The following is a 50602-nucleotide window of genomic DNA, read 5'->3' on the forward strand; positions in this document are numbered from 1 at the left end:
ACAATGACGTTTGGGAACCTATCAAATTGCCACCAGGAGTGAAACTTATAGGTTGTAAATGGATATTTAAAACCAAAAGTAATTTGTATGGCAATATTGAAAGATATAAGACTCATCTTGTTGCAAAGGGTTTTACTTAAAAGGAAGACATGAATTATAAAGAGATTTTCTCTCCGATTTCATTGAAAGACTCTTTCGAGGTAATCATGGCACTAGTAGCTCACTTTGATTTAGAGCTACACCAAATGAATGTAAAAACTATGTTTCTCAATGGGAACATTGATGAGATGATTTATATAGTGCAACTAGAAAACTTTGTGTTTGGTAATTTAAAGTCTATGATGTGCAATTTTAAGAAATCCATCTATGGTCTCAAGCAAGCCTCTCATTAATGGTATCACAAATTCCATGAAGTGATAACCTCCTTTGGTTTTGAGGTGAATATAGTGAAAGATTGTGTATATCACAAGTCTAGTGGGAGTAAATCAATCTTTCTTGTGTTATATGTTGATGACATACTCATAGCAGGTAATGATGTAGGTTTATTGCATGACACTAAGAGATTTCTCAAAAAGAATTTTGAGGTGAAGGATCTTGGTGATTATTCTTTTATATTAGAAAATGAAATACTACGAGATCGTTCTCAAGGTATTTTGAGATTGTCATAAAAGAACTACATTGAAAAGATTTTGAGTAGATTTGACATGAAAGATTGTGCACCAGTAGATACCCCAATCGCTAAAGGTGATAAATTTCATTTAGGTCAATGCCCTAAGACCACACTTGAGACTAAGAAGATGCAGAAAGTTCCCTATGCATCGGCTGTTGGAAGTCTAATGTGCGCTCAAGTATGTACATATTCAGATATTGCGTTCATAGTTGGAGTATTAGGTAGATATTTGAGCAACCCGAGGATGGATTAACGGAAAGCAGCCAAACAAGTTATGAGGTATTTATAGAGAACAAAAAATTTTATGCTCATTTATCAGAGATTAGAAGTCTTGGAGATCGTTGCGTATTCTGATTCCCGTTATGCTGGATGCCAAGACACTTTACGATCCACTTTATACTATATTTTCATGTTGGCTGGAGAAGCTTTATCCTGGAAAAGTGTTAAATAAACACTTATTATTTCTTCTGCCATGGCTGTGGAGTTTATAGCATGTTATGAGGCATCCAATCATGTAATATGGATGTGAAATTATGTCATTAGACTACGAATAGTGGTTGGCATATAAAGACCACCGAAATTATTTTGTGATAATAAATCGGCAGCGATGTATTCCAATAACAACAGAAGCAATACGAAGTCAAAGCATGCAAACGTGAAGTTTCTAGTTGTTAAAGAAAGAGATCAAAATGGTCAAATTTCGATAGAACAAATAGGAACAAGCTCTATGGTGGCAAATCCATTGACTAAAGGTTTACCACCTAAAGTTTTTCATGAGCATGTTGCTTACATGGGTATTATAGTCACTTTTCTAATTTCATAATTTAGGGGAAGTTTGTTATTGAGGATGTTCTTTAACCTTATCTTGTTTATTTTCTATATAGAGTAAAGTTGATGGTTTGTGTTTTATTATCTGAACTTGTTTATCATGCATGCGGTTTAGCAAAAAAATTTTAAGAATGATCTCACTAAGGAATTTGGACCAATTGGAAACAAGCATGATCTAGATCACTTTGTATGTAGTTTCCATGCTATCTATCAATACTTGGTATATGTCATTGAATGTATTGAAATTGGTGATCATGGAAGGTTTAGTTACAAGGGTAGTGACAAATGTCGCCTTGATTCCATGCTAATACAAGAGATGAACCAGATTGAACTAAAGGGGAATTCTATTATTGAAATAACCTGTTTATGTGTGCATAAGGTTTATGTAATTTAGTTATGTTAGGTACAGAGACCTAGCCCAAGTTGGAGATTATTAGACGTATTTAGATAATAATATGTATAACTAAAGTATGAGCTATGTATATAGATTAATATTTAATCTCATTCGGTTATTTTATTAGATTAGACTCTATTATGTGATCTAATTAATTATAGCCCTAGATTCATAATTGAGTATGGACTTAATGGGTAGAAGCTCATCCTAGTTAGTTAGGGTTTAATGGGAATCCTAATTGAACTAGTATAAAAAGAAATTTTAGGGCTATGGTCCCCCATATACCAAAACATAGATCCCACTAAGAGCATTCAGAGTTTTGGTTGAGAAAGACAATAACCGTTTTATATCCATCATCAAATTTTCAATGGAATCTGGTATGTTATTCTTGACAATTTGGCACGAACGATTCTAGGGTTAATCTATTTACTATAGATTTAAAATAGTTTTGTTAACACAGGCCGCCTCTATCTAGGTAGCTCCATTTGAAATTATTTCCTTCTTTTTTTGATCAAACTGATGGTTTGTAAGCAATCCGATTCTAAAATTATTTTGCAATTAGGTATTGTATTTAAGGCAAATTTGAGCCCTTCAAGTATCGTTTGGATCTCTAATAGAGGTTTAGAATAGGATAACTTCAAAGATACATCGGAAGCAGCCACAAAAATCCATCAACATTTTGAATTGCAGTCTCAATACCAGCTGAAGAGGAAAGGTTTCTCCAAGTTGCGTCAACATTAACTTTATACCAGCCCACAAACAGAGGTAGCCAAACTTTCAATTTCATCTTTCAAAGAGATTCCATGCTATCAATGGCATAAGATTTTTTAAGATTGGCAGTCACAAATTCATCACGATATTGCTTAATCCATCTGACCTTCGCCTGAACAGGAGGTATTATTTTTCCATGATTTAAATTATTCTTATCTGTCCATAAGGCCCAATAAGTTATTACGATAATTTTTCATTTTTCATTTTTACAGAGTTCATTTATAGCAAACCATCTATCTATGAAACTGCCACTGAAGTCTCCTTTAACAATCTGATTTAAGTTCATTTCTCTCCAAATAAGGCACGCTCTTTTGCAAGTGTACAGGATGTGGTCAGCATTTTAAACTTGTTCCTTATACACTAAACACCATGGAGATAAATTTACAAGGGGATCGTGTAGACCTAAAAATTGAAGTTCATTGATACGAGATTAATTGATTAAACTCTCTAATCAAATTAATCAACATTCATTAACTGTCAATCACTCTACTAAAGACCGACAGCTTCACTCTTCGCACTATAGATATATTTCTGTGTCCATTGGATATAACCAATCAACAGTGTGTTGACCCATAAATTGCTCGTAAGTACAGCTGGGTCAAAATTACCTTTTTACCCCTATAATTGCATCTAACTTCTTAAGTATCACTGATTCCTTTAATGAACAATTAGTTGTAGTCCCACTATAATTAGACCCTTCTCTAGCCGGTGAGAAGGTGAGAGCTCTCATTGTTCAAGACCCAAAATCAGCCCCCACTCAGACGAATCCCCAAAATGATAGGAATATTGAGTCGACGAATCTGGCCACTCTCACCCATGGAAATCAAAGGATCGCCTTCATAGGTAGGAGTTCACAACTCACTCGAGATTAAGGTCAAGTCACTTATGGTCATCCTAGTGAAATGTAAGTTTCTTCTAGTAATGGTGTTAGAAAGAGAGACTAATCATTTCATGGTCCGATCTTATACAAACTCTTCATATACTCTCACTTATATGTTTCCATATGAATAATTAGGATCAGATCATTTGTAATAATTTACAACAATTGTAACAATTACAAAGCGAGTTGTCTTCGTAGTGTCACCAGGATAAGGTTTTCAGCCTTATCCATCTACTACAAACCGTTCAGGTTATTAGTTAAACATGATCTACATGTATGTTTCCACATACATGTTTAAGTTACATAAAATAATCTAGGATCTTAGTTTATTAGATTGAGTTAATGCACATATAAAATAACAATTATTTTATTAATAATAATTTGTTTACATAAGTTTACAAACTACAAGAATATAAGAGAGATTTAGGATACCAATCCCCACAATTCTTCATAACATTTAAAGGAAGCCTTTTGATAATTTCTATATCTTCAAAACCTAAAGCTTTAAATATCTTGTCCACGTTCCATTCTCCATTATCACTGATAAAACCAGCAACATTAGTGTTGATAAAAGATTGATCAATGCAAAGAGGTTTGAATGTACTTTCTTTTGGTATCTATGGGTCAAGAAAAGTTCTTATATTTCTTCCATTTGATATGATTCTTTAGTGATAGGAGTGGGATCAAGTATAGAACAATTAGGGTGGAATATTTCTTCTAGATCAAGGAATCAGAGCAAGTATACAACTTCCAGAATTGTTTTGCAACTAGAGCTCTATTGAATCACTCAAGGTCTCTGAAGCTTTTGGAAGGCACAGATTATCCCATGTTAGCCAATGTATCTTATATATATATATATATATAACAGATGCTCCCCACCAAACTCTTACAAACATTCTGGTTATATTTGTGCAAAAACTCTTAGGAAGCTTGAAAAAAACTCATACCATAAGTTGGAATTACTTGGCCTGTACTTTTGATTAGGATCTCTTTGCCACCTACAGGAAAAAAAAAAGGATTGTTTCCATCCACTAACAGCAGCCCAAATGCGATCAGTTAAATATTTGAAATCATTATTTTTACTTCTAGATAGGGAAGATGGAATTCCTAAATAGATGCCAAGGCCTTCTACAAGTAAGAAATTTTGTCTATCTTCATGGATGTTATGGGAGATAAGCATTGCAGATTTGGCATAGTTAATAGATACATTGGTAGCAGATTCATAAGATTATAGCATTCTTTTTAAATTCGAGCATTCAGTTTCATTAGCATCACAAAAAATTAGGCTATCATCTATAAATAAAAGATGGGAGATCAAGGGACAAAATTGTGATACAAAAATACCTAAAATAACACCATTAGATATAACAGTCTGCATCAAAGAAGATAAGCCATCAACAACAATAAAGAATAAGTATGCAGAAATTGGATCACCTTGACAAAGACCCTTACTAGGAATTACTTTACCCTTTGGTTCACCATTTAGAATGATTGATGTTAAAGCAACTTAACAACTTAAGAATAGGTCTTTTTGTTAGCTTCTCTCTAATCTATTCTTCAGCTCTTGTAATAGGAAGTTGTTAGATGGTTAGCATATTTTATGTGATAATTTGTTAGTGCCTCTCTCATGTAAACTTTTGGGTATTTATACCCTTTTTGATTATATAAAAATGTATACAGTAAGTTATTTCCATTTATTTGCTATCTTAATACTTGATTTGTAAGTTGGTATCAGAGCTTCAATCTATCCAAAAATCATGTAAGAAAATTCTGCCTCCACTCAAACACAAAATACCCTTATTACTCCCTTCGGTCATCCTCTAGGTACGACCCTCAACGTTAAACTTAATGACAAAAATTTATCCTTATTGAAAGGGATGGTTTTGGTCGTCCTTCGTGGTCAGAGACTAGATGACTTTGTACTCGGTACAAATATCCAACCATCTCATTTTTTACCTCTTAGTGGAGTGGCGGGCAGCTCACAATCTAACCCCACTGACAGTGGAGCAACATCCACAACTCCTACTCCTACTCCCAATCTGGCATTTGAACAATGGGTGACTACAGATCAAGCAGGTGGTTATTTGGATCAATGACGCCAACCATTGCCTCTGAAGTTGTTGGATTCTCAACATTGGGAGGAGTTTGGCAAGCTCTAGATAGTCTATTTGGTGCAACAAGTAGGGTACCCATCAACCAACTAAGAGAAATTCTTCAAACTACAAGAAAGGGAACTATGGGTATGGCAGAATACTTGTCTTTGATGAAACAGACAAGTGAGAGCATGAAATTGGCTGGTTCACCAGTATCTTTTGACGATTTAATCTCTTATGTTGTAGCAGGTCTTGATGCTAAGTATCTTCCTATTACTTGTACTATTGAAGGTAAAGCCACTTTATTATGGCTAGATTTCTGGTCATCTCTAACCACGTTTGAGAGTAATCTTATTTATCTCAATGTTGTGGGTTTACTAATGTTTTCTCTTGAGATGGTAGTGTTAATTTTATCTATAATAACCATGGAAATGCTCCTCGAGTGGTCAAAATCTATCATCAACCAATAATAATCCTAGAAGGAATCATGGTAATGAAAATGGTCACGGCAGACGAGGGTGTGGCAGAAATGGTAACTACCGGAGCAATTATAATTCCAAACCTATTTTTCAATTTGCGGAAAGATTAGACATACAACACTTGTTTGTTATTGCTTGAAAGAAGAAGATTTTAATAACTTAAGAGGACATGGTAGCCAAGGTTCCTCCAATACATCGGCTTTTGTTGCTACCTCAGAAATTCTAAATTATTCAAATTGGTTAGTTGATAGTTGAGCTACAAGCCATGTTACTAAAGATGTTGGTAATTTGAATTCAAAAATTAAATATTGTGGTACTAAATCTTTTTTTGTTGGCGATGGAATAGAACTAAACATTCACAATGTTGGTGATTCAACTATATATTCTAAAAAGTCCAATCAAATGTCCATCATCTTGAAAGAAGTGTTGCATGTTCCCAATATTAAACGAAATTTGATTAGTATTGCCAAATTAACTATGGACAATGATGTATTTGTTGAATTTTACCCAAATTATTGTTTTGTGAAGGACAAGGAGACAAATAAGGTGGTGCTACAAGGAACGCTTAAGAATGGGTTCTAACAAATAGCCTTAACAACTCAATTACAAAAAGGCCCAATCTTCTTAGTTCCAGGAATAATTTTGAAAGTTTTGTAGCCTAAATCTAAGTCTAGTTATGTCAATAATAATGTGTCTAATGAAACATGGTACTAGAGATTAGGCCATGCTTCAAACTGGGTATTTTGCTGTATTTTTCGTGGTTGTAATTTGAAACTTTTAAATAAAATAACTCATTTTTGAAATGTATGCCAATATGGAAAATCTCACATTTTATCCTTTGCCTCTTATAATTCTCACACTACAAAACCACTTGAGCTTGTGCATTGTGATCTTTAGGCCCTGCTCCCGTGAGCTCCTTTGATGGTTACTATTACTGACAATTTTACTCACTCACATTTATCCTTTTAAGCTCAAAAGTTGTCTTATCTATGCTCGTTCAATATAAAACTCTTAGTCGATTTTTTTAAACAAAATTAAAAATTCTTCAGAATGATTGAGAGGAGAATTTTGATCTTTTTCTTTCTATTTAAAAGACAATGGTATTGAATTGTGTCATTCTTGTCCTCACACAAGTCAACAAAATGGTATTGTTGAATGCAAACATCGACATGTCATTAAGATGCATCTTACACTTCTTGCTCAAGCTTCTATGCCTTTACGTTTTTTGTGGGATTCTTTTGTCTCTTCTATCTTTATTATTAACAGGCTACCTACTCCAATTCTTGGTAATATTCACCTTGGAAAAAAAAATTTCATAAAAAACCTGCTTACTCATTTCTTAAAGTATTTGGATGTGCTTACTTTCCATGTCTTCGTCCCTACCAAAAACATAAATTTCAATTTTATAGTTCACAGTATATTTTTCTTGGTTACAGTGAAACCCAAAAAGGTTACAAATGCTTAAGCTCAAATGATCGCCTTTACATATATCATAGTGTGATTTTTAATGAATTTTTTTCCCTTTAAAAATGGTTTTGTCATCTCTCCTACTCAAATTCCAACTCCTTGTTCTATTCCAACTATCCCTTCAAACTCATAGGACAAAACTTTCCCATAAATCCACCACAATTGGTCAACACTCTTCCCTTAATTTGTGGTCAAACATGTCCTCCCATACAAAATCCCCTCCCTTGTGATGTCCTGTTGCCACACGAAAACTTAAATAACCCCTATGTCTTACCAAATTACCCACCGCACAAACCACTTCCACTAATGTGCTCCCTTTCGCTATCTCTCCCCAAACCGCCTCTATTGTCATCCTTGCTACATCCCCTTCGACGCTTTGTTTACTTGAACAAGCGGCAAATTTAGTTTTTCATGGGATTGGTGATGGTGTTTATCCGAATAATGATACTTCTGATGTGTTCGAGTATGCCCAATCCGATGCTTTTAACAATATTGTTCCAGTTTCATAATCAATATTTGTCCATCTGATACAAACTCGGTCCAAAAGTGGTATTATTAAATCTAATCCTACGTACTCTTTCTTGGCACTATTGATCATTGTCTGATTCAAAATGAACTGAGCTCTGTTACTGCCACTTTGTGTTCTAAACACTAGCACCAAGCTATGGTCACTAAGATGAGTGTTTTGTCTAACAACCATACTTGTTGGTCTCTTGTGCCTCCATCTATAAATCAGAACTTAATCGGTAACAAATGGGTTTTTAAAATTAAGCGCCATCCTGATGGGAGTATTCAAAACTATAATGCATGGTTCGTTGCTAAAGGTTTTCATCGAAATCTTGGTATTGATTTCCACGAAACTTTCAGTCTTGTTGTTAAAGCTCCTACCATTCGTTTTATGCTAACGTTGGTTGTTTCTCATCAATGGAGTATTAAGCATATGGATATAAATAATTTCTTTCTTAATGGGCATCTTGAAGAAGACGTTTATATGAAGCAATCTGATAGTTTTGTTGATGAGAAAAATCCTCATTTTGTTTGTAAACTACATCGTTCTTTATATGGGTTAAAACAAGCTCCTCAAGCTTAGTTTGATAGACTCAAGGCAAACACTTTTAAATAAGAGTTTCTTCGTTCCAAGGCCAATAGTTTTCTCTTCTTCATGCCCTCTAATCCTAATCACATGTTTGTCCTTATCTATATTGATGACATCCTTGTTACGGGCTCTTAAGATACTCACATTGCAAAGTTAATTACTCAGCTCCATAACACTTTTGCTTTAAAGAATATGGTTGATCTCAAATACTATCTTGGAGTTGAAGTGCACCGCTCTCTTGAAGGCATTCATCTTAACCAAGCTAATTATATTATTGATCTTCTTGATCGGCTTAGTCTTTCACATATCAATTCATGTCTGACACCTGTAATCAGTGGAAAATAATTATCTATGTTCGATAGATATCCTATGAATAACCCCATGTTGTGCAGTGTTATTGATGCTCTTCAGTACCTTTTCTCATACACGTCCTAATATATCATATATTGTCAACAAGCTCAACCAGTTTCTTCACAAGCCCACTTCTGTTCATTGGAAGTCAGTTAAACGTGTTTTGTGATATCCTAAAGGTACTCTCCACTTTGGCTTACATATTCCATGTTGGGGTTGATGCCCTAAATCTCGTAGGGTCCTGTAATTTGTAAACACGTGTATGAACAAACATTTGTGATATAATAATATGAGATATTTTTCTTCACTGTTTGTCTATGAAATATGAGATATTTTAGTTGCATTAACCACAAACCAATAAACTAAGATCTTTGGTTATCGTTGTAACTTAAGCATGTATGTGGAGACATACAAGTGAATCATGCCTTAAGTGATAATCTAAATAGTCTGAGTATATGGATAAAGGAGGGAAACCTTATCCTGGCGACACTACGGATACGACCCGCTTTATAGATGTTACAAGTGTTGTAAAGTGCTACAGATGGTCTGATCCTAATCATTCATGTGGAGACATGCGAGTGTGGGTATCCTATACAAAAGAGTTTGTATAAGATCGGACCACGAAATGTTTAGTCTCGTTATATAACGTCGTTCATAACAGAAACTTTCATTTTACTAGGATGACCATAGGTAACATGACCTTAATCCTGAGTGAGTTGGGAACTCCTGCCTATGAGAACGGTCTTTTGATTTGCATGGGTACGAATAGCCAGATTGTCGACTCAAACTTACCACTTTGGGGATTCGTCTGATTGAGGAGCTGGGAACTCAGCTACATAAGACGAAATTCACTTCTTCCCAGAAACAGGGGTAAGTAGATAGATTACTCCCTTGAGGTTGATTCTAGGGCTTAAACGATATGGCGCCACACACTTTCTCATGGCTCGAGAAGTGTTCGCTCATAATAGGACTATGATGTATTGTTCATTAGAGGAATTAGTGGTACCTAAGGAGTTAGATGTAACTACAGAAGCAAAACGATAAATTGGCTCAACTGTACTTACGAGCGATCTGTGAAGGGTTATCGTACCGTTGATTGGTTATATCAAATGGACACAGAATTATATCTATAGTGCGAAGAGTACAACTGTTGATCTTTAGTGGAGTGTCTGACAATTAACGAATGATGGATATCGTGATTAAAGAGTATAGCCAGTTATTCACGTATAGTTGGAGCTTCAAGCTACAAGTCCAAAAGGTCCCCTTGGTAGCTCAATGGATTCAAATTGAAAATCAGTTTTTGGGTTAGTTTGAAGTGTTCAAATTAACAAGAGGGATATAATTAAATTGGTTCAATTATATGTGATATAATTGATTTGATGTATTAGATACATTAATTGGAGAAATTAATATAAATATGGTTTGTATTAAATAAAGGAGAAAAGAACTATGGTTTATATATTACATGTGATGTGATATTCAAACTATAGGTTATAAATATAATATGATAAATTAGTTATTATATTTATTTATAATAAAAACAAATATAAGATAATTGTTTTAGTTGGTTATTTTCTTTTCTCCATTAACCGTGCAAGTGGGAGGTTAATGTCACTTTTAATTACTAGAGAATAAAATAAAAAGAGTTTTCATTTTTTGAAGGATCAGATTATTATCGCATTACTAGTCGATCGAGCGAAAGAAATCTATATGATAGCCCTTTCGAGAGACTAAATGACCAAGCGAGATTTTACTAGACGAGAGCGAGAGTTTACTAGATGAGAGCGAGAGTTTGCTAGACGATTGCTCCTTGTTACTAGACGATCGAGTACCTACTGTCTATTAGACTAAACTTTTCTCCCACTTACTAGATCGTTCAACTCAATCGTATACATCATCCTTCCCTCTACCAAATTCACACAGAGCCCACACCTTCTGAATTCTCATTTCAAAAATACCAAGGTAACCGAGTGGTAGTGTCGAGGGTTGTCATTCGAGGATCGACAGTTCGTGATTACACTGGATGTTCGTTGTGTTCGTGATCGTTTAGACTTTGCTAGGATGCCTGACTAGTGTAGATCAAGGGAATACATGAAGAAGAGTTCTTCAAAGGTATGTCACTCGATTTCCTTTATTTTTTAAGTCAAGAAAGCATGTTGTAATTTTCTCTATAATGCATAACTGTTCTTGTATGTTTGTGAATGCATTTTATTCTTTCATAATGGGCTTGGAAAGATCTTGCTTCCATTCACTAGTTCTCTTTAATAAGAGATCCTTTATTCCAATGTCAGACTCATTATCATTAATAGCTTACATAGACATGGACTAGGCATGCAGTCCTCGTGATCGCAAATCTATTTCTGCTTATTGTGTTTGTCTTGGTGATGCTCTGGTTGCTTGGTCATTGAAGAAACAATATGTTGTTGCTCCCTCCAGTACTGAATATGAATATCGATCCTTAGCTCACACTGTTGTTGAATCAGTTGGTCCAATCCTTGTTATGAAAGATTGGCTTTTGCTCTCCTAAATCACCTATTATTTGGTGTAATAATATTAGTGCTCTTTCTTTGGTTGCTAATCCTGTCTTTCATGCTTGGAGTAAGCATGTCAATTTAGACGTTCATTTCGTTCGTGATAAAGTCCTTGATAAGCAGCTCGATGTTCGGTATTTACCTTCTCTTCATCAACTTGTAGATGGTCTAATGAAGCTAGGGTTAGGAAAAATCCTCGCAGGTCCCCACCCCGATCGAGGCAGGAAATCCCTGGTTTGACCCCGATCTCCGATCAAATCGGGGAATAAAATAGAGTCCTCGATCCCGAACCCATCCCGATTAATTTTCTAATATATTTAAAAAAATATTATATATTATATAAATTGTAAATATATATTAACAAATTATCTATTATTAGCTATTTATATGATTTTTTTTTAAAAGAACCGAGGTCGATCTTATAGGAATTTTAATATTAATATGGTTGTTTTCAAAACTTATTAGAGAAATATTGTTGTTTTGAAACTTATTAGAGAAATATTTTTGTTTTGGAAGTTCGAGGCTAGAAGTCGAGGGTTGAGGATTCGATTAATGTAGAGGTCGAACGTTGAGAACTCGACAAACAAAGAAAAACTTGGAAATAATATGTATATTAGGGTTGTCGAAGGTTGAAGTTTCGATATACATAAGTCGAAACTTCAACCCTTGACAAGGAAGATAAGTGTGTGAAGGAAATCTCGCTAATTTTGTGATGACGATCTCGCTCTAGAAGGAAATCTCGCTAATTTTTAGATTGTTGAAGGTTGAAGTTTCGACATACATAAGTCGAAACTTCAACCCTCGACAAGGAGATAAGTGGGTGAAGGAAATCTCGCTAATTTTATGATGATAGGATTGTCGAAAGTTGAAGTTTTGACATACATAAGTCGAAACTTCAACCCTCGATAAGAAAGATAAGTGGGTGAAGGAAATCTCGCTAATGTTATGATGGGGATCTCGCTCTAGAAGGGAATCTCGCTAGAAATGTGGGTTGAATCTCGCTGATAAGGTGAGCATCGCTGGGAAGATAGTTTGTTAAAAAAATGCTTGAGGATCTCGCTCATAATTGTCTTCACTTTATTTACTTTCCATAGAAATATATATATATATATACACACACATGATCAATGAGAAAAAAAAGGTAATAATCATTAATGAAAAAATAACAACAATAACAGAATTTTGTTACAACTAATAACTATAATTGAGTAAGTTTAGTTTATTCTTATGATACAATAACAGAAAAAATAACGTTATTGTATCATAAGAATAAACTAAACTTACTCAATTATAGTTATTAGTTGTAACAAAATTCTGTTATTGTTGTTATTTTTCATTAATGATTATTAGCTTTTTCTCTCTCTCTCTATATATACATATTTCTATGGAAAGTAAATAAAGTGAAGACAATTATGAGCGAGATCCTCCTCATGAGTGAGATCAAGCATTTCTTTAACAAACTGTCTTCCTAGCGATGCTCACCTTACCAGCGAGATTCAACCCACATTTCTAACGAGATTCCCTTCTAGAGCGAGATCCTCATCACAAAATTAGCGAGATTTCCTTCTAGAGCAAGATCCTCATCACAAAATTAGCGAGATTTCCTTCACCCACTTATCTTTTATTGTATATTCAATTTTTTTATTATAAAGTTGTACATCATTCTTTTAATTAAGTTGTACATTATTCTTTTAATTAAGTTGTACATTATTCTTTTAATTAAGTTGTACATTATTCTTATAATTAAGTTGTACATTATTCTTGTAATTGAGAAACAATTTTTTTTTATTTGAATATATATATTTTTTTTCAGATCATGGCTTTAAACCTAGGATCTGTTGATCTCGATGTTTTATACGACCATCCATTCATCGATCATCTGTTGTATGGCGAGATCGTACTACTGAAGAAATATCTTGTAGGCGTCGAGAGGCAGTTCTTCAGCGCACTATCCCGCTCCACCTTCGAATACTACCGCTACTGCGTACATCTAGATTCTATGGGGTTGCCAGATTAGGATTTATTCAGGTGGACTGGCATCTGATCACAACCTTGGTCGAGAGATGGAGGCCCGAGATGCATACATTTTATATGTCTGTTGGAGAGTGAACTATCACTCTACAAGACATAGAAGTGTTGTTGGGGTTACCTGTTGATAGTGAGCCGGTCACTGGAGTGATATACGATGACTGGTCAGAAGTTTGTCAACTAGACCTCGGTGCGACCCCACTTGCCGACAAGATTAAAGGATCGAGGTTAAGTTTAATATGGTTAAGAATACAATTTCGTGAGCTGACAGATGATGCAAACCAGGAAACTGTCATAAGATATGAGCGAACATATATACTATAAATGATGGATGGAAGTCTGTTTTCAGATAAATCAAGTCATTTTGTTCACTTGATGTTCCTGCCACTGTTAGCTAATCTCCATGATGCGGGGCGGTATTCGTGGGGTGGAGCATGCTTGGCATGGTTGTATAGACAACTATGCAAAGCAACAAGACCTGAGGTTTGAGAGATAGCTGGGCCTCTCATACTTTTGCAACTATAGGCTTGAGAGCGATTTCCAACAATGGCTCCACAACTACAGCATGTTAATGACGCTCAGTTAGTTGGACGAGCCTATGGTTCTCGGTATGTTGTTTTAATTCAATTTAATTTTTATATCACTGATCTAGTTAATTTAAATTCTAAATTATCAATTTAAAAATTTAGGTGGAGAGACAAATTTTATGTGACTAGGACAGCCACACATGTAGTCAGGCAGTATAGATACATGTTTGATCTGCTTCAACCTGAACAGGTACATTACACTGAACCTAATTGATTATTTTATACACATTTTTATTGTATTTGTCTTTAATATTCTCTAATATAATATTTTGTATTTCAGATTATATGGGAGCCGCACAAAATTATTATGCATACTTTGCCTAATTTTTGTACGAATGGTCAAAACATATGGTGGACGATGAGTCCTCTCATATGTTTTCACATTGGTGAGTGGCATCTTCCTGACAGGGTGATGAGACAATTCGATTTTCAGCAGGATATCCCATCACCTTGTAATACTAAACCCGTACTGCATAATATTAACCTAAGGACTAGAGATTGGTTCGAAAAAGTTGCACATTTGGTAGTGAGATGGCACTATCGTGCAAGGTTTATTGCAGTGGGGGTTTCTCTTGAACAGTTTAACACAGATGTTACTCTAGAATATATTCATTGGTATAATAATATCACAAGGCGCTACGTCACTTGTCCGGGAGCAGCTGTGAGTCATCTGGTAAATGAATGAATATTATCTAATTACTTTTAATTTAAATTTATTTTAAATATTGTCTAATTGTTTTATAATCCACAGAGATCGAACAACAGTAGACTCCGTGAGGTTGCGAATGATCCGAACCAAGTTCTTGCTATATGTAGTGACGACCAAAGCTATATGGAGAAAATTCATTATATGTATGATATACCTATTGTTCCTCCACCAGCTCCTAGATATAGAGGACCTGTTCGGGAAGAGGATGAGTTTGATGAGGTTGCACATAATGTGGAAGAGTTGCCCCCTATGATGCAAACGTAGAGTCAAACTAATTATGTTAGTCCGATGATGATGATGCTAGCATTTGGTTTAGGACATTACGACTCAGAGGCTGGTCCTTCGTCTTCATACGTGCATGGACATGGTCGGGGTCGTGGAGAGCATAATGAATATTTATATTATGAAGCGCCTGCAGAGGTACCAGAGCAACATCAAGAAGAACCCGAGCAACCTCAAGTTCAAAGTCGACGACGACAACCAGCTCGAAATCGACGACGTCCGCCTTGTGGGACACATTGATTTTTGTAATTATTTTTATATAAATGAGATATTTAATTTACATTTTTTTTTATTTTTATGAGTTATTATTTTTTTAATTTATTCTTTTTAGAGTTTAAATAAAATAATAAAATATTTTTAGAAATTGTTTTTATAAAATGGAAAATTAAAAAAAAAAAAAAAAAAAAAAAAGAAAGGAAGAAAGAAAGAAGGTGGAATGTGTAATAATTAAAAAAGGAAAAAAAAAGGAAAATTTGTACTGATGACCCAAAAATTGAAATGTACTCTTGCTCTCTATCAAAATCTCGCTATCTCGCTCAAAATCTCGCTCTCTCTCATAATCTTCATCTTTCTTACTCTCTTCTAATACAAAATTTCATTTTGGGTGATGACATCAGCAAGGTCGAAGGTTCAAAATTCGACCTACCTTGGTCGAATTTTGAACCCTCGAGTTATTAAAACAAACAACAACAATATTTTTATAAATAGTTTGAAAATAACAATATTTTCCTAAATAGTTTCTAAAAGGACAATATCCTTTTAATTTTCTCCGATCTTGTATATAGTGCTATTGTAGTGCACATTTAAAGAAGAAAAAAAAACTCTTATTTTTATGTTATTTTCCACTGTTTTCTTTTTTTTTTTAATTCTATACGCATTGTTATTTAATTTTCTTTTCTTCTTCTTTTTTTTTTTTTTTTTTGTTGCAAGTAGTTTAATAAATTATATAATTTTATATTAAAAAAAATCAGAAATTGAAAGCCCAACTACCCAAGCCCAAACCCCAATTTTCAAAAAAGTTTAAAACATTTCTTTACACTTTTCTTTTCAATTGGAAATCATCGTCTCCTCACAATTTCTCTCTACCCAAGCACAGCCACCCACCACAGCTGCCATGTTCCGTCGCCGAGTTCAGAGGTCGTCCATGCCGACCTTTACGTATATGTACCTATAGGCTGCGACATATGTAGCTGTGGCAGAAGCTTCACGAGTCCTCTCCTGCCTCGTCCCAGCCCCATTGCCAACCCTAGACAAAGTCATTGTCTGTTCGGTCCAAACTTGGTATGATTCCATCACCCCTACGTTTGTAGGAGATGTTAAAACAACTCAACGTCTTTTTGTATCCTCTCTAATCCATTCTTCAGCCTTTGTAATAAGAAATTATCAAAGTTAGCATATTTTTTGTGATAATTTGTTAGTATCTCTCTCATTTAAACTTTTGGGTATTTATACTTTTTGTATTTCAGTAAGTTACATCTTGATACTTGATTTGTAAGTATTGAGAATTGAGTTGTGGTACAATAGAGGATAAGAGATATCCATTCTTGGTGAAAACCCGCCTTTATCATTATGGCTTCTAGAAATGACCATTGAACACCGTTGCTTTGCTTAGATCCAATTTTAAGGCTGCTATCCCTTTGTTTCCTTTTTTTTTTCCTCCTCTTATCTTTTAGATAAATATATTCATGACCAATCATTATATTATCTACTATTAGATTAAGATTCGAACATGACTTCATTTAGGACAAGTTTTTGTCCATTGACAAGGGTTTTGGAGACTATTTTGTATATCACATTACAAAGGCAAATTGGTCTATAATCTCCTATAGTTTGTGGGTTTTCAACTTTGAGATAATATAATATTTGTCCTATTCCATTCTGCAATACTCTTTTGAGTTATTTAAGATTTCAAGACAACTTTCACAAAGCCTTTTTCCAACAATTCTTCTGTATTTTTGAAAGAACAAAATTGAAAATACATTTTTCGTCCCCGTTTAGTTCACAAAAAATTTTAGACGGACGTTGTTCCAAATTACTATCCATTTGTTCATGTTTTGGGAAAGTTGATGTTTATAATTATTGGTAGAAAGAAACAATAGTAGATTCAATAATTTTTTCATCTTCACACCATATATCATTTGAATCTTTAATTCCTATAATCTCATTTATACTTGTTCATATTGATGTGTTTTTTGTGGAACCATTTGGTATTCCTATCTCAAGATCTAAAAACAAAAAACTAATTTCTAAAATATTACGAACACCTCCTTAATTCTTGGATTGCCATGAAAAATGATCACACCTACAAAAAGCAATTTTTTCTTTCGGTAAACCATGAATGCATTGATCTTTTAAACAAGAAACTGATGCACTCAAAACACATAAGCCTGATTAGTTTTGAAGTGAAATTTATTCATTTATTATTTAATTCAATTTATTCCCAAGGATTTCAGATAAATTGTGAAATAAATCTTCTTTGATTTAAATTCCAATTTAAACAACCTTTTTTTTAGAATGGGATTATATATTTATTAACCATAAAACTGAATACTCAATTGAATATAATTAGTAATTAATGTACAATTTTGTTTATGTTAATTTTTTTTGTATAATTATTATTTTATAATACCATATAATAACAATATATTATATAATATATTTTTTAATATTAACAAAAATAATTAAATTTATAATATACAATATTGTTTTTATTTTTATTTTTTTAATATAATTCTACATTTTAAATTTTCAAATTCAAAATTTGAATATAGCAAAACTAAAAAAAAAAAAAAAGTTGTTTTCAAAAGTTCACCAAACATATAGAATGAATTTGGAAAAAAAAAAAAAGTACCCTTTTGTTTCATTTTGATTCGAGCCTATTTTTATTTGGTTTGATTTGATAACGTTATTTCTCATTTTTTTAAAAAAAAACTAACTAATTTGAATTCTAAAAATACTTGTATTTTTAGGCTTTTTTACTATATAAAATGAAATATTTTTTTATATTTAAAAAAACCTCAAAGAAATATAAAAAAGATAATTTAGAAAAGAATGAAATATATTAAAAAAAAATAAGATTCAGAGCCTTTTTAAATATAAAAAGACTTAAAAATAGTATAAATATTTTTTGGATTTTTCTATTAAGAATTTTTCCATTTCTTTTATATTTATTTATTTATTATTATTTTTTATATTATATGTTAATTTAATTTTGAGTTTAAACTTTTAACATTTAGATTTATATATTATTTTAATTTTTAAATTTGAAATTTTCTTGTATATTTGATATTTTTCTAAATCTTAAATTTTAAATTTAACTTTATATTTTTATAAATAAAATCAATTAAAATTTTACAATATACAAATTTTATTTACTAAAATATTCCTATATTCTCACCATCACAACATTTATATAATAATATAATTGAATTAATTTGACTCTATATTTTTTAAAATAAAATAAATAATTTGAGTATGAAATAATATTGTAAATCAAAATTTAACATGATAAAAAAAATTGTATTATTGATAAATAATATTGTAGATCCAAATTTACATTTTCATGCATTCTATATATATTTTATTTAACTATAAAATATGAAAGAATGTAAAACATGTTTCAATTTCTTTTTTTAAAAAAATAATTACCAAAACATATTATAGTTAATAAGAGGTTGATTATTATATTGATACTTAAGTTTAAAACTATTTTCACATTAACTTTCTATTAATTTTGGTTCTAAGAAACTTTCAATTTATTATTTTAAAATAATAAAGATATTAAGAGTGAATCTTTTTAAAAATAAAAAAATATTTAAATTCCATAACAAAAAGTTTGAAAAGTAGAAAAGTGCTTTCTGAAACTTTTGCTAAATATTTTTTTTTGGAGTTTTTTATTTATTAGAATTTTCCTATTAAAATCTTAAATACGTGATATTAATTATTATTTTTATTATTACTGCATTAGGTAATGTTTTTTTAAATATACAGAGTGAGAGATTTAAATGTTGATGGATAATATAATACAATATAAGGTTGATAATACAGAGTGAGAGATTTAAATGTTGATGGATAATATAATACAATATAAGGTTGATAATACAGCTATGAGCTCTGCATATCTTACTTTAAAAAGAAAATTACTTTTCTGATCCTGAATTTTGCATACTATTTCCATTTCCTCTCTAAATTTTGAGTTGAATTTTTATTAAGTCCTACCAAGAAGCTTAAAATGCAAAATTTTTATTTCTAAAATTTGAGATTAATTTTTATTTAGTCTCGAAATTGTAAGCAATAAATTTAGTTTTCATTTTGTTGCACTATTGAAATTTAACACCTATAATTACGATGAATTATTAAAATTGACTCAAATATATTATATCCCAAATCATATCATATTAGCTTATTATAAGTCCTAAAAAAACCTAAATGGAAGTTAACATTATTAAATAAGAGTATCTTCCTTTAAAAATAAAACAAAAATAAAAGGGTAAAATCGAGAAACCAAAAAAAAAGTAACATATTTTAAAACCAATTGAAAATGAAACTAAAAAATGTAATTTTTGAAAGACCGCTGTCTTCCTAGGGTTTATACTTTACTATGAAAGATCCTTTCCGCCTCCATTTCACAAATCACAACTAAACCTAAATTCATCTTGAACAAAAATTAATCAATCCATAAGAAACCCAAAATTTCAAGGAATCAAAGATAATCGCTCATTAGAGTTGTTCATCCGTTCCAAATCGAAATCGAACGAAAGAAACAACAAAAAGAGCAAAAGAAAGCAACTCAGTCCCTTAGATGTTCGTAATAAATTGCGATCATATTCGCAAATCATTACAGGTCTGTAAAAGGCTCATCACCGTTGCGTAAAAACAGATCAATTCAAGGCATTAGCAAATCATTTGAAGGATGTAGCTACTCCAGTGTTCTCCCAAGCGCTATAAGATTGAAAGCAAAGGGAGAGATTGTAGAAAAGTAACACAATCGATGTTGCTTCAAGGGAACGAGTCAAATGGGAACAGATTGAATCCGCACTGACCAGATAATGAAGCTGCAAATACCATGGAATCCAAAATCACTTCACATAAAAGAACAAATTACAGAATGAAATCGAAAAAATAGATCTGAAAAGAGGAGGGCTTAGATCTGTGAAAAAACGAAGAGAAAATGAAGAAGATGAGAGAGATTAGATCTGAGGTGACGAGAATTAAGAAAGGAGAATGGAGGAGTGTTTGATTTAAATAGGAAAAAGGGATTCAATGGGCATAGGGTAACGTGAATAAGGAAGGATCTAGAAGCAAATTTGCGAAACTAACCCAAAACTTCAAAAAAAAAACTATCAAATTGACCTAATCTTTAGAAATATGTTCTTTTAACCTTTTTCGAGATGTGAAATACCTATTTTGTCCTCAGTTTTAAATAAATCTTCTCATTTTTTCCTTGGTTTTTAGGTTTTCTCCCATATGTGTTTTTAGTTACCAAAACATCAAATGAATTATCTGAATTCAATTTTACGTTAAAAAAAATATTATTTTTGGTAAGTATGAAAAATACTTGGAGAAACACAAAAATTGAAAGAAAAGCCTCGAGCGGTTCATTTAAAAGTGAGGGAGAAGTGGGTATTTCACATCTCCAAAAGATAAAAGAAAAAATTATGTTTTTTTCTAAAAAAAAAAAAAAAAGTCCATCTAATACAAGTTTTTTGGGTTTTGGAGCAAATTTGGGTAATTTTCCTATCAAGAATGAATAATTCTTTGTTTTTTTACAAGGAATAATAGAATGAATTGATTGATTATGCTTCTAAATAAATCAAATTAGGTCTAAAAAGAGTTTTGGCCGTAATATTCTTTTTTTAATTTATTATTTAGTAAAATAAATATGGAATAAGAGGATTCGAACGTTCGACTACAAGAGAGTAGAGGAGATGTTCCTCAAATAGTGTTGAACTATGGTGGAATTAGCTTTAATTCGTTTCATTTGTAAGTGAGTGTTCGCACGACGTTTCCGGAGAAACGTGTTTCGTGGAGTTGAACTTGAGTTGGTGTTGATGTTGGAGTTGATTTGATGCGATGTGGTTCGATCTCTAATATTTAATCCTCTGATTCTCTCTCAGTTGGGTGAATATGCTTGACTTGGAGAAGGAAAGCACCGAACGTTCTTAAAGTAGAAGTCTTGGAAGCTTGGAGTAGAAGTATTGGAAGAGTATTTGTGTCTTCAAAGGTCTTTTGCCTTATAGGAGTGCAGCTTCAAGAGTCTTGGAAGTTTGAAGTAGAAGTTTTGGAAGAGTATTTGTGTCTTCAAAGGTCTTCTGCCTTATAGGAGTGCAGTTTCATGAGTCTTGGAAGCTTGAAGTAGAAGTCTTGGAGGAGTATTTGTATCTTCAAAGGTCTTTTGCCTTATAGGAGTGCAGCTTCAGGAGTCTTGGAAGCTTGAAGTAGAAGTCTTGGAAGAGTATTTGTGTCTTCAAAGATTTTCTGCCTTATAGGAGTACAGCTTCAGGAGTCTTGGAAGCTTAAAGTAGAAGTCTTGGAAGAGTATTTGTGTCTTCAAAGGTCTTCTGCCTTATAGGAGTGCAGGTTCAGGAGTCTTGGAAGCTTGAAGTAGAAGTCTTGGAAGAGTATTTGTGTCTTCAAAGGTCTTCTACCTTATAGGAGTGCAGCTTTAGGAGTCTTAGAAGCTTGAAGTAGAAGTCTTGGAAGAGTATTTGTGTCTTCAAAGGTCTTCTGCCTTATAGGAGTGCAACTTCAGGAGTTTTGGAAGCTTGAAGTTCTGCCTTATAGGAGTGTAACTTTAGGAGTCTTGGGAGTCCTCTACTTATTAGTGAATTCTCTCTGGGTCTTTTGAGTGTAGAAAATGCTGTCTTTACAAATGAAGAGAACTTGTCTATTTATAGAGTTCTCAGGTGGACTTCGTGGGCTTGGTTGGTCCATGGGCCTAATTAGTTGGTTTTGGGCCTGATCTGGAATTTGGGTACAATTCATTTTTTTTTTTTTTTTTTTTTTGTAGTTTAGACTTTAAGCCCAAATAGTAATATCAAATTGGACCAATTTAATCTCATCTGATTCATCCGCGTGACGTCATCGAAACTTGTCTTCAATTCAATTTAGGATATGTCTCAACTTCTAATTGGACCTAAAGTCAATATTTAGAAATTCATCGTTAATTTAGCAAATGACATGGTGACTTGTGATTGGTCTAAAATTTCTCATTTAACAAATGCCCCCTTTTCGAGATTTATGCATGTATATTGGTGGATGAATCTCGAAAAAAAATGTAATTTGAGATCAAAGTATGATTTTTGACTCTTTTAATTTGGTGCATCGTTATGATCAAAATATGTGAATTTAGCTCAAAATTTTGATTTGAAATCTTGTTCGTTTGACATACTTTCGCTAAGTAAACTTTAATTTGAACTAAAGTAGGATTTATGTTCCACTTTAATTGCAAATTTAATTTAACTTAATTCGAATTCGGAATAGAATTTGGTGAAATTGAATCTTGATAATTTTGGTTTGAGATAAAAATTTGGGATATGCTCAAATTTACTTGGAAATAAGTATAGAAACTAAGGTTGATTTAAATTTGAGATAAAATTTGGAATATAGCCAAATTTTGACTCGGAATTTTATTCATGACTCAATTTCATGGTTAACCATTCGAATATTGATAAAATTTGGAATATGGCCAAATTTTAATTTGAGACAGATTTGACATTTATCTCACCTGATTTGGCTGGCTTGAATTTAGAATAAAAATTTGGATTAGAAGCTTTAGACTGAGATTTGGAATTATAGTTGATTCTAATTCCAATTTGAATGGAATATGAATTTGAACTTAAATGGAAGAGATTTTGGAAAGCCAACGTATTGGAAGACAGCCTTACTAGCAAGATCAGGCCATTACCAGTGATACCAAGCCATTACCACCGTGGGAAAAAGCGAGAGAATTTTGAGCGAGATTGTGGGAGAGAGCGACACCAGCGAGAGCGAGATTTTGGAGAGAGCGAGATTGTGGGAGAGAGCAACACTGGAGAGAGCGAGATCGTGGGAGAGAGCGAGATCAAAGAGAGAACGAGATCGTGGGAGAGAGTGAGATTGTGAACGAAAAAATGGGAGAGAGCGAGAGTGGAGAGAGCGAGATCAGCGAGAGCATTTCGAGCGAGATTGTGGGAGAGAGTGACACCAGCGAGAGGATTTCGAGCGAGATTCTCCCTTTTTATTATTATTATTATTATTATTATTATTTATCTAAGGCAGTCGTCTGCTTTGTGGCTAGCGATACCAGTCTTAGCGAGATTTCCTTCTCCATGTTGTTGGCTTATATGCCAGATTCTCTCATGTCTTAAGCTCAAAACTCCTCGCCGTTGAATTTGGGGATTCAAAACTCCACCATGACCCCTAATTCAGGGAGGCTTCAATCGAGCATGATCTTTTTTTGTTGACTCTTACTAGTTTCAGCAAGAATCGGTGTTCCACAACAAAATAAACAGTATTCAGTTCGAGTAACCCATGGTTTTATCAGATTTCAACTGATTAGTAGAAAAAATCCCATCAAACTTAGCTATATAAATACTGGCAGGACGCATGCTCTTCTTCATCTTGTAGTGTGATCTCCTTCGTTCTTACATCCTTTCAATCCTTTGTCAATTAGACTTGGATTGCAATAGGAAGCTGTAAGTGAGGAGAAGGGAGAAAGAAGGAAGGATGGGGAATTAGGGCTTCCTTTTTTTTTTTTCTCTCTCTTTTTATTTATTTATTTATTTTTAAACTTGCCCTTTACTATTTTTTTTTGTAGGAGTTACGGTGCAACCAAAGGAGCACAACAAAACAAGTTTTTTTTTTTTTTTAATCTCATCGACTAGTCTTTGGTGCGCTCGTGTATCCTGATCGTCATGAGAGAGGCCCCGCCAAGGCTTACAACTCTCCCATTCGATCACCCTAGATGGATCCCGAAAAGGTCTACTTTGTAGCACTGTTCGTACATCCTGATCGTCATGGGAGGGGCCCCGCAAAGGCTTACAACTCTCCCATTCGATCACCCTAGGGAGGATCTTGGAAAGGTCTACCTTATAGCACCGCTCGTGTATCCTGATCGTCATGGGAGGGACCCCGCAAAAGGCTTACAACTCTCCCATTCGATCACCCTAGGGAGGATCTCGGAAAGGTCTACCTTGTAGTGTTACTCGTGTATTCTGATCATCATGGGAAGGGGCCCCGCAAAGGCATACAACTCTCCCATTCGATCACCCTAGGGAGGATCCTCGAAAGGTTTGCCTTGTTATGTTACTCCTTGATCAAAATTTGAAGATAAGGGAAATATGCCATTGAGTATTTGAAGATGAGACGGATATGCCATCAAACCTTGAAGATGAGAAGAATGTGCCATTAAGATTTTGAACGGAGTTAGGTTGGCTAGAGTCGATCTCGCGTACAAGGCGGAGCCAGAAGAACCAGAGTTTTCCTCACATATGAGCTAGAGCTAGGAAAACCAATTTTGATCTAGCATATGAGGTGGAATCACACCCACATTTTTGGAGAGGAAGCGAAGCTACACAAATTTTGGAGAAAAGGTGAAGTTGTACCAATATTTTGGAGAGGAAACGAAACCGCACTACGACTTTGAAGATGGAGCGAATTGCGTCATTAGTTTGGAGATGAAACGAAGCCATGCCACGACTTGGAGATGAGGCGAAGCCGCATCATTAGTTTGTAGATGAAATGAAGCCACGCCACGACTTTGAAGATGAAATGAAGCCGCGTTATTAGTTTGGAGATGAAACGAAGCCACACTACGACTTGGAGATGAAGCGAAGCCGCGTCATTAGTTTGGAGATGAAACGAAGCCACGCCACAACTTTGAAGATGAAGTGAAGCCACGTCATTAGTTTGGAGATGAAGCAAAGCTGCATCATGATTTTGTAGATCGAGTCATTGAAGATGAAGCTGGCTATACACACCAACCTTGAACTTGAAGATGGAGCGGAGTCATGCACACCGATCTTTAACTTGAAGATAGAAGTGGGACCATGCACACCAATCTTGAACTTAAAGATGGAAAGGCATCAACAAAGCCTCTGAACTTAAAGATGGAGAGACATTAACGAAGCCTCTAAACTTGAAGATGGAAGAGTATCGACGGAGTCTTTTAACTTAAAGATGGAGAAGCATCGATGAGACCTTCGCACTTGAGTTTGAAAAAGCATCGGCAAATTCTTCGCATTTGAGTTTGACAAAACATCAGCCAATGCTTCGCATTTGAGTTTGATAAAGCATCGATAAATCATCGACATCTGAGCTTGAAAAAGCATCAGCCAATCCTTTGCACTTGAGCTTGAAGTATCGGTGAATCCTTCACATTTAAGTTTGAAATATCGGCGAATCTTCTGCATTTGAGTTTGATGAAGCATCAATGAATCTTTGGCAATAGGCTTGACTATGTGACTCTGAGCATAAAGATGGCATCGCAAAACCTCCAGACTTGAGCATGAAGATGAAGCATCGATGAAGCCTCTAAACTTAAAGATGGAGGAGCATCGATGAAGCCTCTGAACTTGAAGATTGAAGAGCATCGACGAAGCCTCTGAACTTGAAGATGGAGAAGCATCTAAGTTTGATTTTAAAGAGGAAGAGAAGCGCATTCCAAGTGTGTGCCTTTTATTTACTGTGCTGGCTCCTTACGAGGGATGAACATCTTCAATCCATTTTGTTGCTCCCAATAGGGATGAACATCTTCAATCTAGAGTGTCATTCTTTAACGAGGATGATCAACATCAATCTTAGTATTATACTTAAGTGGTTGTGGTACCTTTTTTGATGGATTACTTAAATTTCTTTAAGTTTTCTTCGTACCTTTAAAGAAAGGGATCAAATCATGACGTAGTTCAAGTTTTTTTTTTTTTTTTTTTTTGTAACTGAATTGAACTTGAAGTTTCTTTCAAGTTGCCTACATACCCTTCTTAATGATAGAGATCAAGTCATAATGTAGTTCGAAGAGAATTTTTTTTTCTTTTTATGTGCGACTGAACTTAAATTTCTTTAAGTTGCCTACGTACCCTTTATAATGAAAGGGATCAAGTCGTAACGTAGTTCATACAAAGGTTTTTTTTTTTTTTGGGCCGTTCACATTTTAAGCTCATGCGGGCTAGGAGCATCATGCAGCTTAGGCTCTTGCGATGGGGAGCTTTTTCATTTAAACTTCAGAAGCTCTTATTTCATCATGGTTTTGATTATCTTCTTCATTTGTAGGATTCGTCAATATGATGAGTCTTGGCTTCACTATCAAGGAACCTTCTGTACTTATGTCAACAGAAAATTTTCTCTTCATGCGTGAAGGGACACGACTGTGAATCTTTTCGTCGTTCTTTTCTTCATGGAATGACGTTGGCTTCAAGATTTTCATCCTTCCTTTACGTTGATCGCTTGTTATCTTGAGACGTTCAAAAGTAGGTGCTGGAGGTTGATCTTTCTTTGATGTGGATATACTTAGCCTTTTGAAGGCTGAAGTCCGAGTAGAAGTAGTCGTTGGACATTGGTTTTCTTCTCCTACCGTGGCTATACTCAATCTTTGAAAGACTGAAGATCGAGCACTTGAAGGCTTAATACGATCGAAGACAGAAGTTCTTTGCTTCATTTCTTCTGAGTTTTTGACTTCTTCAGCAGTCACATGATTGTTGTCGACTTCTACTATGCCGACAATGTGACATGCAATAACTCATGATACTTTCTCTGGATGATTATTGAGAAAGCTTCTTGGGAGAAATTCTGCCGAAGTTGCCGGCCGTTGGAATTATGGGAAGTCTTTGTCTTCTTTCTTAGCAGACTTAGGCTTCCATGTCATCTTTTTGCCTTTCTTTTTATGAGTATTGTTTCTTCTTCTATAGCTTCGATAAGAACACGACTCTTTTTGGGTGGAGTTTGGTTGTCTTCTCTTTCAATGAGTCACTACTATTCACACTTCGTTGTCATCTTCAACAAGCTCAACTTTCTTTTCGAAATTTGCTGTTTGAATATCTTGTTGGAACTGAACAACCATAGGCTCGAATTCTCCAAACTGGATCGGGCTTTGTCTTTGAGCATGGGACACAGACAGTAATGGAACATTTGAAGTCGCCTCTACTGTAGTGTGATTTGTCTGAGATACTTCATCCAAATCTAGCTCAATCTTCTTTTCACGAGCCAACTTCATAATTTGTTCCTTCAGTACGAAGCACCTTTCAACTGGGTGACTAATGACCCGATGATACTTGCAGTAGTTAGGATCATCTATTTTCCTTCTTGTTCCGGCCGCTTGCATTCCGTTAGCTGAATAAGTTACTTCTCTAGTAGTTACTCCAACATATTTGCCATATCAGAGTCAGGGAATGGATAAACCTTCTCTTGTCGTTCTTTAAGAGTTGGACGATGCTTCTCGCCCTCATTGTGCCTTCTTTCAAATTTTGTTTATTTTCCTTTGGAGGAAAATTTCAGTGGGGTCACATGAACGACCATAGATTCTTTTATAGCACTACCCACGATCTTTTCAGTGCCCTTGGCATCATTTTTGTATTTTCTCCCTTTAGAGACTAGGAAATCTTTAGTTCCCCTGTTGGCAATGCTCACCTCCATATCATGAGCGCGTGTTGCCAGCTCCTCAAACGTACAAGGTTTTATCCCTTATAGGATGTAAAGAAGCTCCCAGTATATGTCTTGAGTGCACATCTCCACTGCAGATAATTCAGTAAGTCTATCTTTGCAATCCAGACTTAAAGCTCTCCATCGGTTGATGTAATTGACGACTGTCTCTCCCTTCCACTGTTTGGTATTTGTCAGCTCCATCATGCTAACAGTGCGCCTTGTACTGTAGAAGCGGTTCGTGAACTCTTTTTCTAGTTGTTCCCAACTGTCAATCACTTCTGGCTCCAAATTAGTATACCAATCGAAAGCATTTCCTTTCAAGGTACGGACGAACTGCTTGACTAGCTGGTCTCCTCTAGTTCCTGCATTTTCCCAGGTTTCAATGAAGTGTGCAACATGTTGTTTTGAATTGCCCTTTCCATCGAACTGCTGGAACTTTGGAGGTTGATACCCAGCTGGCATTCTCAGGTTGTTGATTCTCTTGGTGTATGGCTTCGAGTACATAAAGGAAGTTTGCAACGGTCCTCCGTACTGAACTCTTATGGAGTTTGTGATCATATCCTGGAGCTGTTGAACTGTCAGGGAGGCAACAGAGGTGGATTGTGGTGACTGACTTTCCTGCAAGACAGTCTTTCCTTTGTCATTGGCTTTTGTAGCTGGGGATTAACTTGATTTAGCAGTATCTCGAGCCTGTATCTGATCTCTTAAAGTAGCGATTTCATGATCTCGCTCCTCTACAGCCTTCATTAGGAGATTTATCTTTACCTCCATCTCTGCCATGGTCGACTCAGTCATTATGTCAGTCATCATGATAGACACTACATCAAAATGTGATTCTTTCTCTGATAGATCAGTAATAGAAGTATCGTTTTCAAACAAGGGATTTTCTCTGATGACGATCCCGCCTTTAGGAAATTCCATCAGCTGGCCCCAGATTTCCTCCGTGATGACAAAGCTTATGTAAGTGTTGCTTGCGACGGTAGCTTTGGACGCAACTTTCTTTGGTGCCATCTGTAGAATTCTTGACTCGGATGACGAGAGAGAGATGAAAGGTAGAGATGTCCCATTGGGCGTGCCAATTTGTTCGTACGAGGTTTCCGGAGAAACGTGTTTCGTGGAGTTGAACTTGAGTTGGTGTTGATGTTGGAGTTGATTTGATGCGATATGGTTCGATCTCTAATATTTGATCCTCTGATTATCTCTCAGTTAGGTGAATATGCTTGACTTGGAGAAGGAAAGCATCGAACGTTCTTGAAGTAGAAGTCTTGGAAGCTTGGAGTAAAAGTCTTGGAAGAGTATTTGTGTCTTTAAAGGTCTTCTGCCTTATAGAAGTGCAACTTTAGGAGTCTTGAAAGTTTAAAGTAGAAGTCTTGGAAGAGTATTTGTGTCTTCAAAGGTCTTCTGCCTTATAGGAGTGCAGCTTCAGGAGTCTTGGAAGCTTGAAGTAGAAGTCTTGGAAGAGTATGTGTATCTTCAAAGGTCTTCTGCCTTATAGGAGTGCAGCTTCAGTAGTCTTGGAAGCTTGAAGTAGAAGTCTTGGAAGAGTATTTGTGTCTTCAAAGATCTTCTGCCTTATAGGAGTGCAGCTTCAAGAGTCTTGGAAGCTTGAAGTAGAAGTCTTGGAAGAGTATTTGTGTCTTCAAAGGTCTTCTGCCTTATAGGAGTGTAGCTTCAGGAGTCTTGGAAGCTTGAAGTAGAAGTCTTGAAAGAGTATCTGTGTCTTCAAAGGTCTTCTGTCTTATAGGAGTGCAGCTTCAGGAGTCTTGGAAGCTTGAAGTAGAGGTCTTGGAATAGTATTTGTGTCTTCAAAGGTTTTCTGCCTTATAGAAGTGCAGCTTTAGGAGTCTTAGGAGTCCTCTGCTTGTTAGTGAATTTTCTCTGGGTCTTCTGAGTGTAGAAAATGCTGCCCTTACAAATGAAGAGAACTTCTCTATTTATAGAGTTCTCAGGTGGGCTCGTGGGCTTGGTTGGTCTATGGGCCTGACCTTGGGCCCAATTAGTTGGTTTTGGGCCTGATCTGGAATTTGGGTCCAATTCAACTTTGTTTTGTTTGTAGTTTGGATTTAAGCCCAAATAGTAATATCAAATTGGACCAATTTAATCTCATCTGATTCATCCGCGTGACATCATCAAAACTTGTCTTCAATTCAATTCGGGACATTTGTCAACTTCTAATTGGACCCAAAGTCAATGATTTAGAAATTCATCGTTAATTTAGCAAACGACATGGTGACTTGTGATTGGTCCAAAATTTCTCATTCAACAGTGAGAAATTTGAATTTATGAAACATTTATTGAAGCAGCTAAATTTGATTTTTATTATTTAAAAATTAAGATTTTCCTAATAGTTTATTTGTTTTGTTATATATTTTTTTTAATCAAGGCAAATTTTGATAACATAAAAAAAGCATTTTAAAAAAAATGAATTTTTGTTTTTAACCGTCTCATACTTTTCTAAGAACGATGAAAATTATAGAAAAAAATTGGGAAAAATCAAACGTAAATTCCAAAAACATAAATCTAAAATGAAGTTGTTATATCAAACTAGATCTAAATTTTTATGTTTATTTTATTTTGCTCTTACAAATAATTAGCTTGACACTTGCTAGGGGTGTACATGAGTGAGGTTGGGTTGAGTTGAGGGTATTTTTTGGACCAACTCAAAAATTCGGGTTGGTTTGATTGGCTATCCAAATGACCCAAATAAGATTTCCAACCCAACCCTTAAAATTCAGGTTAGGTTGGGTTGGGTTGTCGGGTTATAACTTATTTTTTTATTTTTAATGAAAAATATGTAAATTTATATACAACACATGAGTAATAACTAAAATCTCATAAAATTAAGATGCTAAATACTAAATATCTATGATATTTATTGTAGTTTTAAACAAAGACAAATATCATAACAATTTTAAAAGAAAAATATTAAAAATATTAAAAATTAATCAATATAAAGAAATTAAACTTTAAACAAAGAGGAATATATATATATATTTATATATATAATTCGGGTTGGGTTAGGTCAATCCAAATTTTTTTTAGCCAACCCACAACCCAATCCAACCCAATAAAAATAGAAAAATTTAACCCAACCCAACCTTTACATTTTGGGTTGGGTAGTCCGGGTTGTTCGGGTTAGTACTTGCTGCTTGATATATTGTTTTAGTTAAATTACCCATTTACTTCTTAAAGTTTTAAGTTTGTGTCAAATTGGTCGTATCATTTTAAAAAATGTTCAATAAAACGTCATACTTTTGATTTTGTTCTAATAAATATCCACACTTTTAATTTTGTGTCATATAGGTTATTGACGCAATCAACATTGGTTTGTTAATTTTAAGAAATATTGAATATATCAATTACCTATCTTATATACTTTTAAAAGTTTATAAACACGTTAGACAAACACATGAAAGTCGAGGGGTTGACCAATATAATTTAACCTATTATTTTTATTATATCTAATATCCACACATAAAAAAATTCGCCTCTTATTTATGTGGCTTGAAATCTTAATCATATACATGGTAACAAACACACTCATAGCTCTATCATTATTTTATTAAAATCAAAGTAAAGGTAAGGAATCAAAATAATTTTTTTTTTTTTTTTTTTTTTTTTTTTTTAAGTTTAGAGACTAAAGTATTTACTAAATTATACATTTTAACAATCAAATACCAAAATGGAAGAAATTTGAAAGTTTAAGGTTCAAATTGGGTTATTGAAAGTTTAAGGACTAAAGTATAACAAATTTAAAAATTCAAAGATCGGATAAAATTTAAGCTCCCGTTTGGTAATCTTTTTTTTATCTATTTAAATTAAGCATATTTCATCTACATTTCTTACAATGATTTGCATGTTTCTTAAATACAATGGTTGAAATCTTAGTTAAATTCTAATAACAAAAACAACTTCTTGAAAGCTATTTTTTTTTTAATTTTTAAAATTTGGTTTAGTTTTTTAAATCATGGGTGAAAAATAGATAACAAATGAAAAAAATTTAAAGGTGGGAGTAATATAAATTAATTTTAATAAATAAAAATAAAAAAAACAAAATGATTATCCATCCAACCTAAATAATTCCAATTTAGCTAGATATATGTTTTAGTTTCTAATAATTAAACGTCTTATCATTTAAGATACATTACATAAAAAGTTTCAATATAATCTTTTATGTTTTAATAATTTTCAATTTAGATCTGGTCAATGAAATTAAAATTAGGGGGAAAAAATACTATCGAAGAAAAAGCTTTTAAGTTAACCTCTACATTTCAAACAAATTGGTATGAACTTCAAGTTTGAGGTGCACTTTCAAAAACAACAATAAACTAGCATTGAGAATTAAATTTAAGAATTGTTGAAAGTTCATAGATTAAAATTAAATAATTAAAAATATACGATTAAAATTGAATGAATTTCAAAGTATATAGATAAAAATGATATTTAAACATAATAAAAAATTTAGGTTAATGTTTTAGAGCTTAGAGGTTTAGATTTTCTTTACACTAGGTCACTAGTTTAAATTATAGAAAAGGAAAAATTTATTAAAAGAACCCATCTTTAAGCTGAAAATGACTTTTGTCCCACCTTTTAAAATGGAAGAATTTTGATCATTTGATTACCTTATCATCAAACAATTTTACAAAAATACTCTTATTTCTTTTTCCTTGTCTTTTCTTCTAGTGGATCTTCTCCGATGTGACTAACTTCGACGAGCCTATGCTCCAACTCTAGAGAGTCCACATGAGCAGCTCTGATCGTCTTCTTCTTCTCTCCTTCTATTCAATTTGTGTCTTAGAGTGAGAGTAAGAGAGAGTGTGTGGAAGAGTGAGAAAACTCATTTCGAGTGCGCAAAATTCTTTTTTGATAATTTTACTCAAATTTGACATCAATTCAAATAACCTCAAGTTTAGAGAGGGGACAAATCTCATTCTTTTCCCCCAAGATTTGGGTCATCCATCTGGTGGGGGAAAACCCCAAAATCCTCAAGTTTATTGTGAAATTGAGAAGCACAGTGGAATACAATAGATATGGAGAAAATATAATATAATAATACATATTTAAATATAATAAATAAAAAAATATAATATGATATAATAATAAACCAAAATTATAAAATAACTAAAGCTATAAAAATTGGGCAATATGAAAATTTAAGTGGAATTTTGAAGTGGATTAACCCACTAATGTATGATTTTAAGATCCACCAAATACTACTATTTATAGGCAAAGAGGCAAATAGGATGTGGCCTTACATGAACACCAAGCATGAATAACTACAAGGCACATGGACAACATGAAGAATAACACATGACTTTTAGAACACTAAAATAATGGGCATCTATTTATTTTTATAATATTTATAATACTCTCCCTTAGATGCTCATATATACACAAAATATGTCTCCTTAAAACCTTATTAGGAAAGACCCAATGAGAAAAAAAAATCCTATTGAAGGAAAAAGAGTATATATTTCATATAATATATACTCCTAAAAGAATACAATATATTTACTCCCCCTCATGAAAACATCACTTAAGATCTATGAGTCACCGCATTCCAATGTTATGCATCAATTTTTCAAAAGTTGTGGTTGGTAATGCCTTTGTAAACAAGTCTGTAAGGTTATCCTTCAAAAATCTGTTGTACAATAATGTCGTCATTTTCTTCAAGATCATGAGTATAGAAAACCTTCAGTGAAATATGCTTTGTTCTATCTCCGTTAATATATTCTCCTTTGATTTGACCTATGCAAGTTGTGTTGTCTTCGTAGAATATTATTGGGAGATTTTTATTTGAAGACAAACCACATGTTTCACGAATGTGCTGAGTCATTGATCTTAGCCATACACATTCTAGACTAGCCTCGTGAATTGGAAGAATTTCAGCATGATTTGAGGAAGTGGCCACTATGGTCTGTTTCACCGATCGCCGTGGTATAACATTCCTCCACATGTAAACAGATAGCATGTTTGAGATCTAGCGTTATGTGGATAAGATAAAAATCCAGAATCTGCATAACCAGGTCAAAATTTGATTCATTTGAATAAAACAAACTCATATCGGTTGTTCCTTGAAGATAACGTAGTATATGTCCGTTCCAATGTCTTTTTGTAGGAGAAAAACTATATATAGCTAATAAATTTACTGAAAATGCAATATTTGGTCTTGTATTATTAGCAAGATACATAAGTATACCGATTGCATTAAGATATGATACTTCATGGCCAAAAAGTTCTTCATTATCGTCTCGATATTGAAATATATCTTTCTTTATATCCAATGAACAGACTTCCATTGGAATATTTAATGGATGTGTTGTCTATATAAAATCTTTTAAAAAATTTTCCTATATAAGTTGACTGATGCATCTGCTAAATGCTCAATTTGTAAATCAAGGCTTATTTTATTTTTTTTGAGATCTTTCATCTCAAATTATTTCTTAAGATATTCCATTGCCTTTCAAAGCTCTTTAGGAGTTCCAATTATATTCAAGTTATCAACATATACAATTATAATAGAAAATCCTGATTGTGATTTCTTTATAAAAACATATGGGCATATTAGATTATTTTGATATCCTTTTTTCAATAAATATCCACTCAGGTGATTGTACCACATCCTGTTTGTTTCAATCCATATAGTGATCTTTGTAACTTTATTAAATACAATTTCCAGGAATTTGATGTATATGTTTCAGGTACCTTAAATCCTTATTGGATTCTCACATAATCATCATTATCAAGAGATTCATATAAATATGTTGTGACTATATCCATAAGATGCATATCAAGATTTTCATACACAATCAGACCAATTAAATATGTTAGTGTAATTGCATCCACCACTAGAGAATATGTCTCCTCATAATCAATACCAGGACTTTGTGAAAAAAAAAAACTTGTGCAACTAGTCTTGCTTTATATTCTTGTGAGCTTATTATTTTCATTTCTTTTTCTCACAAATACCTAATTGTATCCCACAGGTTTGACACCTTCTGGTGTTCGGACACTGGTCCAAAAACCTGTTGTTTTGAAAGTGAGTTTAATTCTGCCTCGATTGCTTCTTTCCACTGAAGCCAATCATTTTCTATTTCGACATTCTTCAACAAATTTTAGTTCAGGATCCAGATATAATATCAAGAGCAATATTATATACAAAAATCTTGTCAATAACTACATTAATTCGATTCCATCTTTTTCCTGGCATGACATAGTTTATTGAAATCTCATTATTATCTTTAGATATTTCACCTTCCCCACTAGTCATATCGAGGATTTCTTCATGAATATTTACATCCTCAACCAAGTCTTTTTTACTATTACTTATTTTTTCTTTTTCAAGGATTTTCATCTTTGGAACCCACTAGTCTACCATACTTTTGGCGTGTTTTAGACTCATTAGTGACAACTTGTTGTGTTGGGATATCAATTTTTTATGGAACATTTGCAGCTGGTATAGGTCACCTAGTTACTTTCTTTGAATCTATAAATACATATGGTAAATGATTCCTTATATTTTGCAAATGAATTATTTTTTGAACTTCAAGTTCACATTTGAAGGAATGACGAAGTTCTATTGCAAAAGTAGGGATTGTCCCATTTTTTAATTTTCACATAATAGAAACTTACAAAACCAAAATATGCATAAAATCAACTAATTTACAACATGCTGAGGGAAGGGAAATAGAAATTAGGGTTTATAAATCAAGAAACTTACCCTCGAAGAACTGGTCTTCATGAATCCTCTTCTCTAAATTGATCACGATCAAGGAAAAACAGAATGACTACTATCATAAGATCTTCCTCTGTATTCTCTGTAAGGAATGAAAGTTTACAGGAGGAGTGGGCTCTGTAATCTTTTGGGAGAGGGAGAAAGAATTGAGAGAGCAATTTTCTTTTGCAATGAATTCTTCAGAAAATCTAGAGAGAGCGGTTGTTCTCTGTGAACCTTCTGTGAAGAAGACGAAAAACCACTTCTCGTTACCACGATTGACCAAGAGAGAAAATGTCACACCCCACATTTTTTTTAGTAATAATGTAATTTCAGTAATTTTTATTATCGAAGGGCATTTTTGGAATTTTGAACTTCTAGTGTAATTGCGGGAATTTAATTGTTGGTGTTAAATTATTCAATTTAGAAACTAATGACAGGAATTAATTTCATTTTGGGAAGGAAAGGAATTTAATAGTATAAAGTGGAATAAGGAAAAGAATAAAATATAGTTTATTATTATTATTATTATAACCCCTCCCCCCCCCCCCCCCCATTTTCTCTTCTCCCGCACATGAAACCGAACCCCCCTTCGATTTTTATTTTCGTGGCTCGCTGCCCGACCAGATCGCCAGCCGCCATCCTCCTCCGCCCAGATCCGAGCTACCTTCCTCCTCCATCCAGACCGTCGAAGCTGTTCGACCGCCAAGATCCGAGCTGCCGACCTCGACCGCCCAGATCCGAGTTGCGATTCCCATTTAGATTTGGGTTAAAAAAATTTTATCTTTATATTTAGAATTCAGATCCAAGATTGGAGTACTTCGAAGTGCGTTGCCTGCTGTTCAACGGATTCGAGTTCGTTCGGCAAGTATTTTGGTAAGTTGTGATCCTTGTTGTTGGTTGTTGGGCACTTATTGGTTGTTGGACTAATTGAGAGTTTGGTTTTGTACATTGAAGGTTACAAGTCGTTGTCTTTTGAGTTCTAAAATCAGCTAAGAGGAAATTTGGAGTCGAAATCTCGCGAGTGTTGTTGATCAAGTTTCGTTGGGTAAGTTCATTGGTGATCTCTGAATTAAATTTGTATGTATGGATCTTAGTTCCATGAATTGAAAATTAGTGTTATGTTCTGTATTAGGGGACTTAATTCAGGGGTTTTTTGGTTGGAGATCATTAGCTTGGATTAATATCTGAATTTGACTTTGAGGTAAGTAATCTTACTACTGGAATTGCCCACGGGCCAGACATTAGATAAAGTTAGTATGATAGATGAATATTATGATAGAACGATGACATGATAGACTGATAGTTTAGTATAACCAATGTATGTTCTTGATTGAGGATCTGAAAGATTTATTTGTGCACGTAGATACTTAAATGCTAGCATGAGATGATATTTGATTCCATGAGGTTGTAATTGATCTATGGATATTGAGGCATGTATGTATGTCATAGAACCATATTATGATAATTATGATGTTGAGACTATGATAGTGATTTTACTGATTAGTTAGATGCCCACTAGATATTGTATTTCCTTTGGGATTCACCAGACTGTGTTTCATTCGGGATTCACCAGATATTGTGTTTGGGATTCACCAGATTGTGTTTCCTTCGAGATTCACCAGAGGTAGTGGGCATACTTAATTAAAGTAGGATAGAAACTAGTTTTGTATGTATGTATGTGTCCCATGAGAACTAGGACAGTTTATATGTTATACCAGAGGTAGGCATCTAGAGGACATAGATGCCTTACCTGACCCTAGTAATGAGGTTACTTACTGAGTATTTTATACTCATTCTTTCTCATGTTGTTGTTTCAGGTAAAGGTAGAGATGCACCGGCGATGGACAAGCAGAATTCGTTATCGAGCCATTGGGACTAGTTTTATGCTTCCGCTCATGAGACTTAGATTTCCTTTCATGTTTTGCCTAATTTTTCAGTTTTGATATTTGAAACCTATTATTAAGAATTGTTTTCAGACTTATTTATTAATATTTATGATTTATGGGTACCCTATTGTTGTTTTTAATATTTGCATTTAATAAAGGACTTTTGAACTTACCTTATTTATTTAGCATTTATTTCACCATAAAAGATTGTCATTTTAAGTCTCATGCATGCATGTATTTAGTAACAGCCTAACTTAAGTCTTTGGGGGTCGAGTCGTTATAAAAAATAGGGGGAAGGAGTTACAACTCTCTCCCAAATTAATTTCTAAAAAACAATGAATTAAATTTAATAAATAACAATTATTTAATAAATTATTTAATATAGTATATATATATACATGATAATTAACTTATCGTATAGTATATATTAAACTATATGTTATGTCAAATATAAAACATAACCAATAGTTTTTATATTGTATCAAATACCATATAATCTATAGTTTTTATTCTCTCAATCATTTGTAGTATTTAATATAAATCACATTTATACTAAATTTAATTATATGAATCCAATTCATATAACTAATATTTGAATTATATTCAAATATTTATTTCCCCTCAAATAAACTTTATATTATAATGTATCAAATACATTATATTAATTATATCACATATAATTAATTTAAATGAATTATATCATATATAATTAATTCCCTAAATTAATTTAAACAATTCAAATTAACCTATTGAGCTACAGAGGAGACCTTGTAGACTTTTAGATTGAAGTTCCAATGGTACTTGAATAATTAATTAAACTCATTTAATTAAATTAGTCAATATCCATTAATTATCAGTCACTCCACTAAAGATCGATAGCTGCACTTTTCGCACTACAGATATATTTCTGTGTCCATTGGATATAACCAGTCAATAGGGCAATGACCTTTCACTAATTGTTCGTAAGTACAGCTGGGCTAAAATTACCATTTTACCCTTGTAGTTACATCTAACTCCTTAAGTACCACTGATTCCTCTAGTGAACAATAAGTCATAGTCCAATTATGACCAAACCCCTCTCGAGCCAAGAGAAGGTGTGGCGCCATATTGTTCAAGCCCTGAAATCAACCCTTAAGGGAGTAATTTATCTACTTACCCAGATGTTAGGGAAGAAGTGAATTTCGTCTTGTGTAGCTGTATTCCCAGCTCTTTAATCAAACGAATACCCAAAATGATAGGCTTATTGAATCGGTGATCTAGCCACTCTCACCCATACAAATCAAAGGGCTGCCTTCATAGGCAGAAGTTCACAACTCACTCAGGATTCAGGTCAAGTCATCTATGGTCATCCTAGTGAAATGTAAGTCTCTATTATTAACAGTGTTATATAACGAGGCTAATCATTTCATGGTTCGATCTTATACAAACTCCTTTATATATAATACCCCCATTCACATGTCTTCACATGAATGATCAAGATCAGATCATTTGTAGCACTTTACAACAATTGTAACATCTACAAAACGGGTTGTATTCGTAGTGTCACCAAGATAAGGTACCCAACCTTGTCCATCTACTACCGACCATTTAGGTTATCACTTAAACATGATCTACCTGTATGTTGGGTTTTATGTCCTAAAACTCGTGGTTTGTAAACAATAGAACTTATTCTGAAAATTCAATAAGTTGTTATTGAATATATATATTGCTTATTAGAAATCCAATAAACCTAAAAGACCATTGGCTATTACATCAGTACTTGAACTTTATGTGGAGACATAAAAGTGGATCAGGTTCGAGTAAATAGTCAAAATGATTTATAGTATATGAATAAGGTTGGGTGCCTTATTTTGGTAATACTATTGGATGTGACCTACTCTATAGTTGTTACAAAGAGTTGTAAAGTGCTACAAACGAAGTGATCCTAATTCGTATATGTTATGACATGAGAAGTGGGGGTGTCCTGTGCAAATGGGTTTTGTACAAGATCAAACCACGAAATCGGTCACTCCTACTTTATAACGTTGTTTACTGTTTAAGACTGACTATTTCAAAGCGATGACTTAGGTAACTTGACCTTAATCTTGAGCTAACTATGAACTCCTTTTTATCCGGGATTATCCTTAGATTTGCATAGGTGAGGGTTGGCTCAACAACACAAACTCAATAAACTCCTATTTCAGAAGTAAGACCGGATAGATAGCTGGGGACAAGCAAGAAAGAATTCACTCTTACCCTGCTGTTAGGGATAGTAGAGAGGTTGTTCCCTTAAGTGCTTATTCTAGATCTTGAACAAGGGGCCTCACCCTCTCATTGGTTCGAGAGGGACTCGGTTTGTTGATTGGATCATAAATTAATTTCATTAGAGGATCAGTGGGACTTAAGGAACAAGAAGTAATCTAGGGGGTAAAATAGACATTTGACCCAGTCGTTATTATGAATAACCTGTGAAGGGTTAAATTACTAATCATGGTTATATCGAGTGGACATAATATCTACAGTGAGGGGAGTTCAACTATGGGCTTTAGTGGAGTGACCCATTAGTTAACGAATGGGGGTTAATTCAGTGTAATGAGTTTAGCCAATTAATCTCTTATCGTTGGAGCCCATGATCTATAGGTCCGTGAGGTCCCCCTACTAGCTCGTAAATGGATTAGCTTTAGAATAGTGTGATAAGTTAATTTGAAACGTTCAAATTAGAATTAAAGGAATTAGTAATTATATGAGATATAATTACACGTTTAATTTTAAGAATTAAACGGAATTGGAGAATTAATATTTAAATATGATTTAAATATATGAAGGTGAATTTATGTAAAATTAATTTAATATTTGATATTAATATAATTAGAATTATTTCAATTATTTAAATAATTATTTATTAATTTTATTAAAAAAATAATTTATGAAATTAATGTTGTAAAATTAATAATACTTTCAATTTTATAAATCAAAATTGATTTTGAAATCAATTTTGGAAAAATTAAAAAGTGCTCACACAAAATTAACAAAATGGAATTGTGGTTTATTCTATTATCACCTTTAAGTTGCTCACAAAACCCATCTCTTTAGGCTTCAATTACTCCAAGCATAAACTGCATCTCATGCACCCATCTTCTTTACATGATAGTTTGCAATATATTGAGAAGATTAGAGTGGAATTGAGGCATTCAATCGATAGAATTTTTGTTGAAAAATTCGTGTTGAAGAAAGGGTTCTTCAAGTGGGTTGCTGTTGTGAGCTCTTTTCCAAGTTTTCTTCATTCAAGCTTATTTTGAGTCCCACAACTCAATCTAGAGTACCAAGAGGATAGTGGAGAAGATCTTGAGGTAGTCTACAACAAGGTTTGGAGAAATCTGCAGCTGGAAATCGAGCTTTGAAGAAGTTCTTCAAAGGTATGACTTGAAACCCACTTTTTTCTGCAAGAGCATATTTTAGTTTCTACCAAAATTAATGAATTAGATGGTGGGATTGATGCCCTAAAGTCTCGTGTCCTGTAGTTTGTACGAACGCTTGTGATGTATAATATATGATATTTTACTTCACTTCTTGATTTTGCTCAGTTGTTTGTTTTATTTGCTTTACCACAAACCAATAAACCTAAAATCCCTAGTTATCTATATGTAACTTAAGCTTGTATGTGGTGACATACAAGTGGATCATGTATTAAGTGATAACCAAAATGGTTTGTAGTATATAGATATAGGAGAGAAACCTTATCCTGGTAACGTTACGGATGCGGCCTGCTTTGTAGAATGGTCACAAGTGTTGTGACTTCTCATAGATGGTCTGATCCTGATCATTCATGTAGGGGACATGCGAGCGAGGGCGTCCTATACAAAGATTTTGTATAAGACCTGACCACGAAGTTATGTCTCATTATATAACACCATTCATGACAGAGACTTCACGTCACTAGGATGACCATAGGTAACATGACCCCAATCCTGAGTGAGTAGGGAACTCCTGCCATTGAGGGCGGTTCTTTGATTTGTATGGGTGCGAGTGGCCAGGTCGCCGACTCAAACCTACCATTTTGAGGATTCATTTTATTTGGGAGCTGGGAACTCAGCGACATAAGATGAAATTCACTTCTTTCCCGAAGCAGGGGTAAGTAGACAGATAGCTCCCTTAAGGGCTGATTTTAGGGCTTGAACGATGTGGCGCCACACACCTTCTCTTGGCCCGAGAGGTGTTCACACATAGTTGAACTATGTTGTATTGTTCATTAGAGGAATCAGTGGTACTTAAGGAGTGAGATGTAACTACAAGGGAAAAATGGTAAATTGGCCCAACTGTACTTATGAGCATCTATGAAGGGGGATCGTACTCATGATTGGTTATATCCGATGGACACAAAAATATATCTGTGGTAAGAAGAGTTCAGCTGTTGGTCTTTAGTGGAATGCTTGACAGTTAACGGATGGTGGATCTCGTGACTAAATAGTTTAATAAGCTATTCACGTACCGTTGAAGTTTCGAGGCACAAGTCCATAAGGTCCCCTTGGTAGCTTGGATAAAGTTGAGAATTAGTTTTTAAGTCAGTTTTAAATGTTCAAATTGACAAGAGGGAGTTTGATTATATATGATATAATTGAACTGGTTAATTATATATGATATAATTGACTAAATGTATGAGATACATTATTTTGGAGGAAATTAGATATAAATATGATTTATATCAAGTAGAGGAGAAATTACTATAGTAGATATATGATATCAAACTATAGGTTAAGAATATAATATGATTATATTCATTAATTATTTAATTAATCTATTATGTGATAATGGACCAAGAATTTCTCTTGAATCGTGTGAAAGTGGGAATATTGATTTTTGGTTATTATAACTGAATAATAAAATTAAAATTGGTTTCATTTTGCAAAGAGTTCGAAAAAATTGCTCCCAGTGTGGAAACTTCATGATCGCTTAGTTGAGAGCCTATACGATAGTGCCCATCGCCTAAACGATCGCACACTCGTGCACTAAACGATCGCACACGTTCTCTAAACGATCACTCAGTTTTTCTAAACGACCGCTCAATTTTTCTAAATGATCGCTTAGCGTGCCGAGTTTTCTAAACGATCGTATACTAATTGCTAGACGATCACTTAGTAAATCTTACACGATCATGCACCTTTCTCTAAGCGACGAGCACTCGACTATACGATAGTCACTACTATGTCCCACTTGCTTGTCGTTCTACACGATCGTTATTTCCTCCTTCCTTTACCAATTCCATCAAAGTCCACTCTTTGGATTCTCACTCCAAGAATACCAAGGGCTTCAAGTGGTAGTGTCGTCCTCGGTTGCTACTTGTTTGTGTATTATTGTTCATGTAGATGATCGTGCTGTTAGGCGACTGAATGCTGGGTGATTTAGTTCGTAGAGGTTTCGCTTTCATTGGATTGAGTTCGAGTGAAGATAGTCTTTAATTGGTACGTTTACTTAATCTATTGTAGTTTATTTGTCAAAGCATTCCTATAATTAGTGTTAAATTGCATACCTGTTTTTCAGAATGTGTGTGTGGTAATTTGGTCATAATGACATAGAAAATATCCGAACGCACTCATGGATACTCTTGTTTAAGAGTTCCTTCATTAGAGTGCTTATTGATCCTTGTTGCTTCCATTGCTTGCTGATTCAGTCCTACACTGTATGTCTCTACATACATGTTTAAGCTATAGAAGATAACCTTGGATGTTGGGTTAATGTTACTAAATGCTGAATAAAACATCTCATATTTTATTAAATGAATAAAATGTTTGTACATTACAATTACAAACTATAGTACCTACGAGATTTAGGGCATCAACCCCAACAACATTGATCTGTATGAGGATCTAAATGAGACAATAACGATGCATTCTATGTAATTTCTTTTTCTAATTTCTTAATTCCTCCCCCTAATGTTGGAAAATTTTGAAGGATCTCATATCGAGAGTTCAATGAGCAGGTTTAAATCGCTCCGATTTCACAGTGACCGAAACACGAAAGATATACATTCAATTATGCACATTAAACCTAATTATTGGCATGCTCAAACACAATAAATAACAGGGAAAGGGTTTGTACCAGTTGAAGACTCTCTTCGAACGTCCGAACCCTAAGCAGCGGAAACCCTCTAACGGATCTACCAATACCCGGCTATATGTCGACTGCAACAGCACGATCAGTACAAACACGAACACTGCAGCGGGGACAACACCACCACTAGTCAAACCCAGGTATCCTTGGAGTGATAACCCAAAGAGTGGGCTTTTGTGAGTTTAGTAGAGGATGGAGGACAATGCGTCATGTAGACGATAAGCAAGTGGGGGATAACATTGTGCTATCGTATAGCGGAAGTGCTTATTGTATAGTAGAGCTACACGATCGTGTAAGAAAAGCTAAACGATCCTTTAGGAAAAATGTATACAATCGTTTTGAGAAAAACGTGAGGTAGACGATCGTTTAGATGGACGAGCTTCTATCATATAAGCTCTCGCGATCGCTTTCATGAATTCTTTTTGGGCACTGGAAAATTTGAATGCTCGATCTAAAAAATGAAAAGGATTTTCATTTTTAATCTGCCGGTTACCATAACCAATGCAGCCTACTTCCCACGTTCGAACGTGGACAAATTAGTTAATTATCAAATAATTAATCAATTAATTTAATTAATAAATATAATCATATTATATTTATATCCTATAGTTTGATATCACATATCTACTATAGTATTTTCTCCTCTACTTGATATAAATCATATTTATATCTAATTTCCTCCAAATTAATGTGTCTCATACATTTAGCCAATTATCTCATATATAATTAACCAGTCCAATTATATCATATATAATTGAACTTTCTCTTGTCAATTTGAATATTTCAAATTAACCCAAACACTGGTTCTTGACTTTATCCAAGCTACCCAGGTGACCTAATGGACCTGTGACTCGAAGCTCCAACGGTACATGAATAGTCGACTAAACTCTTTAGCCATGTGATCCACCAACCGTTAACTGTCAGTGATTACACTAAAGACCAACAGTTGAACTCTTCTTACCACAGATATATTTATGTGTCCATCGGATATAACCAATCATGAGTACGATGACCCTTCACAGATGCTCGTAAGTACAGCTGGGCCAATTTACCGTTTTTTCCCTGTAGTTACATCTCACTCCTTAAGTACCATTGATTCCTCTAATGAACAATACAACATAGTCCAACAATATGTGAACAACTCTCAGGTCAAGTAAATATCATATATTAACAACACAAGTGTTCGTATACTGTTTACAAACTATAGGACACGAGACTTTAAGGCATCAACCCCAACAATCTCCTACTTGTCCTAAAGCGAAGTGGGGTGTACAAAGAACTTAGTACAAAACAATAAACTAGGGCATAAAAGCCCAGTACAAGAAAATCTCCCACTTGCCCTAGTCCAGCCGCGGGCGATCTTGTAGACCCATGCTCCGTAGGTGACCCTTAATCACTATAGCCATGAGAGCCTTCGTAAACGGGTCGGCAACATTGTGCTCCGAAGCGATCTACATGACGATCATGTCCCCTCGATACACGATCTCGCAGATCAGATGATACTTCCACTATACAGCTTCTATATTAAGAGTAAAGACTAACCCTAATGTGGACTTGCGAGAGTCCTTATCAGTCTGAAAGTCAGAATTTGTGTATCTTGTAAGGATCAATTCCCTCGAACCATACACGAGTATGTAGTCCTTCGTTCTCCGAAGATACTTGAGGATGTTCTTCACTGCGGTCTAGTAACCCTGGCCTGGGTTGGACTGATACCTACTAACTATGCCCACAGTGTAGCAGATGTTTTGATGAGTACAGAGTATCGTGTACATCAAATTGCCAATGGCAGACGCATATGGGACCTGTCTCGTTTCCTCAACCTCTTGAGGCGTCTTAGGACACATTTACTTAGACAAAGTGACTCCATGCGGGAACGGCAGTAGGTCCCTCTTAGAGTCTTGCATCGAGTACTTGAGCAACATCTTGTCAATGTACGATGCATGAGACAGTGCTAGCACTTTATTCTTACGATCCCAAAAGATCTGGATACCTAGAACAAACTGAGCCTCTCCCAAATCTTTCATTTGGAATTGGGTTACTAGCCAGTTCTTAACTGCAGTCAGTAGACCTACATCAATCCCAATGAGTAGGATATCGTCTACATACAACACTAAGAAGACTACTGAAGCGTTGATGATCTTCTTGTAGACAAAAGGTTCATCAACATTTTTGTCAAAGCCATATGACTTGATCGTAGCATCAAACCGTATGTTCCAAGATCAAGATGCCTGTTTCAGTCCATAAATGGACCAATTTAGTTTGCAAAACTTTTGCTTTTGACCTTGGGCTATGAATTCCTCGGGCTGCACCATATAAATGGTCTCCTCAAGATTGCCATTTAGAAAGGCCGTCTTAACGTCCATTTTCCAGATCTTATAATTATAATAGGCTGCAATGGATAGGAGGATGCAGATCGACTTTAACATGGCAACAGGCGATAAAGTCTCCTCATAGTCGACTCCCTCTACCTGGGTATAACCCTTTGCCACAAGTCAAGCCTTGAAGGTCTGTAGCTTCCCATCAGCACCCCATTTTCGCTTATAGATCCATTTACAACCTATAGGGTGAACCCAATCAAGCTAATCTATAAGATCCCATACTGAGTTAAAGTACATCAAGTCCATCTCGAGATCCATGGCCTTGACCCATTCATCTCGATCAACATCCTCTATTGCCTTCTTATAAGACAACGGATCCTCAACGTCGCCATTTGCTACCATAGTAAGGATTTCCATGAAACCCAGATAACGAACGAATGGGTTCACAACCCTCCCACTACGTCGAGGTTCCCTCAACTCTTGAGGTGGAACCCACCTATTGGATGAACTCCCATCAACAACTCTTGTTGATGCAGCAGGCTCTTCAATAACTCTTGTTGAAGTTTCAATAGTTTCATTGGAAAGCTCACGTAACACGACTTTGCTTCGTGGACTGTGCTCTCTTATATGATTCTTCTCTAGGAAAGTAGCGTTTGTTGAAACAAACATCCTATTTTCTGTTGGATCATAAAAATAACCCCTTCGTGTACCTTTGGGGAAGCCTACAAAGAGGTATAATCTCGACCGTGGTTCCAACTTCTTGAGATTAGCCTAAAAAACATGTGCAGGGCAACCCCAAATGCGGAAGTGATGTAAACTAGCTTTATGCCCATTCCACAACTTCAGAGGTGTTCTTGTAACACTCTTGAAGGGAACACAGTTGAGTATTTACACCATAGTCTCCACTGCGAAACCCCAAAAGGAGTCTGGTAAGGAGCGTAACTCATCATCGAGCGAACCATGTCTAACAAGGTCTTATTTCTCCTCTCCGCTACACCATTCTACTGAGGTGTACCCGACGTCGAGAGTTGGGAAACGATTCCATGTTCTATCAAATAGTCCTGAAATGCCGAGTCCAAAAACTCTCTACCTCGATTTATTCAAAGTGTTTTAATCCGTCTATCCAATGCATTTTCAACTTTAGCCTTGAACTCTTTGAACTTTTCAAAGGATTCAGACTTCCGTTGTATAAGATAAGCATATCCATACCTGGAGTAATCATCAGTAAAACTGATAAAATACTCATAGCCACCTCGGGCTCGCACATTCATAGAACCACAAAGGTCAGAATGTACTAACTCAAGAGGCTCTTTGGCTCTAGAACCTTTTCTAGTAAAAGGTCGTTTAGTCATCTTACCCTCAAGGCAAGATTCGCACACAGGTAAAAAATTTTCTTCTAACTCACTTAGAAGTCCATTCTTCACCAATCTTTCAATCCTATTGAGATTAATGTGCCCTAAACATAGATGCCAAAGTTGGGCATTTTCTTTTGGATAAATTCGTTGACATTTTGATTGAGTTACGACAGTTCTGAACATTTCAGTATTATGGAGGGAATTAATGGCTAACGACCTTAGCACACATAAATTCGATTCCAGATTTGCTGTGCAAATAAAAACATCATCTTTATGAATAAACGCTTTACTCAAATAAAAGGAAACAGTGTATTTACATTGCAATAAACACTTATAGAAATTAGGTTCCTTTTTAGTTCAGGAACATTATATACATCATTTAAGATAAGAAGCCCTATTCTGTAAAGCTAACTGGAGTCCTCCCACTGCCACAGCTGAGATGACGTGCCCGGTGCCTACTCGCATCATCATCTCACCAGCCTTCAGTTGTCGCCAAGATCTAATCCCCTGAAAAGAAGAACAAACATGGTTAGTGGCGCCTAAATCAATTATCCAAGCAGAATCATCATTCTCCACTAAACAAGTTTCAAGCACAAATAAATCACATTTACCTTTATCTGCCTTGGCCTTAGCCTTGGCTGCTTCCTTTTCCTTCAGTTATCGAGGAAAATTCCTCTTTCAATATCCATCTTGGTTGCAATGGAAATACTTTCCCTTAGCAACTGGTGGACGCCTCATCGAGGCGACAAGCGATGGGTTAGCAGGTGCCTTCCCTTTTCTCTTACCACCTTTCTTCTTCTTTCCCTTTGCAGAGTTAGAAGTAAAAGGTGCAGACTTCGTTCCTGAGGCTGAACCTCTATGGAACATCCTGGAGGATGAAGCAACATTTGCCTCACCCTTGTGCCTCTCCTTACTTTTCAGTAAGGGCGAGCATGGTAGACCGATAAACCGACACGACCGACCTAAATCAACCAAAATAGGGTCGGCCGATCGAAAATCCAAACAAATCGGGTGGGGGTCGGTTTCAAGATTACCCGCCAAATTAGATTTTGGTCAAGCACACAAGGGTTCGAGTCTCGACCAGACCCGACTGAAATTTAAAAAAAAATATTAAATAATTGAATAATAAGTCGTTCAATTTTCCTTCTCTTCTTTCGTGAGTTCTGTCTGCACGCCGCAAATTGTTAGGGTTTTCTTCGGTTTTCAGCTTCTTCTTCCGGCTTTCTTCTTCTTCCTTCTTCCATTCCTCTTCCTTGATTGCTAATAATTCTTCTCCTTCACTTGCAAATTGTAGAGGGTCCGACTTTCAGAGACAACCGTACGCCGCGACCCCTGCTCGTCTTCGCAGTCCCTTTCGCAGTCCGATTTTCAAAAGCAACCGTACGCTGCTGCTCGTCTTCTTCAGTTCTTCGTAGTCGTTCTCAGTCACGGTCGTGTCATTCCTTCATTCCTTTCACATCGCCTTCGTGCTCGTCTTCGTGCAACTGCAGAGAACTTCCTTTCGATTTTCAGCCTCAGGTCCGATTTTCAGCCGTTCTTTGTATTTTGTAATGTATTCTAAATGGAAATTAGTTTGAAAATAATGTAAATTATGAATTGACTTTGATTTATGGATGTGTGGTTAGTGGTTGACTTAAAAATCTTACTGAGTTTATGTAAAGCTAAAATCCTTTGAATTTTTGTGAATCGTGTGATACTGACGAGTGACATCTGATGCTTAAAAATCTTACTGAGCATGGAGTTTGATGGAACTGCAACTGATGCTTCAAAAAATGAACGAGATGCAGAAGAAACGGATGCCAATACAAATATCATTAATGTTGATTCAACAAATGAGACATCAGATGTTCCAAATCCTTCGAAAAGAAGGAAGGCGGTGAAAAAATCCATGGTTTGGGATCATTTTGAGAATCTAAAAGGTGATCCTAAAGACCCTCATGCTCAATGTATGTACTATGGAGTTATCTATGCATGTCATTCCAAACGTAATGGTACTGAGACTATGAAGAATCATTTGGAAAATGGTAAAAAATACCCTTACTAGAAAAAGAGAGTCCAACCCAAATGACATTATTTTTCAAAACTAAAGCCAAAGACAATGTTGGGGATAATCCATCACAACTTGTATGTGAGTCATATAGTTTAGAGAGTTGTCGGGAAGCATTGGTTGAAATGGTAATTGTTGACGAATTGCCATTCAAGTTTGTGGAGGGTAAAGGATTTAAGAAATTTGTCGATAGATTAACATGTGCAAGTCAATCTAGATTTGTTGTTCCATCTCGGTTTACTGTGGCTAGAGATGTGCTTAAGTTGTATGTTAATGAGAAAAAGCATTTGAAAGACATGTTTATGAATAGGAAGTATAGAGTTTTTCTCACTACGGATTGTTGGACATCGGGACAAAATATAAATTACATGGTCTTAACTGCCCATTTCATAGATTCTGATTGGAGATTACATAAAAGAATACTTAGTTTTTGTCCAATTGAGAATCATAAAGGCGACACTATTAGTAAAACCATAAAAAAGAATTTGAAGGATTGGGGCATTAAAAGGGTAATGACTTTGACTATTGATAATGCAAGCTCGAATAATACTGCCATTGCTTATCTTTTGAAAAGATTCAATAAAGGATCATTGTTTGGTGGAGAATTTCTGCATGTTCGTTGTTGTGCTCATATATTAAATCTCATCGTATCTGATGCTTTTAGGGAACATAATGATTACATTGAAAGGATTCGATATGTTGTATGGTTTATAAGATCTTCTCCTACACGTTTTTTGAAATTTAAAAAGTGCATTGAAATTGAAAAAATTTCTTGTAAGAGTTATGTGTGTCTTGATGTTCCCACTAGATGGAACTCTATATATTTGATGCTTAAGGCAGCTGTAAAGTTTGAAAAGATTTTTGATAGATTAGAAGATGAAGATGCTTCTTATAGACACGATTTGTCACCAAATAAGGAAGATTGGACAAATGCTAAGATGTTGATTAGATTTTTAAAGGTCTTTTATGATGTGACATTGAAAATTTCAGGGTCTTTGTACACCACTTCGAATATGGTTTTTCATCAGATTACAGTCGGTCAGAATTGTAGACGTTTGAATGCTGGTAGTGCAAATGCAATGCTAGTTGGAATGGCCAATAGCATGAAGGCCAAATTTGAGAAGTATTGGGGGAACAATGAAAAAAATAATCTGTTGTTGTATGTTGCTATTGTGCTAGATCCTAAAAAAAAGCTAAGGTTTGTATCTTTTTGTCTTAAAAATTTTTTTGGGCCAGAGGTTACCAAATCTGTGGGAAATGTAGTGGAACAATGTTGTAGACATCTCTTTCATGAGTACAGTATTACTCATACTCAGAGTGGGAGTGGGAGTGATAGTATTGCTACTAATACACCAATTGTCCCAACCTCGGAGACCATGATTGATTGTGATCCAACTGAAAAGGTGGGTGA

At 34.7% G+C, this 50602-nt stretch overlaps 1 protein-coding gene and 1 non-coding gene across 2 annotated transcripts; one reads left to right on the top strand and one right to left on the bottom strand.

Annotated features, from left to right (window-relative positions):
- Nucleotides 1-13376: 13376 nt before the first annotated feature.
- LOC150036271 (Aminotransferase-like, plant mobile domain family protein) lies at nucleotides 13377-15532 on the top strand. The gene is given in 5 exon segments (XM_090314235.1): nucleotides 13377-13419; nucleotides 13422-14196; nucleotides 14278-14365; nucleotides 14456-14848; nucleotides 14927-15532. Coding segments are annotated over 5 exon segments (1779 nt in total). The 3' UTR covers nucleotides 15407-15532.
- A 4417-nt stretch (nucleotides 15533-19949) lies between these two features.
- LOC120078876 (small nucleolar RNA SNORD25) lies at nucleotides 19950-20036 on the bottom strand. Its single transcript, XR_005482154.1, has one exon. It is a non-coding gene; the product is annotated as a small nucleolar RNA SNORD25 (small nucleolar RNA).
- Between the last annotated feature and the right edge of the window lie 30566 nt (nucleotides 20037-50602).

The sequence above is a fragment of the Benincasa hispida genome, chromosome 5 (genome assembly GCF_027475165.1).
Source record: "Benincasa hispida cultivar pf3 chromosome 5, pf3_genome.v1.1, whole genome shotgun sequence".
In the NCBI taxonomy this organism is placed as follows: domain Eukaryota; kingdom Viridiplantae; phylum Streptophyta; class Magnoliopsida; order Cucurbitales; family Cucurbitaceae; genus Benincasa; species Benincasa hispida.